This window comes from Apus apus, chromosome 1, assembly GCF_020740795.1.
Source record: "Apus apus isolate bApuApu2 chromosome 1, bApuApu2.pri.cur, whole genome shotgun sequence".
Lineage (NCBI taxonomy): Eukaryota > Metazoa > Chordata > Aves > Apodiformes > Apodidae > Apus > Apus apus.
Window position 1 is genome coordinate 179,898,871 of NC_067282.1, and position 72,089 is coordinate 179,970,959.

At 39.4% G+C, this 72,089-nt stretch overlaps 1 protein-coding gene across 1 annotated transcript; it reads left to right on the forward strand.

The window, feature by feature from the left end:
• The first annotated feature begins 28,865 nt into the window (after nt 1–28,865).
• TES (testin LIM domain protein) lies at nt 28,866–56,636 on the forward strand. The gene is made up of 7 exons (XM_051608231.1): nt 28,866–28,988; nt 39,817–39,902; nt 47,958–48,210; nt 49,416–49,751; nt 52,980–53,195; nt 53,758–53,916; nt 55,066–56,636. Exons 1-7 carry the CDS (start codon nt 28,962–28,964, stop codon nt 55,255–55,257), a joined length of 1,269 nt encoding a protein of 422 aa, XP_051464191.1. The 5' UTR covers nt 28,866–28,961; the 3' UTR covers nt 55,258–56,636.
• Nucleotides 56,637–72,089: the final 15,453 nt, after the last annotated feature.

Here is a 72,089-nt window from a genome sequence, read left to right on the forward strand (position 1 = left end):
ACACCTATGCACTGCCTGTGTGTGCCCACACAGCTCGAGGTACTCAATCTGTACCACAAGTTGGGTTACACTGGACTTGGCACTTACACAACGTGCACGTGCACAGAACAAGCGCAACAGCACAATCTCAGCACAGGCTGCACCTCTGAAGCCATGGCATGCACATTTATGGTGATCTCCTCTGTGAGAAGACCTTAAGGGCAAGATAGGCATTTCCTTTATAGAGGACAAGTCCTCCTTCTAGACTCGGAGGCTCATTTCCACAGAAGGAACTAGTGGAAAAGAATAACTACATTTCAGATCAATTTTAAAAGGGCATGCATGGTCTCTTGTTTAAAAGCCACGTGTTTTGCAATATGTTGAAAGAATTTAGATCCCCCTTTCTTTATATCTAAAAATATGTAGTGACATTTGAAAGAAGGAAGTATGGTCCAAATATAGATGTGGGAGATTTCAGCATTGTCATCCTGTGCTTATAAAAACTATGATAAAAAAACTAAACACCCATTGTTCCATATTCACAGAGCCATTACCAGAAACTGAGCAATTATGGGACACTGTATTTTCCATACATTCAGAGCATTACTTTGATGTCTTTGCTTATGTTTAATAGAGCTTTACTTCTTCAGTAGCTTCATTTATGTCAGTGGCAGCACTCATACCATATGAAGAAACATATTCTAACATTGTATTTTTTTTAATATTCCTTTCTTTTGTTTTTTAAATGTAAGCAAATATAAATGCATCTTCCCATTTTTGTGGCTTTATTTTGGAAGAAATTTTCTTTCAAGGATAAGTGTGCCAAAGCAATCTGATACATTTTTAGCAGAGTAAAATAATAAAATGGCTACTTTAAATTCTAGGTTTATCATCAAAAGATAATGGTCTGCAGGTGAATTGAGAAGCCAAGATTTGTTCCATTAATTATGAATATTAATTGAAAAAAGGTTTTAATTTTTTTAGGAAACATGAGGGAAATTACTGCTATTAGGACTGCTATTAGAAAAAACATCTTTGATTTTTGAGAGTGATTCTAACATTTGTGATAAATTGCTGAACACATCTGTTTTCACATGACATTCACTTCTACACCACTTAGAGGGCAGTAGCACATGAATAGGCTTCTTGCCTCTGTCAAATTTGCAGAATCTGAATGCCAATAAAAATCAGTTGCAGTTTTTTCCTTCTTTTTTTTTTTTTTTAATGGCCTTTGACTATAAATTGACCAAAGAAGGGATAGAAAAATAGGGACCTAGTTACCTCCTCAGTGTCAGAAATCTTAAAGAACACAATGTCTTTTTTTTTTTTTTCTCTCTCTTTCATCTAGCTTCCTTTTTCTTGGCTTGAGAAACCTCTGAAAGTCTGTCAGAGAGATTACTTTCCTACTAACTTGCACCCAGGCCAGCTATTCTAACTAGAAAACAAAGTTCTGGATCTGTCACTGTGCTATTCTAAAACTTAAGACCAAAATCAGCAACAATTGTGCAAATTCATGTCCATTGTCATTTATACCTACGTATTGCAAATGAGAGATGAGAGAAAGTCAGTGTGCAAGAGCCTAATTGAGTGTGAAACTATTAAATTATACCAGATTCTACATTTTTCAAAATCCCACACCAGACTGACTGCTCTGGCTTTCATGAAAAACACAACAAAAAGCCAAGAGAAGAGGAATCAAGGCCAGTAAACTATCCTCTCCCCTCCACACATTGGCTTTTATATGGCTGGAAATCTTTTCTCCAGGAAAGCTCCAGAGGAGAGGAGTGGGCCCAAGGATAGCACCAGAGCTTGAACAGAACCAAGCCATCAGCCCCAACCCAGCTGCAGGAGGCACCAGATGGCAGGACAGGGAAAGCCGTAGCTCCCTCCACGGTCACTCTTCCATTTGCTCTCCACCAGCACAGACAGGGATGCACAGGTGAACACAGACAAGAAGCTGACTCAGGCCAGGTCATCAGCCAGCACCAACAAACTAATGAGCACTGCACCTGCACACACTGCTGTAACAGTGATTTTGAGCAGCATACATCAGATAATACAATTCAGCCAAGAACACCAGAACTGTGTCTAAATAACTTAGCACCGACTTTGTGAAACACTGCAACAGCCACGTAATAACATCAGTGTACTCGGTAAATCACATGTAAAATTTTACACATCATAATGGATTTCGCGGTATCTTCATAAAAGAGATAAACACATTGGTATTAGTTTTACTCTTTCCCTTTCCACATTAGTTTTCTTATTTCATTAGGCTATTCAACTATGATGTAAAATTTTTCATGCTAATGAAATGTCTTTTCCTGCTTGCCCATTATAGTGACCCCCAAGCTTTTCAGAACATCTCTGGGCATCACTGTAATGTAAACACTTAATCAAAAAATATTTTAGTTCTCACAGCTTGCTGCAGTGAAGCTATGACTTGCTTTTTTTTTTTTTTTTTTTTTTTTTTTTTTTTTTTTTTAATTAAGTAATACATTTTGATCAGTAGTACCAGCTTTTTTGCTTCTATTCCTGATGAAATATTCTGAAAAATATTACCTTCAATAACGCTGCAGGCACACGACTTGCTGTATGTGTTTTCTGTATTGGCTTTTCAGACACAGAACATGTTCTCCTTCAGTTCTAAGTGAGTGTCTGTGCCTTCTCTTACACAAGGTCATGCTCTATAAACCAAAGTCGCTTCCTCTTTTTCGCAGAAAACTCATTTCCCATTTATTAAACAGAAATGTTAAGCTGTGACTAATGTAAAAGCATAACTATTTTGACTGCTGTCAGCCTCTCAGAGAAATTTCAGGATATCACTTTAGAATTAGAAACAATAGGTATTTCTAAAATGCTGTTCCTATAACACAATGCTACTTAAGAGGCCATGAAAAATAGCACAGTATCTTTCAGCAAGTGTCCAACACTGCATGTGATAAAAAATCAATTACTTATGTTTAGTCTAATGAATAACAATACTGTTCAATATCAAAAGCTAAACAGAAAGAAGTACAACATCCTTATAAGGTCAACTTCATTTAGAAAAAAATAATATATGTGAAAATTTTAACATTCTCTTAAATCATGGGTATGATTTCTCTCCTTATTCACTTTAACTGTACCAGCAAATGGATAAACAACTTGTACTACATTTTGCAGACTATAATATTTCATAGATTTTTCAGTAAAATTATGAGTATACTTAACAAGACTTGTGCTGGTTAGATTCAGAAAATAGCATGTGGCATTTTGTTGTTAACACTCAAGATACAAAACATATTGCCTGCTCTGAGAATGGCTCTAAATTGATTTTTTCTGCTATTGCATTTGGTGTTTAAAAATATTTTTTTGTCTGTATGAGTTTTAGATGTTTTTCTGACGAATTCAGGACCCTTAAGGAAATAAACTCTTTATGTCAAATCTCATTTTTCATTAGTGTTGCATTTACTGTACTATAAAATGGCATCTCTACATGGAAAAAGTACTGTTCATTACATTGAGGTTTGCAAACCATTTTTCTGAGTTTGAGGCAGCCTTTTCCAAAGTTGTCATGTATTTGGTTTTGCCTTAGGCATGTTCTCTTTTTCCTTAAGTAGATTTTTTCCAGCTACAATTTTCAGGATTTTTTTTGTCCTTTGTTTAGAACTTCAAGATGCCCTTCAACATACTCAAGATGCCCTTCGTGTTCATATTCAACATATTCAAGAACCCTGGATATCTCTGGAGTACATGTTCTTCTTAGAAACATCAGCTGTAGTATGATCAGAGCTGATTTGTACCTGTGAAATATGTCATCGCATTATAAAATTTCTGGATATGTAGATGTAGGAGCCTACAATCTGCAGGCAATTCGGTGCTCTGCAGAACCTCTGGCTTTATAACTTCTGCACTTCTTAGTGTATCCTTGTAAGAAGCAACGTATCTGCCCAGGGAATCCTCTGCTCAAGTGCTCCTACTCTTCCCCTAAATAAGGATCAACATTTAGGTTTCGATGTTCCTAACAGCTAGCAGCAACTTCCAAATCCAAAGACCAAGACTACTTAACTACAAAGATTAGCAGCCTTCTTCTCACAGTTGATTTCTAAATTATTTGCTCTAGCCAGTTTACTTGCTATTTCTGATTTTTGCCATTGAAATGCAGGGGATCAAAAGACACGCGGACAATTAACAAAGTTTTTGCAGTGCTGTCCTGCAGGTTGAGACTGCAACCCTTCCACAGGCCACTGAGGAGCCGGGCTGGGACCCCACCAGTGTACGGGAAGCACCTGGGTTCCTCCCACCCCTGCTGAGAGTGTGGTAAAGTCCACATTCCCATCTTAGCATTAGACATAACAAAATCTGATCAAATGTGAGTATTGACCCTCACGATGTCATTTTAGTTTATTTCCACCCACACTTTCATTATATTGCTTCACCTGAAATTCCCTGACTAGGAACCCTGCTCCCCACCCACACATAAAAATGCTGTGTCTCAACTTGCCTTTTGATTTGCACACTCTCATGAAAGAAATTTAAGGAAAACTATTGCCCCCAAAAAACTCTTCTGTAATTTACCCTCATCTTACATTGTAACAGTGATCATGAGGACCTGAAAAGTAGGAACAGCAAATGCCAGAAACTGTTAATAATACTTTGTAAATATCTTCTTTATAATTAATATATCTGTTCTTTTTGTCCAATCCTTCATTCAGCAGCAGTAGCAAAATCTCCTGAGCCGGTAGAGATGAACCAGACTTTCTGTAATACTATATAGTCTGCTGTGGTAGGTATTCTAGAGCATCCTCTAAAAGCCAAAGCTTCTAAACACTTTGTGTCTTCCTCCCGAATTTTTTATTGTCTCAACAGTCATGCTGAAGTAACAAAAAAAAGGAAATATTACTGGCATTTTAGTTATTATTTATTTTGTTATAGTAAGTTTTTTTTATGCTTCCCTACTCTACTTACTGGTTACTTCCTCTTTGTTCAATATGACTAATTTATAAACCAGTAACAGCCTAGTTCTTGTTAGAAACTCCCAGGAGATGCTGTTGTGGCAGATGCTGGAGTTTAACTGCTGAGTCATTGTGTCATCTGATTGTGCCAAAAACAACTTCTAAATTTACAAGTTTATATCAAAATCACTATATAGTAGTAAAATTCTTTGTTCTGGATTTCAGTTTGTAGATAACTCCTGCAGACCTTTAAATTGGAATGACATGTTTAGTAGTATGGAGTGTCTGAGCTTTCTATCCACCACTCAATGGGACTGCATGAACCTGTCACCCTTCTATGCTAGAAAATAGAGTTTCTTAAAATTAAGAGGAAAACTCTAGATATATAGCCTTGACTAATGATCCTTAATGTAGAGAACCAATACAGGTGATGTAACATTTTTTACACTCATTTCTTTAGCAATCTGTGGAGAGAGAGATTAGTTTATTTTTAAAAGCTAAATCAAATGCATGATAATGACAGCAAATAGGAAGATGGAAATAAATAAAAGAAAAATAGCATTATTACCAAGACAACAAGAAGATCAAGGTATTGACAGCCTCTATCTCTCACAAAGTATCTGTAAAAGCACAGAAACTCAATACAGATATTGCAGACTGAGTATTGCCACAGGCTGTGCCCTTGGGAGAGAGACAGAAGGGAACCCAGGGAGGGAGGCACTCCCCCAGCACTTCCTAGTAATCCCCTAGCTAGGGAATAAAGAGAGGCAGGAATATGACCTACAATAGTTGGGCATTGCCAGCAGTACCTACCAGTTCACATTGATCATTTGATATCCTGTATAGGTTCCATTGACTAATATATGCCCCATATGTACCTCTTCTTAAAGAAGATGGCTATTTATTCTACATTGATTGCCTGCTATTTGAATGCACAAGTCTAAGAGAAGAAGGAACCAAGCTGTAAGGCAAGAATTAGTCATTTTTTACTCAGGCAATTCTATCTTTGGTCATGTATTAACAAGGAAATGTTTCAGGACAAATGCTAAATTACATCACAAATAAAAGGTTATTCTTTGTGGTAAATAACTGCACATCATGCTGGAACAGAACAATAATTATCTCTTTAAAGCCAAAAGGAGAGATTGTTGGATTGAGAGCTATACAGTGACATACATGTTTTCCTATTCTGGCTTGCAGTTTTAATCACGAGGCTTATCATACGAGCTACATACTTCCAAATTCCCTGGGGAAAAAAAAAAAAAAAACACAACAAAACAAACTCAAAACAAACAAACAAACAAACACCAAAACAAACCAAAACCAAAACCAAAACACATCACCCTGATTCCTGCAACTCGTACAACTGAAGTATAGCTGCATACAAACCACCTGCCTCACTCTAACTTCCATTAAATAAATATCTAGGTAAAGACATGGAAGAGCATTAGATAGAATAATGTATTTCTATAACTAGTGTGAGGTCCATGATCATTTCACCTCTCTGGGTGTATTTAATATAGGCCATACTCAGGGAGACCTTGGCAGCTTTGCTTCAGAGACAGCAAACCCCCCCCTTCTCCCTAACAGCACCGTCCTAAACAGGCACAATCTTCTGTGATGAAGGAAACAGTGAAAATACTGAGTGAAAAGGCCTAGGGTTCTGGCTGTAGTGAGGAGCCCAGGAAGGAAGTAAGGCAGTAGGTACTGGAAAATATTTTGGAAGAAATCACTGCAGCAGTTTGCACTGGTGCAAGCACCAGCAGTAACAATCCCTAACCCGCAGTCAGCCACTAGAGGGAACACGTACATGATGAATTATTAACATAGGAAAACCAGATGTTTGCATTTTCACACAAATCACAGAATCACCAAGGCTGGAAAAGACCTTTAAGATCACCAAGTCCAGCCTGTGGCCTAACACCACCACATCGGTTATACCATGGCACTAAGTGCCACATCTCTTTCAGAATTCTTTTCTCAACATTGTCACCTACATAATGTTTCTGAAACGTGTTTTATGGAGACTTTTCAAGTGCAGCATTGCCGTTTAAGTGAAAGTGAAGTTTTTTGAAGTTAAAAATTCTTACTTGCAATTCAGGTTTTTGCAAACCAGTCTGCCCCTTTTTTTTCAGATTTGCAAAACCCCAACAATATCATTGAGCTGTTTGTGAGTAAATTTGAGTGAGAACTTTACAGGGAAGATAGTCTAATAGAAAATGCTGAATCACTAAAGAAACCTTTATTTGCAGACATGAAAACAATATTTGTATTCAGTAAGTTTCCAATTTCAACTTCCATAAAATTTCCAGGCAGAGCAAAAGTGTGAATTCCAATACCAGAGAAGCAGTTTTTCCCTCCTTTCCTGCTTCCTTGCCTCCCAGGTGAGAGGCACATCCAAGAAGCTCTTGGACAACACTGAGCTGGTCTATTTTTCAGAAGCTGTTTCAGTTTGCTTAAACAAATGAGAAAACTTACTGAACCAGGATTTCTTTCCCCTTCCTTGTGAGGTGAACGCACCAAATAGAGGGCTGTTGCTATTCTGGAAATTTTTTCACTGAGAAATTTGTAAAGTTTCTACTTTGAGCTAAGAAAACAAAGGACTTTTTAAGGTCAGAAATTTCTGTATAACACAAAGTCTTCACTCCATTCAGATCCATGCTTTCTCATAGCTGCCCCAAACAATACCATGGTGTTTGTTGGTTTTTTCCTTTGGTGGGAAGCACACTTGCAAAAATACAAGAATTCCATTTGTAGCTAATCTTTCTTCTCTTGTACTTAAAAAGTCTTTAAGTCTGACTTATGTTTTCACCTGGAGCAGCTACTTATATTTTAAAAGCTACAGAAAATCATTATTATTTAATATGAGTATTTGCTTTTAAGATTAAAAAAGTTTTACACAGTCTTGACCACTGGCCAGAGAGAAGGGTGTTCCCTTTGATTGGCACTCCAGAGTACATGGCTATACCAGAATATCTACAATAGATATAGAAGGAAACACCTTCAGCCATCAGTAGGCAAGCCTATACATGTAAAGCAGTAGGGCATGCAGAGACTTAAATATCTGTCATCCTGATTATTACTAGGGTTTTCAAAGCTGTAATTTAAGATCTTAAAAGAAATTCCACATAATAATTAAAAGACAACATAATAGCAAAAATAAACATAAGCTGCAAATAACAAAAATGTGTATTTGGGGTGGAGCTTTAATATCTTCTGTTACTTTGAAGTAACAAATGAGGCTGTTAAGGCAAAAATATGGATTTTTTTAAAATAAAAGTTCAATTAAATGTTAACATTAAAAAAAAAAGACTAGGGAAACGCTAAGTTCTCACAAGATCATAAATAGAACTAAATAATTTTGGGAACTGTTCGTAGTAGTGTTGCGTTACTTTTAGGAGAAAAAATATTTCACAAACCCATAAGGTGGCAGCAAAACCCTTTTTAGTTGAGAGCGGTAACTGTCCTGTTTTTTACAATGATGGTTTTTATGTGCTTTAACACCACCCCCCACATTCTCCGCACACACACCGCCCGCTCTCCCCCCCCCCCCCCATCATGCAATTATCACGAAAAAGCATATCACCAAAAAGCAGCATATGCATTCCTCTAATTTAAAAAGTATTATTTCTCACCAGGAATATCAGATGCTTTCATAAAGTAAACCCAAATGCCATTTAGATCCTCAGGAAAAAAACACCCACTTACAATGAAGGGAAAAACGTGCCCCACTGTGAACTGACTGGTAACTTCTTTTCATGACAAATCAGCTGATCTCAGTGCTCTGACTACTGAGTGAGCAAAAGCAACAACGTGGCTTATGTAATGGTTCCCTGTGATAAAATCCCCTTCTCTAAGCGTTCATGTTACTGAGCCCCATGCTGTTTTAATACTCAGTATCTCCAGAAAGTATATATTTGCAAGCATTACAGAAAATATGTTACTTTTCACAGTCATGTTTGCAGCTAAGAAATCTCTCCATCTGTGCACTAGAGAGGTTTACTGTCAAAAATGAACAAGCTGTATTGTATATGAAATATTCTCATTGCTTCTACAACTCTGTGGCTCCAACATTAGTATCTGTGGGTTCTAACAAGTCTGTTAAGAGTCTCATCTACAAGGCCTGGCCTGTTTTTCAAGTCTGCTTGATGCTGGAAACAATTTACCATATGTTTGGGTTTTGCAGATATATTTAATCTTTTTGCACTAAACATGAGTCCAGGGAGAGTGAGGGGTACTGCACATCTGTCAAAGACTGCAAGGCACAGAGTTATGGCTATACTGCTGACCATGCAGAAATCTCAGACACAGATACTCTGCATATGCATTTCTAATCTCAGTAAACACATAGTTAACCTGGTACTCCTGCAAATTGTTTGATGCACTGAATCTATATTGCACAAATAGCCCCATTATACTTTCTGATTCTGCACGAATGGTAGCCTACACTAACAAACATACATAAAAAATCACAGTTAAGTGTACAGAGCAGTCTTTTTTATTTTGGTCATGGCATACACAAGTCTAAGCACATTACTGGCGTCTATATCTAAAAGTGAGAGCTGGTTTCTTCAATTTTCAAATAAAGATTATTTTAATGCCTGCTACCCAGATAATCTCAGTCTGGACTTTTGCAAATTAAGCTTTGCTAAAAGCTGTTTAGCTTCTAAAACATAGCATGAATGAAGACTTGCATTTCTGAGTTGTTAGAATCTTCCTTGACTTCATCATCAAACTAAGGAATTAGCAATTTGTGGAGATCCATAACAGAAAGACACAGCAGCATCTGGGAAGAGACTTAATCTAGATCATACCACCTCATGGTCTGCAGGGTTTACAGCTACAGCTTTAATACTGTCTGATTTTCCTTGGCTCCTGTGAAGGAGCAAAGAGGGTTGAATTTACTGTTTCCTGACTTTCTTACAGCTGTTTCCTATTTCTAGGCCTCTCTTAACTTAGTTCTTTTACTGTTCAGTAGACACTGTTTTCCCTGTTTCTGCTTCCATAAATAACCACTAAACATTTTATTTTGTCATCTGAGACAAAAGAGATGAGTGCACACTATGCTGATATAGAAATACTCAATGACAGGATATTCCTCTGACCTTCAAAAATTACATCCTTTTTTATCTGTATTCATTCATTACTGTTAGCCATGTGTTTTATGCTTTCCCAACTCCATAAGATCATATATCACTTTGTCATAATGAATGTACCAATATTAATGACTATACATTACTTTAAATCAAAAGGAAAAAGAAAAAGAATTAAACAAGTCCCATCTACTCATTAAATTAATACGATATCAGCTGTGAGCTTAACTTGTTGGGAAACTAAGCAGCTTTAGTTGAGAATGTTTGTCAGGAAATTGAGCAGTTTTAGTTGAGAATATTTGTCTTTGGAACTTTTACATGGAAGAACTGTGACCTTTAGTTAGCACCATACTTTCTTCTTTGGACTTTGTTCAAAAGCTAAACTGACTTTGACTCTTGAAGCAAAGCAAAATAAGTAATAAAATGTGTTTTCTATCTAACAAAGAAGAATTCTTTGGGTGGCTGGAAGACTTTCCTGCTTTAGCACATACATATAAAACCATAAACCATAAACATACAATTGTCTAATTCTGAAATGTTTTATATATCAAATATACAAATATTTATAGATGGAATAAAATCATGGCATGGGAAAAACATCTTCATTCAGCATTTAAAGGTACATGAATCAATGACAGGAATAAATTCTCTGATGTTATACAGTTATGCAGTTCCTTCAGAGCTAGAAGCAGCTCCTAGGATGGCCTTCTTGGGCAATGGAAAACATGGGTCACACATACTGCTACTTCTTATATCAGAGGTTCCCTCATAAGTTTCCTTTTCTCCGCGTGAGCTGTAACAATCTCAAGTTTATTTACATAGCTGAACACTTAGGAAAACTCAGGTTTTTTAAGCAAGATATATCTTGAAGGCTTTATTTGTATGTAATTCCAAAATAAATGGTTGGTATGCTTTTAGAATAGCTAACAGCACTGCCAGAAATTTATTTTGTACCATTTTAAGAAGTTACCGGCATCACCCCTTCGTTCCATTTCGCTTTACGAAATGCCTGATAGGTTACGTCGAGTGAATAGTTTTCAGAGCCACATAATAAATGAGATTGCTGTGATCCACTCATGCCAATGCAGGAACAGAAATGTGCCCATAGGCACAGTTAAGAAGGGAACAGACTGCTTTGGGGGAGTCAGTGGTGATTTAGATGTATCCCAAACTCCTATCTGAAGATGCTTTTCTAACACCTTTCCTCTAAGTCAAAGGTGTCACCATTCCCTCTGATCACTTGCTTCCTCCAATCCCTTGATGCCAACCCTTGTAGACAGAAATAATTCAAACAGCTATATTGTCAGAATATTACCCTTGTCCAAGTTTCCTACTGGCTGAGAAAGATGAGAAAGTTCACTGCAGGATCAGCCCAGCAAAAGAGAGGTAGTAAAACTGAGAAACTAGGAGCCAGAAGGTGCCAACACTAAGCTCATATTAATGTGGAAAGGGAAGTACAAAGGCAGAGTGTTTCACCAGAAACAAGTCTGTGACTTTCAAAAAAGGAAGAAGGTGGCTGGGGGTGAGTGAATTGCAAATTGTTACCTTACAAAACTTAGACTGATGATCTAAGAAACTTTGGCAAGCAACTATTAGTTACTAAAAAAATAATGAGTAAATGACTCACTGATGCCGATGCTGTTATTTTATTGGTTTTTTGTTTCACATAACAGTCATTAAATCTTAGTGTTACTCCATTACTTTACTATAGTCAAATGCAGCTTCAATCACCAGAGCAAGGGACAATAGTATTGCCATCACTCACTGATTCAAGCATGGTGGCAGGAAGGATTTACGCACAATGGATTGGAGGAAGAAGAGGCAAATAAACGAATCATCCGTGTAAGATAAAACCTACTGGCTGACTCCTTTGCATTATGCTTACAGCTAGATAAATCAAAATACTCTTGTCTCAGCACCTAGATTAATTTTGGGTCTTATGAGTAACTTGGTTGAACTATTTGGTTTTGTTTCTACAGCACAATGGATCTTTCAAGGTTACTTTCTTCTGAATTTCTAGAAATAGTCTTGCTTTTGACGTAAAACTCTTAAGAGAAGGTTGCATGCCTAACAACATCTGAGGTAGCCAAACTAAACAACATTACTTGGAACCTTATTTAACACTCCCTGTGAAGATGTTAATTCACGGAGTCCTCCTGTCACTTTGATTTGCTCTAAAAGATGTCCAGCAGCTCTTCCAAGATCCGCTGTTCTGGAAAATAATAAATACTACTACTACTCTGATTCTGTGATTCTGTGAAAATGAGTTAAATTACTCTGGCCTCAAGGCTGCAAATACCACAGCCAGGGGTGATCTGACAAGAATGAGTGTGATTATTTAAACATCAAAGGATGAATCACATCACCCTAAGACTAGTGCCTAAGTAAGAAAGGTGAATCACCCACTAGTAGTACTTACTTCTTTCCATAGACCACAGAAGGAGCTCTGAGTGACTAACTATGACTCATATATTGAACTCCTGCACATATAAAAATGAATTGTGAGAAGCTCTTTCTTAGTAATGACAGAAAACTGCATCTGTCCTCAGAGGCAATACAAGAAGTTGCAAACTACCCTATGACCTGTGTTTATATTTGAGCAATAATGATAATTGGACAGATTTGTGCTGAGCAATGATCTGTGGTAAAAGTAGGCACAGTTATCAGCAGCACTGCTGTTACACCACATACCTCCCACTGGTAGTGCTTTTCTCCCCAGTAGCTGGGGTTTGGTTTTTATTTACTTATGCTGGTTTTGGGTTTGTTCTGCTAATTATTTTCTTCAGATTGCTGCTTCTTGTAGCTTCTAGGAACGTCCGCAGCTAACATAATCTGTGTGACTGAGGCTTTTTTAGGCTGGTTCATGATTAAAAATCAACTGCCTCTTCAGCCATTAGCTTCCTACTTATTAGGAGCAATCTGCTGTTCATCCACGGTGAGGACTCCTATTTAGTTGCTCAACAGGAATGCAGCAAACAGAGTTTGGCCATTAGTAGGGAAATGTCTTTAGAGAAGGCTTAAAAATAAGTGTTCCAGGTGGTATGGGACTGTGCAACAATGGTGGTGATGTTCCCTGTGGTACAGCCTGCTGCCTGCTGGAGAAAGCACCCTAGCACATAAAAGACCTTGACCCTGATGGCAGTCTGGAAGGCAGGTGGCAATGTTGTGGCTAGGTGAAAGGCTGACAGGAGTCTCTGGACTGGGGTTGATGGTGGCCTCACGTGTGGGAGGTGTGCTCTGTTGAAGCTGCCAGCTAAACGAGGTGTGAGGTGAGGTGGCTGACTGCACACCATCAAGTAGGAGATAGAGGTAACTGCCAGGTCTTCCCAGAGACCTTTATGAGGCAAGTGCCTCAGCCACACAAATAAGTGAATAAGTGTGGTAAGAGGCTATGCTCGAACACATGGTAGATGGACACTCCCACATTCAGGGAAACAGGAAGCTTATGACTTCTTGCCTTCAGATCTGAGCTTACAGTGCCCTAGGAGTCAATGAAGGGGCACAAGCTCCACTGGAGAGACTCTGTAGCCTGAGATGTGCAATAGCACCAAGAAAAAGTGGTGGCTGGTAATGGTTGGAAAAACCCTTATACAGAATCACAGAATCACAGAATCCCTAGGGGTTGGAAGGGACCTCAAAAGATCATCTAGTCCAACCCCCCTGCCAGAGCAGGGTCACCTAGAGCACATCACACAGGAACGTGTGCAGGTAAGTTTTGAATGTCTCCAGCAAAGGAGACTCCACAGCCTCTCTGGGCAGCCTGTTCCAGTGCTCTGTCAGTCCCACAGTAAAGAAGTTTTTCTGATGTTTATGTGGAACCTCCTTGTTCCATTTTGCAGCCATTGCCCCTAGTCCTATCACTAGACACCACTGAAGAAAACCTAGTTCCATCCTCCAGACACTCGTCCTTAACATATTTGTAAATGTTGATGAGGTTACCCCTCATCAAGGTCTCCACTTTTCCAAGCTAAAGAGACCCAGCTCCCTCAGCCTTTCCTCATAAGGGAGACCTTCCACTCCCTTCATCATTTTTGTGGCTCTGTGCTGGACTCTTGCAAGCAGTTCCCTGTCCTTCCTGAACTGAGGGGCCCAGAACTGGACACAGTATTCCAGATGCAGCCTCACCAAGGCAGAATAGAGGGGGAGGAGAACCTCTCTTGACCTACTAACCACACCCTTTCTAATGCACCCCAGGATGCCATTGGCCTTCTTGGCCACAAGGGCACATTGCTGGCTCATGGTCATCCTCCTGTTCACCAGGACCCCCAGGTCCCTTTCTCCTACACTGCTCTCCAGCAGGTCAGCCCCCAGCTTCTACTGGTGCATAGGGTTGTTCTTCCCCAGATGCAAGACTCTACACTTGCCCTTGTTGAATTTCATCAAGTTTCTCCCCGTCCAACTCTCCAGCCTGTCTAGGTCTCACTGAATGGCAGCACAGCCTCTGGTGTGTCAGCCACCCCTCCCAGTTTAGTGTCATCAGCAAACTTGCTGAGGGCACGCTCTGTTCCCTCATCCAGGTCATTGATGAAAATATTGAATAGTACCAGTCCCAGTACCGACACCTGAGGGATTCCACTAGTCACAGACCTCCAACTAGATTTTGTTGACCACAACTGTCTGACTTCTTCCTTTCAACCAGTTCTTGATCCACCTCACTACCTGACCACCAAGAGCTCACTTCCTTTGTTTATCTATGAGGATGCTGTGGGAGACAGTGGGGGACTGTTTGCTGTGGACCTGATTTAGGACATTGTGGAGGAACTGCTGGGGAGTGTAATGCCCTCAGACTATTATTTCTCATTGCTCATCACACAGGCACCAATGGAGACCTGGAACAAATCTAGGGGGTATACAGAGCTCGAGGCAAAAATTAAGAACATGAGAATACAAGGGGAATTTTCCTCAATCCCACAGGTGAATGAAAAGGCCTGGTAGGATTGAACATCCTTCAAGCTACCAGATGGCTGGATGTGTGATGTCACAAGCTTTGGTTTTTATGAACATGTTGTAAATTCCCTTTTTTCTTATAGGGAATCATGTCAGAGGGAAATACAGGCCACAGTTAATATTAGAGCATTTATTAATTAAGCTGTTGTTATAAATAGCAGATAACTTTCCACACAGTATATTTCCCTCATACAGTTCACTTAAACACACCTACACAGTTACTAGTTGGAGCAACAGTTAATAGGTTAACCTCAGCTGCTTACTCAGAAGCAGAGGGGTCATACTGATTCATCAGTGGCTCATACGTAGGTGTTGAGAATAGTCCCTTCAACAGTCCTTTTTTTCACCAGCTGTATATTCAGTCCTGTAGTATTCATCTACATACAGCAACCAGCACCATTTGTTGGATACACTGAGCTACACAACACACTCTTGATGCTAGTGTAAGCTAGTGGCAAAGTACAGATTTAGGAAACTCTTAATGTCCCAATTTTATCAGTTCTTGTCTTGTTCACTAGTCTGTGGAGATCCTGGAAGATCTTCTTCACATGCTAGTTTTGAGTATGCACTTTTCCTCTCTTCAGATTGTTGTTTTCTAGTTATTATTTCTCCATCCACATTCATAGATAACTACTGAGCCCATCCATGCAAACTTGATTGTGTGGAGCTATTCCCTGGAATAAACAACAGTCTGGGTGATGACTTGTGAATAAGGGTCAGAGAAAGACCACTGATTGTGGCATTCTAATGGGAGCTACAGACCACCCAATTATAGTCAGGTACTGAATGAACCATTTTCTTTAAGCAACTCAAGTAAGTCTCTAGATGACAGACTCTAGCTCTTATGGGCGACTTTATCTTCCCTGACATCTACTGAAGGCACAACACAGCAGGATACAATCTAGGACATATATGGCAGGTGTCAGGGACAACTTTTTACCACATATTTTAGGTGGGCCAACCATAATCTTGAACACAAAATATTGGTTGTCAATGTGATAATCAATGGCAGCCTTGGCTGTAGTGACCAGAAGAGGGTGGAGTGCAAGAACCCAGGGGGAAGGAGAAAGGCAAATATACAGACCCCCTGATCAGAGGAGCAAGCTTTGTCTTTTTCAAGGAACTGATACATGGGATCCTGTGGGAGGAGCTCTGAAATGAAAAAGGAGTTCAAGAGAGCTGGCAGGTCCTTACAGGAAAACTCTAAGTGCAAAAGCAGTCCATCCTGATACTCAGGAAAATGAGCAGATATTTCAGGAGACCAGTTTGCCTAAACAGGGAACACTGCTAAGCTCCAGTGTAAAAAGGCAGTATACGGGAGGTAGAAGCAAGGGCATGCTACTGAGAACAATATAGAAACATTGCCTGGACATGAAGGGTTGGTGAGATATTCAGTGCTTTCTTTGCCTCAGTCTTCACCTGGACAAATATCCCGGGCCTTTGTGCTTAAAGCCAAGATTCAAGAACACAACTATGAGCTCTGGAAGAGAATAGAGTCAAGTATCTTTAAGAAATACTGATGCATACAAATCCATAGGATCAGATGGTATGCATCTGACTGCTTGCCATCATCACTGGGTGGTTGTTTCACACCGTATCTGAAAGACTGTAGAAAACAAAACAGGTCAAAATGACTGGAGAAAGGCAAAGGTTGCATTTATCTCAAGATCTTGTTGATCTGAGGAACAGCAATCTGGTCAATCACAATTTTGTCTCTGAGATAATCACAGAACATATCCTCTTGGAAGTTATTTCAGGGCCCTTCAAAAGAGAAAGAAAATGGTGATTTTTTTCCCACAGAAAACATTGATACCAAAAGGGTGATGGCAGCCATGGTAGAATTTTATCCTTAGTTATATTAGAATTTCAAAGCAGAAACTAATCTCATGCTATGCTATACTAAAATGGGGTTTACAATTTAAATCATAATTATCTCTGAAAGCTAATTCAAAATCACTGACATTTTGCCATGATCATCCAAAGATGTGAAAGTCTGTAAAGCAACTGGAGCATCCTCAGGCTTCACGAGACTACTTTTAATGTAATTATAGCAATTAAGATTATTCTATTAATAACTTTCTTTTCAGATTAACAAGCCACGTATGTAGTACAATATAAAGAGGCTTTTAATTAATGTTACAACATTGTGATATTTGAAAACTGTTTAATAATGCGTGATAAGTGACTGCCAACTTGCATTAAGATGTTCTATGAATCCTACATAGACCCTGATGGTTGATAATCCTGTTTTGAAGACATTATTTGAATTGCAAATCGAACTGAAAGGAAAATGAGGCATTCTTCTGCCAGAAGGAGTAAAATCTTTACAGTGCTGAGCAGACATTTAAAAGCACAGCAGCACCTGATAAAATGTCTATAATTTGTCATTTTTATGCAGCTGGCCATCTGAGGCAACGCACACTGATGACCGAAAAACTTCTTTTAATATTCTGAGTGGAACAAAATCTGAAGTGTATTATCTGGTTTAACCAAGGCATCCTCTCAACAGGAAAGATAAGCTAGTTGAGAAGAAATAGATATATGTTACTTGACTTAAAAAACATCAGGAAATTGTAAAAGGTTGGAACTGAGTCTCTATTTGATTGCTCCAGAGCAATGTATCTAATTTATGTATTTATGAAGTTACTCCCTTGCTGCATATGAAGTTATCAGACTCTTGAAGTTTACTTTTATTTTTCAAATGTCATATAAGGTTAAGGAAGAGTTGTTACTCATATTTTATACATGACTACTGAGATACAGAAACATCAGATTTTTCAAAGGAGAAATCAGTAAGATTTCAAGAATTTTAGCTCACTTCTATTTCTGAAATTTTCATCTCCAATACATTGTTCAGAATCATGTAACTGTTTCAGGTTACTGAGCCAAGAGTGAATGATTGCTGAGCTGCATGGTATTGATAGGTTTCAAACTGAGCTAACAAATTTTGACAAGTTTTTGTGAAAACTGTTTTTCAGAATTTTATAACATGGAAAAGTTAGAATCAAATTCACCTCCTCTTTACAAACCATGACAAGACAAAACCCAGGCCTACTTTCTGCAAAATTTCAAGTATTTCATAGAAATGTTAGACTTACAGTTGGATGCACTTTTGGAGGGAATAATTCACTTAAGAGAAAGGCAGTTTTCCTTCATCTGATGGCATTTGTGGAGTTGGACTGGACTTGACAAATAGGTTTTAATTTAAAAAAAAAAAAAAAGCCATTTTCAGGGGACATTTACAAAAGCAGAAAAGAAGAGTATGCTTTCTTCTCAAATCTCATGCTTTAGTGCATAATAAAGTTGCCAAGGATTATAGAAATTTCCCACTTTATATATGCTAAGTGTGACAATACTGCAAATATCCCCCATTAAATGGAATGTATAATGATCCAGAAGCATGGTTGCTCCTTCACAGAAGGGTTGCTGCACAAAAAGGGATACACCAGAAAAACAGTTTCTTGTCAAAGCTGTTCTGCTCAATAAAAAATATTTTAAGTACATACTTGGTGAGACAGAATGTTTCCTTACCTTAGAGGTTACAGGATCTGTGTGGGAGATTTACTATAAAAACACGAAGTACTAGACAAAGATCTCCAGTACTTCTGCAGTTGAAGGCCCTAACCACAAGACTATCCAAAAGGAGATCAGTACATCCATTTAGCTTGTTTGCTGGATGTAGCCATTAACTTCTATTTGAAATGCCTCCAAAATGTACCGTTACCTGTCAGTAAAATTTGTGGTGGAATAGGCACAAGAATTTTTAACTATGACAAAAGAAGGCAAAATATTCTCCACAATTCATGTTCTAAGAAACATATTTATTATATTATCTGGTTTTAACAATAAATCAGCTTCTTTCTGTCCTCTCTTGTTCCACCTCGACAAGCAAAAAGAACAAAAAAACCCCAACAAAGCAACAAACAAATTTAAGAAAAAACCAAACAACTATGTTGGGTAGGATGTGGGGCAGCAAAGCAGCAAAGCTTTCATCTCAAATGGTTGATGTTTGACAATTTCTAACAAACTGAAATAGACCCTGTACTAGGAAGTGTTGGTGAACCTTGGCTACTGGTACTATATTTCATCATTCATGGAAAAACTGAGCAAAGAAAGTAAAAAGCATTGAGAGGCAGACATGTATGTGAGCACACTGATTACTGACTTTCTCTTCTTGTGTACCTTTCTGTATTTATTCCCTTAGTAACAGATAAATACAAGATGCTATCAAGCTATATTAAATTACTTTTTTTGAGAAAGGAAGGCAAAACATGGATGCAAAAAGTAAACAAAGACTTCAGCCACTCCGTATAAGGGAGTGAGAAGTTGGTAACGAAATAGCAGCAAAGGGTAAGAGAATGCATACATAGAAAAAAGAAGGAAAATATATTAAAAGCTCTAATCTGATGAGCCACGTTGCTCATACTGTTTCTTTTTATTAGTGTCTTGTGAATCCTTTAGTCTTTACCAGTAAAGAAGTACAGCTGATGCACAGTTGGGGGCTGACCTGCTGGAGAGCAGTGTAGGGTGGGGGTCCTGGTAGACAGGAGGATGACCATGAGCCAGCAATGTGCCCTTGTGGCTAAGAAGGCCAATGGCATCCTGGGGTGCATTAGAAAGGGTGTGGTTAGTCGGTCAAGAGAGGTTCTCCTCCCCCTCTATTCTGCCTTGGTGAGGCTGCATCTGGAATATTGTGTCCAGTTCTGGGCCCCTCAGTTCAAGAAGGACAGGGAACTGCTTGCAAGAGTCCAACACAAGGCCACGAAGATGATGAAGGGAGTGGAACATCTCCCTTATGAGGAAAGGCTGAGGGAGCTGGGTCTCTTTAGTTTGGAGAAAAGGAGACTGAGGGGTGACCTCATCAATGTTTACAAATATGTAAGGGGTGAGTGTCAGGGAGATGGATTTAGGCTTTTCTCAGTGTTGACCAGTGATAGGACAAGGGGTAATGGGATCAAATTGGAGCATAGGAGGTTCAAGGCGAATATTCAGAAATTTTTTTTTACTGTGAGAGTGACAGAGCACTGGAACAGGCTGCCCAGGGAGGTTGTGGAGTCTCCTTCTCTGGAGACATTCAAAACCCACCCGGATGCGTTCCTGTGTGATGTGCTCTAGATGACCCTGCTCTGGCAGGGGGGTTGGACTAGATGATCTTTTGAGGTCCCTTCCAACCCCTAGGATTCTATGATTCTATGATTCTATATAAAACAGCTGTCAGAAATCCTGCTGTAATTTTTCAAGCCTAATACATACAGAAAAGAAGAAATACACTCTATGGACAATAAAGAAGCAAAACCACAAAAATAAACATAATTTTGACAGCTTCTATATTTCTCAGCATTCACGCATCATATTCTATGCAACAGCTTTGAGATGGCAATACACTCATTGTTCATTAGAACTTGATGCTTGATCAATCAAATGATTTATTTTTCAGTCCTTACACACAGTAATTAGTTTACTACTGTCCATTGAACAGGCCAGAATCTAGACAGTACTGTACTTCAAGGCCTGCAAAAATACTGATAATTTTTGAGACAGATTTGTATCTTCTTCTGTGGTATGTTCAACAACCAGTTTCCTAGTGATACATTATAGATGACATGCTAAGGCATGCAGGGGACAAGGAGGTGATCCAAAACAGCCAGCATGGCTTTACCAGGGGCAAATCCTGCCTGACCAACCTAATGGCTTTCTTCAATGAAGTGACTACATCAGTTGATCAGGGAAAAGCAGTGGATGTCATCTATTTGCACTTCTGCAAGGCCTTTGACACGGTTTCCCACAACGTCCTTCTCTCTAAATTGGAGAGATATGGGTTTGATGGATAAGGAATTTCAGCGGATAAAGAATTGGCTGGATGGTTGCATCCAGAGGGTAGTGGTCAATGGCTCTAAGTCCAGATGGAAAACAGTGACAAGTGGTGTCCCTCAGGGGTCAGTACTGGGACCAGTGTTGTTTAATATCTTCACTAATGATACTGACGGTGGCATTGAGAGCACCCTCAGCAAGTTTGCTGATGACACCAAGCTGGGTGGTGTGGTCAATATGCCAGAGGGACAGAATGCCATCCAGAGGGACCTGGACAGGCTAGAGAAGTGGGCCCAGGTGAACCTCATGAGGTTCAACAACTGCAGGGTCCTGCACCTGGGCCAAGGTAACCCAAGATATGAATACAGGCTGGGGGAGGTTGTACTTGAGAGCAGCCCTGTGGAATAGGACCTGGGGGTACTAGTGGATCAAAAGCTGGACATGAGCCACCAATGTGCAGTTGCAGCCCAGAAGGCCAACTCCATCCTGGGTTGCATCAAAAGAAGTGTGGCCAGCAGATCGAGAGAGGTGATTCTGCCCCTCTGCTCTGCCCTGGTGAGACCTCACCTAGAATACTGCATCCAGCTCTGGTGCCCCCAGCACAAGAAAGATGTGGACCTGTTGGAACGTGTCCAGAGAAGGGCCACAAAAATGATCTGAGGGCTGGAGCACCTCTCTTATGAGGACAGGCTGAGTGAGTTGGGGTTGTTCAGCCTGAAGAAGAGGAGGCTCTGGGGGGATCTCATGGTGGCCTTCCAGTACTTGAAGGGGGCCTACAGGAAAGCTGAGGAGGGACTTTTTACAGGGGCTTGCAGTGAAAGGACAAGGGGTAATGTTTTTTAAACTTAAAGAAGAGAGAATTAGATTAGAGATCAGGTGGAAATTCTTCAGTGTAAGAGTGGTGAGAATCTGGAACAGGCCGCCCAGAAATGTTGTGGGGGCTCCATCTCTGGAGGTGGTCAAGGGCAGGTTGGATGGGGCTCTGAGCAGCCTGTTCTAGTGGGAAGTGTCTCTGCTCATGAAGAGGAGTTGGAACTCAATGATCTTTAACGCCCCTTCCAACTCCAAACATTCTGTGATTCTGTGAATTCCACAGTGTCTTCTGAACAGCCAGCCACCCATGCTTGCCTCTGCCTGTCCCATCTTCAAGGCCCAATCCCTCATCCCCTCTGGACATAATTTTGTAGTAAAGCTGTCTCACAGCTGTATTTAATATTCCTGCCACTTCTGCTTCTGCAATGCTCTCTGCCTGTACCCTGCCTCCTCATTGTGGAGTTCCATGAAAACTTCTCTGCTCTTACCTACACCATCCTGCCCCACTCCTGCACTCTGTTTGTCTGAGATCCCCTACAACTAGTTCAGCTCATTATACTGACTGAAAACTTATTCATCAAAAGTTTATTACATTTCTTCTGATCTACTAAATCGAACTGGCTACTCAAGGAATCAGAAAAGCAACAGAGGTGAGGAAAGTCATGAGACTGTGCGAAGGGCAGCATGGAGGGAAGGAGGAAGAAACAGAACTGCTACTTTAATCAGAAATGGTTGTTAGGTATGATTAGTTATACTCTCTAACTGCTCCTCATCTACATAGGTACTTTTAAATCAGTAAAAGTTGTTAATGTATCTGAACAGTGTGCTGCAGTGGCAAAGAAAGCCAACAGGATGCTGGGTTGCATCAACAAGGGCATCACCAGCAGAGATAAAGAAGTCATCATCCCGCTCTACTCAGCACTTGTCAGACCACACCTGGAGTATTGCATTCAGTTTGGGGCCCCACTCTACAAAACGGATAAGGACAGGCTGGATAGGGTCCAGAGAAGGGCCACAAGGATGATCAGAGGACTGGAGGACCTGCAATATGTAAATTGTATGCAGGCCAATAAACCATTTGAAGTCACTGGCATGATGTGGCTGTGTAGAGCTAAACACACAGGCAAACGACATCTAGGACAAGGCATAACCAAGACCAAATTCAGTAAGTGGATGTATGCATCAACCTGTGGCTGAACTCATGCTTTTGTAACACTCTAACAGGAAAATAAATCAACTGTCCTGAAAGCTTTTGAAAATTCTTTTTCATTTGTTGAAAACGCAGTTTGCTCTGATCCTTGACCTGTTCTTGAGACAATGTCACCTTTTTTGTAGTGAATACCACCCCTGCAGATCTGTCCTCTTGAGCCATGCTTTTCATGTGTTTCAGAGCTAGAAAAATTCTACACCAAAGGCCTCCAAGTCAAACATCAGAATACAATAGCCAAAGTAAATTGCATGAGGCAGACACCACAGCCACGACAGATATAAGTAACACCTTTCAATTTAAATGAAGGCACAAATGTAGGGAAATTCTCTCCGTGGATGATTTACGAATCTCAGCTAGCATTCCCATCTGCTTAATTAGGGCCTAAACTTGTATTTACACAGCAGCAGCAAGTGCTAGACTCACAGCAAAGCCATATTATTACATGACACCACTTAAATCTGAAGCAGGATTAGAGTGCAGCAGAAAATCTTCCAGTACTGAAAAAAGAAAAGTAGCAAGCCCAAGCAGGGAGTGTACTTACTGTAGTTTAGATAAGTGTCCTAATATTAATTTTTCTTACAGTATACCATACATAATATGAGAAACCATAAATCACTCCCACTGAGACGAGTCCTTTGTCAAGCTATAAGTTATTGAGTACCTTTCTGGTTGGGCTAAGAGGAGGTTTGATCAGTGACAGCATCTGACCTATCAAAGTGGCAGCTTGCAGATGTATGACCCTAATGAAAACCTCAATTAACTTGAGAGAAAATTTTCTGCTTCCAGAGCCAAGCCAGAAGATTTTTTTCTGGTTATAAAAGGAGTCTGGTATGCAAGAAAGCTGATGATCAGTGCCTGTTTCCTAAGAAATAACAGACTTGATTTTCTCAGATGTGGGTGTCAAGTATCCTAAGAGTCTGTAATTATGAACGGACACATAAAGAATTCAATTACCTGTTAATGTTCCTTGGCATTTGTAGTCATAGAAGCATGATCTCATATACTGTAACTACTTTCTTTCAATAGTGTTAGACATAATCTCTGCAAGCCTAGGATGAGGTTATTAAGTATACATTATAGCAAAAGAGTTGCTATGTTTTTATTCCAGATGGTACTTATGTTGTCCCTTTTTAGACATTATATACAATCTTTATGTAAATTATTACTAATGGAAAATCTGAGAACTGCAGAACATTTGCTGGAGCTCTCTTGCATGGGAAAGAAGCCAATCAAGTGCTCTTAACATTATATTATTAACAGAGCTGTTTTGGAAATTATTTCCCATCCCATACTTTTTGAGAGATCAAAAATTGCCTTGCATTGCATTGGAATGAAATCAAGAATGTTTAAAGTGAGAAACCTGACAGAAACACCTTTTTTCAACTACTCCCTCTATAGCGAAAACATTCACCATGGTTACATTCTTCTAGTCTGAGCCAGGCAGAGCAGGATCAGATACTGGTCTTCTACAACTCATGTAAATACCTTAATCCTAGGTGAGTTGGAAATCTTTTTCCTGTGTTCTCTTGCTGTGATCAGGAATTCAACTCCTAGTGTTTGAATTACTGCAAAAAGTTTTTATTTCAAAGAACTGGCCTGTTCTCGTGATAAAATAAAAACTGTTTGGCATAAATTTTCCAAATAATTCTTGTTTCAAAATTGAGAGACCTCTGAGATAATTTTCAACAAAAACAAGGGTTAAACTCATTGACTTAGATAATAAAGTCAATGCAGTTAACAGATAAACATAAAATTTTTTTAACTCTCTTCAGATGGAAATACAAATGTCTAGATAGCTGTTCCAAATCAAAGTTAAATATTAGACTCCAACAGAAATAATAAAAAGGAAAAACCGCCACAGGAGAATTCCCTAAAAAATAATAATATTTGTCTTTTGTGATTTTTTCACTTACTTATGTGAGACAGCACCTCTCAGTACTGTCAAAAATCAAATCACAGAATCACAGAATGGCTGAGGTTGGCAGGGACTTCCGGAGGTCCCCTGGTATGACTCCCCTGCTCAAGCAGGGTGACCTACAGAACATTGCCAGGACCATGCACCTCTCCAAGGAGAGAGACTCCACAACCTCCCTGGACAACCTGTGGTCAGTCACTGTCATAGTAAAAAAGTGTTTCCTGATGTTCAGACAGAGCCTTCTGTGCTTCAGTTTGTGCCCATTGCCTCTGATTCTGTCATTGGGCACCACTGAAAAGAGCCTGGTTCCATCCTCTTTGCGTTCTCCCTTCAGATATTTACAAACATGGATGATAATACCCCTGAGCCTTCTGCAGGCTAAACTGTCCCAGCTCTCTCAACTTTTCCTCATGTAAGAGATGTTCCAGTTACTTAATCATACATGCTGGCCTTCACTGGACTCTCTCCATAATACCCGTGTCTCTCTTGTACCAGGGAGCCCAGAACTGGACACAACACTCGAGATGTGGCCTTACCAGTGCTGGGTAGAGGGGAAGGATCACCTTTCTCAACCTGCTGGCAACACTCCTCCTAAACAGCTCAGGATACCATTTGCTGCCTTTGCTGCAAGGGCACATGGTTGTCTCACGGTCAACTTGTTGTTCACCAAGAGGCTGGGGAAAGCTTACAATTTTGTTGGTGCAGAGGCTCTTCTCACTATATTTTATATAACTATGTAACTGTTACTGAATTTTGTAAGGATCTTAAATCAGCCTCTATCTCACACCTTGTCTGAAACCTCCTAACGTATTAAACCTCTCTTCTGAGCTAAGTACAATGAAATACAATGCAGTAAGATTTGCAACTTTTGATTCAGGCACCCAAGTTCCCTTCTGGGTTTTTTATTGGACTTACCCCAAGACGTTCCATGTAACCTTCCCTTGTTTTATCCAAATGGATACAAAAAGGTAAATGTTATTCCTTCCTCAAACTGAAATGTTTTTTGAAAACTAAATTAGTATATTAAGCCTCTTTGAGGCAAGACAGACTCCTATATTTATATTACACTTAAGATTATACTTACCAAAAATCTTAAAAGCACACAGTGTGATTAGTTATATGAAGCACTGAGTAAACAGCTCAACTAGAACTTAACTGGAAGGTAGTCTGAAGTATTTGCTTCAAAGTTTAAACAAAAGAACTGTTTATTAAATAATAGCTTTGCTACATACAAATTTTCAGCATTGCTAAGTCATGATGATACTATCCTTTCGTTCAAGGATGGACTTATAAATTATCTATATAATCTGCATATCTAATGTTTGGAGATATATAGTTCTCCGAACACATTCATTGTTACAGTGTGTAAGTGCAAAGAAAATCAAAACCAGGAAGACAATCTGACAGATCATCCAGTCTGTTGTCTGTGTTCCCAGAAATGTGTATGGTAGAAGTATCAGCTTCCCATCTTCTGCCTGTTGTCTCCATGAATGTTGTTGTGGGAAAGTTAATGCTGGGATGCATCTTGCTCTTTCTTCCACAAAATGCTAATATTTAAAGAGATATTTGATATTTCCAAGACAGTTATGAGAAAGCCCAGCTCTGTGCCCTGGACATTTCAATGCTGTGTGTCTGGCTTCAGAATGGCCTTCGGAATCCTTCAGGGGAAGAACTAAACAGGATCACATTCACAGAACAGGAAGTTATTTCTGCCAGACTAACTGAAGTAATAGAAAACACAGAAAAGAGTTTGAATCTTAAAATGCATTCTTTATTGATCCAGGTCTCAGAGGAAGTGTGTTCCAATAGCAACCTGATGATTCTCAAAACAGAAGTCTTACATTACTGTCTGCATTTTTCACTACTCGTTTCCTTTATTCTTTACATGCATATGTAAACCTCATATACAAATTAATAGACAGGAAGGCTGTTAAGAGTTTACCGTATTTTGGCACTAAATTGAACAATTGAAAGATGCACAAAGCACAACCAGAACATCTCCAGCTCCAGTGGCTCAAGAAACACGTAAGCAAGAGAAATTATTATTACCCCAGCAGTTCCAGAGCTTAGTAGGGAGAAAAATGAGAAAAACTGCATTATCAAAACTATTATTATGGTGTTATTCTCAGGCAAATAACAATAAACAAAATATACTTAAATTTTACAAGATTTTGTTTTGCTTTTTTATCTTCCTAAAATGAAAATATGCCCCTACATCCATTCCCATATGAGAAGCGTATAATGAGGACTATGATACTTTAATTTCTCTGCTTAGATCACTCAAAGGTACCTAGCAACTCTGTGTAATTGTTGGCGGTTTTCATTGCACTGTATCATTCGACAGTGCATTCACTGAACAGGAATAATCTCCTGCTTAGTCGTTTGATCTCAGTCTGAGGAAGTTACATGCATGGATGGTATTCAAACTATATCGTCCCAGGCACTCAAAAACTTCAAAATTTCAAAATGAACCAAATTAAATTCATGCAACAGCCTTAATTATTCACCTCTCTTCAGAAGAGATGCTCACTGAGCACAGCAGGATTACCTGATACTCTATCTTCTCTCATTTTTTCGAATGTTGTGGCTTGAGACCATCCTCTCTTAGTTTTGTATTGAACTTGTAGGTCAAGGTCTGCTCCAAAGATCCATTGGAAGGAGCAGCTGGCCCATGCCATAGACCATAATGCCTGTCCCAAAAAAAGTCAGTTTTGCTCTGACTTGTTAACAGACAACAAACAGGCCTAGTCTCATTTATGTTTTGTTGCAAACATCTTTCAACTACTGATGACAGACAAAAAAAAAAAAAAATTAAACACTGAAAGAGAAGTATCTTTGGCTTCTGGAGAAGAAACAAAATTACCTAAGACTCACTTATGTTGAGAAATGTTGGAATCTGTGGAGGGAAAATATTAGATTCCACAGCTGAATGACAAAATACCAAATTATTCACCACCACTGCTGAGGGTAGCTAGAAAGTCTGCATGAATTTTACTTTTTCTAAAGATTTTAAGAAGTATGAAAGACAAAAAATACTTATGGAAGTATTCAATCTTGTGAATGCTTAATTATTCTGTCATGTTTTATGACATATGCATTGTATATACAATATATTTTATATTATCAGTGACGTTCCAGGACTGATCATGTGTGTATGAATTTAAAGACTGGGATCAAAGTCTAAATTTTTCTTTCACAATATTTACCTAGTGCCAGAAGAAGAAAGATGTTTAGTCCAATTAATATAGAATATCACTCCTGTAAAACATTATGAGATCAGTTTCTGGAGTGCCAAAACCTCAACTGGATTCCCGTGGAAGCAAATCCACTTGAGCAAAACCAGTAACTTCCTCCAGGTGTAGCGGGGGTAAGAGGGAACAGAATTAGACCACGTAAGTTGCATCAAAGAGCAGTTCTACAGAGTTCCACGTGACCGGCCCGGGCAGAGAGCGGGCAGTAGTTGCTGGGCTGTGCTGGGCAGATCAGCAGCAGGGTCCTGCCCCAACCCCTAGGTTTGGCCACCACACCTCTGCCTGGGCCACCGCCTGCCTAGCAGCCCCGCTCCCCACCACGCCCTTTGCCGACAGGCACAGCCGACGCTCCTCCTTCGCCTCAACAAGAGCTCAGCCCTAGCAGAGGGGCATTTTTACTGTTTTTATCAAGATGTGCGCAGCCTTCTCCAGCTCAGCCGGAGCCTCAGGCAGCCTCCCTGCCCGCCAGCAGGAAGGTGGAGGCTGGGTCCCGGCACTGCCGAGGAAGTGGCTGAGGGAATAGTCCAGGCAAGGCAAGGACTCGCCCGTTCTCGCCTCCCCCTCCCACTCGTGTCAATAAATCATTAAAGACCGACAGTTTTGGTTTCTTCCTTCCTTCGGAAGGCACCGCGTTTCCAAGCGTCCGTACTCGAAGATAAACCGCTGCGACAGCAGATACCTCCCCCACGCCCTGACCCTCCCGCCAGGGATGACTCAGGAGCCCTGCCCGGCCCCGCTCCGCGGCCGCCGGCAGCGGGACAGGCGGGCAGGGCCGGCCGGGCGGGCGGCAGCGGCGGGCGATTGGCTGGCGGCCGGCGCGGAGCCGGGCGGGGATTGGCTGCCGCCCGGCCTTTGTTCGGCTGCAGCCACTGCCGCAGGGCAGCGGAAGTTTGAGCGCGGCGGGTGCGAGGGGCGGCGGGCGGCACCTCTCCTCGGCGGGCGGCACCTCGCCCCCCGCAGCTGCCTCTCGCCCCGTCCCGCTCCAGAGCCTAGCCCGGCAGCAGCATGGACCTGGAAAAGAAAGTGAAGAAGGTAAGGTGTGGGCTGCCCGCTGGGGTACCTGGCGCACCGGCCGGTGTCCTCCCGCAGCCCCGGGCAGGGACTGACCCGCCTGGCCACGGCGGGGGCTCCTCGGGAGCCGCACCGCGAGCGCTGGGGCCGGGGCCGCGAGGCTGTGTGCCCCTCCTGGAGCCCTGCTCGGGCTCCATCGCCCCATCTCTGGGGTGGGGGGAGGTGAGAGGCTGGGGAGCTGCCTGCCGAATGACCTGATGCTGCCTCTGCTGCCTTAAGCGGAACAAAAAACTTCTCCTCTGCTCCCGACGCTGGTTAAGACGCTGCAGTTTGTTCCCCAGGTGGCCAAGTGGGCACCCTTTTCCTATCATGCAAGTAAAAACACGTATTCCCCCGTGATATCGCCTGAGATCTTATAGCTGTGCTCAGGTCTGTGCTCTGTGTATATAGGTGTGCATGAACCTACACTTCATGCAGCCCAAATCCTCTTCATGGGAATGTGGAAGAGTCATCTCTGACCTTTGATGTGGCTCGCCCATTACAAACGTGCTGTCAGCGTTTGTCCGCATTACCCTCCGGAGGCAGAAACTTGGGGTTGATTGGGGTTTTTTTAAAGGTATATTGACTTATTAGTTTGGAGTCAAACTGGCAAGAAGCAAAGGGTAAGTAACAGAAAGTGACAGGTAATCCATTTGTATTGGATCTCTTTCCAAAACTCAAAAGTTCATATGTAAAGCTGACTTCATGTGCAATACACCTCTAAATGTTTGTTTCTAATGCTTTTTACAAATCAAAGGCAGTGCTTAAACTAGAACTGATTTTATTTCGGTGTCTCATATGACACTATTTGATAAAGGCAGAAGGAGCTTTATGTATGAACGTGTGTTAAATCTGAACATAACCCTCACTGATATATGAAAATTGGTCTTTTGAAATGTGTATTGTATGGATGTGCATGGTTTGTATTCTTAAATTGTTAGATTTAGGATAGTAACTTATTTTAAAGTATTCATAGGCACTTTCGTGTACCTGTATGTTTTTCCAACTTGCAGGCTAGAGGCTGAATCAGATACATAAGCAGTTGTGCAGTGTGGAAGACTACCTGTTAAGGCTTAATCATAGAATCTCAGAATGGTTTGAGTAGGAAGGAATCTGAAAGGTCATCTATTTCCAACCCTCCTGCACTGGCAGAGACACCTCCCACTAGACCAGGTTTCTCAAGGCCACATTCAGTCTGGCCTTGAAGACTTCGAGGGTGGGAGCATCCACACCTTCCTGTGCCAGTGTTTCACCACCCTCACAGTGAAGAATTTCTTCCTGATGTCTAATGTAAATCTACTCCCTTCCAGTTTTAAGCTGTTACCTCTTGTCCTCTCGTTACAAGTCTTTTTTGTAAAAAGTCTCTCCCCAGCTTTCCTGCAGGCCCCCTTCAGGTACTGGAAGGCCACTATGACGTTTCTCAGGAGCCTTCTCTTCTCCAGGCTGAACCAGCTTTCTCCAAGTGATGTCACCACGTGATGATGTCACCTGGATAAGGGTCCTGGTTTGAAGAAACGACATAGGCCATCAGATGGGTGTAGCTAAGTACTATTACTGTCTTAAGCATCCAGTTGTGTGCACAGGGTTGTTTGTGTGACTGCTTGTATGTAATGAAAATAAGCTTCTCCACTTATTTGCTTAAATTTTCTAAGCGCAATTTAAAACTTCAGCTTAATGGTGTCCCGGACTTTGTTCAGTGAAAGTTTTTTGAACTCCAGGAGGGGAGAGAGGGGTATTTGTGGAAGACAGAGCATTCCTATTCAGAATTTTTTCATCTAAGAAGAAAATAAATGTGTTGTGAAATACTGATAAAATTTTGCTGATAGTGGAATCTTGGTTTGAACAAGATTGTTGTTGCTGAGCATCTGCTTTAAATTGTACTGTAATTGGGTAGTTGTGTGTGTTGTAAGTTTATTATACTATTCTTGTCTTTGTTTTCGTTATCTGGGGACAAGAAGAAGAAGATAAGTTTTTGTTCTGTTGCTCTTCTGAAGTCAAAGTCTTGAGTTTAGAAGTTGACTGTTCCATAACCCTGGTGTTCAGCAGAGCAGAGGGAAATTAATGTCCAGTGGAGCAGTGTGTGGTGTGGAGGCTCAAACACTCAGCTGATACTGTAACGACACAATAACTTCAGCTCAGACTTTTCCTTTGACTTCTTCCGTTTGGTTTCGTTGATGTGCTGTAAAACTCACCTTGTTGTGTTCACAACAGGCCAGAGGAAGCAAGTCTGTTGTGTAGTCAGATGTCTCTTTTGATCTGAATCCTGGGTTCTAGACAACCAGAGTATGTGGGAAATTCTCAGCACTGGTAAGGTATGCAGAACATATACATATACGTGGAATAATGTGTAGCTTTTTTTTTTAAGTCAGGTCACCATGCTTCTTAAAGACATAAGACGTTCTCCTTAAAGACATTTGACATGACTGTCAAATGCCCAGGGAGTGAATACTGTGGAAAAATTTTAAGTGCAAGCCAGTCTTTTTTAGCTACTATGTGAATTCTAAGTGATAACTTTCTGTTAAAATTTCCATTTAAAGGGGATGGGGAGTTTAAGGCTGAGTATACAGTTTTCTCCTTTTTCTCAGGAGGAATTGGATTTGTTCTTGCATTTGAGGATCATGAAGATAGCTTTGTGTATAAAAAGAGACTGCACAACAGAGCTGAAGCCTAAAAACAGTAGCTCCAGCTTGAAAAGTACTTGTGCAACAAACAGACCAGTCTTTCTCTCAAATACAATATACACTGTGTTCTCAAACATTGCTTTGAGGGTATAGGGAAAATGAAGATTTAATGCTCTTTGTTCTAAAAGAGTCTTGAACAAAGTGCTGCTAGTGTGGATTCCTGCTCTGTCTGTCACCTCCCTGAACTTGGTAAAATGAATCAGTAGGTTACAGTCCTGCTGGCAGCGTGGTCTCATGCTTCACTAGGGAAAATAAGAATCTGTCAGCAAGTCTGTTCTGTATAAGCTTTCACAGTATAATAGTTGCTTTATACAAGGAACTTTGATTGCACTGTAGAAGGGGCAGAGGAGTTTGGGGACAAGAGGTGCAACTTCTCCGATGTGGAATGACTGTGGGTTTCTTTTTCTATGGCATGAGACTTGGTTTGTTCTGTTACAGTGGAAAACCAAACACAGTGTTTGGACATCACTAAGTCAACAACTATAATACTCTTTGATAAATGAATGGTGAATAAAGTACGTATAGGAGCAAAGTCAACCTTTTCATGTTTTGCGAAGCATGATTTGGTAATATGTGCTGGGCCTCACTTCCTGTTGAGATCATTGTTTAGGTGTTACTGCCATGGAAATGCACAATAGTAGAGCTTTTTTTACTGTTCCTTGTGTGTAGCAAGATCAAGGAAATGCAATTTTATTCATGGGTTAGTTTTACCTGCAAGGAGAAGTATAAAAGAAAGTGTGGAGATGTAAGAGGAACTACTTCAGCTTTGTCAGCAAGGAAGCTGTGTAACTGCTTCCTGCATATTTTAAGGTGGGATTTTTTTTTTTTTCCCCTCAAACTTTAAAGAAGAAAAAAAAAATTGTTTTCTGGAATACCTATCTGCATGCACATCCCTTGTTACTTTTTATCTGACATGCCTGGATATCTGCTAGGCAAAGACAGCAAGGCTAAATTAAACTTTCTTGACTTTTTTTTTTTTTTTTTCCTGCGGCAAAAGAACTTGCCAGGTGTTTGACCACAAAATATCATGAAATGCCTGAATAACAGGCCATGAAACTCTTTGACTGCAGGACTGCATGACTTCTAAGATCAGGTGAAACATTCTTTGGTATGGAGTCATTATAAGCCAAGTATTAAACAGTGAGATGGAAAGAGAAAGATCTGTTTCTGCAAGTGTTCCTGGAAAAAAAATTTCTTCTTCTCTAAGTATAATAGAAACAGTAATGGTGAGTAGCAATTCTGAATGAATTTTTATTGGTAAAAGCTGCTTAAAAACACACATCTTTTACCACAAAAAGTACAGTGAGCATGTCTTGCAAATCAATGGCTTCTTCCTAGCATATACAGAATTTACAGATGTAATGGGGTAGATGTAAAGATAGATATACTATGCTGTATTTAAAAATACATTTTGCAAGCTATTTTAAATATATATGCGTGTTTGGTGTCTATATATATAACTGATATGGATGTGTATGTGTATGTTTTATATGTAGGATGTATATGTAAAAAAACCAACCCACTCTAATACGTACTTTCTGCTAACATGCAGTTTGGTGACATTCTAGGTGGTGGAGACTGTGAAGTAAGGCTGTGAAGATGAAAGCTTGTCACACTTGTTATCTAGAGTCTTAGACTCGGTCAAATATATAAATCAAGTGTTAAGGGAGTAAGAAGGCTTCGGTTTTGACAATTCCAGATTGCACTAGATTTAAATGTACTCTGGTACTGCTGAATGTGTTTCTGATCATTTTGTTTTTTAAAGCCTGCCTAACCCTTCCTTTGTGACTTATTTTCAGTCTGAAGTTGTCTAGCTGTAGCTTCTAAAAGCACTGGCTGGAAAGAAAAAAAAAAAAAAGCATGCACTTTCCTGCATGACTAAAGATCCTCATAAGTGAGTATGTAGATTTCCAGGTTTGCTTCTGGAAACCTAATACTGGAAGATGCAACTGAGCAAGAGCACTAATGTCAAAACAAAATATGCCAAGTACTGTGAATATGCCTCTGCAGCATCGGGTGATGGATAGTGCTGTATTGGAGGTTTATAGACAGTGTTGTAGTACCTGTCAGCTGCATCCAAACTTAGCTAGCGTAGTACTGAACTTTGTGAATAAACACCACTTGTTTTCTACCCAGCTGAGATATATTTAATAGCTGTTAGTCTCTTGACAGTAGCTTGTGTAGCAGTGTCTTAAATATTTATATTCTGAGCTGTTTGGTATTTAGTTGAAGACATCACAATAAAATAAATTCTTAGTACTTGTGTATTATCATAGGCTGCTGCAGCTTCTTTATTTATTCTTCTGCCTGTCCTATCCAGATCATCTTTCAAATATTTTTCTTGGATGCAACCACTTTTTGGCATCCTTCTTTCTGTGCAAATAGACTTCCTTACCCAAGCTTTTACATCTTTATTCCAGTCAACTTTTCCCTACTTTGAAAAGCATATTTAAAAAAAAAACTACAACAGACTTGCCATTGATTTTTATAGACATGTTAAAGAATAACATAGAGTGGCTCATGGGATACTGCTCTTCAGTACAATTGAAACTTGTTCTCCTTTCTCATACTGTGTCTGTAGAAGTCTTACCAGAGTATTGTACAGATGGAAACATGTCGTTTGTGTTTTTTTTTCAGGAATCATAAGAAATAACAGCTCTTCTGGTTTTGAAGTTTAAATGGTATAGCTTATTTTAATTTCCATTTTGTTGTGTTTTCCTGCTAGAGAGGGCTTCTACTGATAGAGATTATAGTGAAACAAGATCGGATCTCTGAAATAAAGCATACACAACACGTGAGATTTCTAATATATTTTGTTCTCACAATCTCATTTTTTCTTTTGCATACTTGGCTTTATCTTCACTTTGGAAGTTCCTGAAGTACATAAGGATATGCTAGAAATCTGTTCTTTTGCACTATACAGGTGAATTCCTCAAGGTTACACTGGAAATGGAAAACAGTATCACTTGATGTGGCCCCTCAAACATCCAAACAGATCAATAGTTAGGTAATCTCCAACCCGGAATATTCCTGGGATTTGCCCTTAGAGGTCACAAGAGCACAGGAAAGATCTGCAAAAAGGACAGTGAAGAGAATTGAGTCTCTTCTGGGGCTCACTGTTAACTATTGCAGTCCACTAATGTCAACTTTCTCACTGTATAGCTACAACCTTTAAAATTCTGAAGACATCTTCATGGAAGGACTTGCAGTGCTCTGCAGAGACTGAGTACTGGTATTGTGTCTTACTTTCTGTGGCAAGGTTAAAGAGTAATACAGCTCACCTGTCTGGTAAGTGGTTCGGAAGTCCCCTTGGCGGGAGCAAGGAACAGCAGCCAAAACCTGAGTTAGCTCAGGTCCTTTAGTGGGACTGGGGAGGTAAAAGAAATCTTGTGGGAGGGAGACCTAGAAATGACAAGTGGAGCTTCTGCGTTTTGTCACAGGTTCTTATTTTACCACCTCCCTACTGTTGCACTGCAGGGACTCATTTGTAAAGGGGCAGGAAGGTCAGAAAAACTGCCTTTATTTGAGGGCTATGTCTGTGCTGGGTGTGATGACTATTAAATGTCCAGTGGAACTCAGGATAGTCTGGGTATGGTTTGTGCCTAGCTGCTTAGTGGGAGGGAATAGAAAAGACAGACTGGTCACTGTACAGTGATAATAGTGAGACACAGTGGGCAGAAGCTACAGCATGAGAAATTCTGATTCCAGTGTTGTAATGGGCTGTTGAATCGGTGTCTGGACAAGGTCCTGGGAAAATATCATTTTGTTGCACCTGCTCTTTGTGGCCAATTGGGTGACCTCCAGAGAGCCCTTTCAACTTCAAATAATCTATGATTATTAAAAGCAAGTACAGGCGAGCTTTAAAAGCTACTGCTCTGTCTTACATTTTAATTAATCTAGGATTTCTAAGGGCTTATCTTTGTTTTTCCTGTAACTGACAACAGTAATCTTGAGTTCTGTGACATTACACTATTTAGCTATTAAACAGCTAATCCTCCAGTCACCACAACAGTATTTTTTAGCAGCTCTGTGGCACAGTTTATTCCATGTAAGAACAAAATTCCTAACTAACTTATCCATTCTTTACCACATATGAGAAACTGTAGCTGACAAAATATAATTGCATTTGTATTGTCCTGCAGACTAAACTGGCTGTCTGCCTCTACGTGCACAATCTACATGTGTCCATGATTTATTTTTTTTCATTGCATCTCGTGTGGAGGTGTTTTGTTGTCTAATGGTCTCTGCTGTATTTGCAGGAATACAAATTCTGAAATTAATCTAGATTTGCAATGAAGCAGGACTTCAACATATGCTGGCTGGTTTAAATTAATAGGGAGAAACAGAATTTGTAGGAATGTAATTCTTCTTCAATAAACATAACAATAAACCCTTCTGATAAGCCAGGTTTAAACTATTTCATAGCAATTGCTGTGTTTCTCACATCTGAACAAACTATTAGACTCTTGAATGGACCATTTGGGTTTTTAAAACGACAGTAAGCTTCTACACATAGCTCCTTAATGTAAAGACAGCCAACTTTTGACACTGGATTCAAGTCTCAACTGAAACTGGGCAGTCTTTCCCTAATTCTCATTTAGCTATAACCTTTTAAAATTCTTTGCCCTTGAAGACTACTTAATCTTGAAAGCAGCATGCAATGAATGATCTCAATCATATTTATATCATCATCTGCACTCGGACCATTTAAATCTGTATTGGGTATGTTAGCAATACCAGATGGTTTTGAATAGCTTTTGCTGTAAAATGAAAATTAATGGCAGTATGCAGGCAGAAACCCTCTCCTGGCATTATTTCCACTGACCTGTCTGTGCCATTTCTCCCATAACTCCATTTATGGGGGAAAATGGGGTTCCTCTTACTCTTGGGCATGCATTCCCACTCCACCATGTCCTCAGGCTGCTTTGTATCTCTGGGTGCTCCAGCACAGACAGGACCATGTCCTCCAGAAGGCATGGGGAACAGATGTAGGCAGAAGCAATTGAAGAAGCATGCTGCAGCTTTAGACTCTGAGTTTCCCAAATTACAGCAGAATTAGCTGCTGAGGAAGAAACAGTCACTTCTGAGGCTGATGCTTCTGTACCACTCAAGGTCCTGTTACAGGACTATGGAGGAGTACTTGATATTTAGATAGAGTTAAACTCAAAAGCACTGTGTTCTCATTATTTTATATCTTTATTTTTGGCAAGCAGCCACATAGTTTCCCTGTCAGAACAAAGAGGCTGTGCATGCATCTGGAATTTTGTCTAATTCAATTTTTTAATGTATCCTTTAATTTCAAGCTAATCTGTTTCCATAAGGTGACCAGACATTGCAGACTTCTTTCTCTTTTGCAGCAAATTGAGAAGTATGTCCTGTTTGCTGATTCAGTTTATCTGTCTCAAGCTGCATAAGCATTTATTTAATGATGTGCTCTTCATTCCTGGAGTTGGGCTGTGGAATCTAGCATTACTGAAGAAATCTGCATTGAGACTACTGCTTGTGAAGATACATGTAGGCTGGCTGGTTGCTGTCAGTTTACTGTGGAGAAGGGAGTGTGTTTTGGGTGAAGCATTTAGACAGCACACATTTCCTCTCCTAATGTGTTTCTGGAGAGATATTTTTAGCTTAAAAAAAACACAACATCTTAAATGTTAGGAAGCTTGGAGATTATATATTAAAATAAAAAACATGTTCATTTTCTTACTTGCATGTCAGATTCTGGTTTGGGAATTCTGAAAGTATTAAGGCTACTTCTCTGTGTACTGTACAGTAGTGCTCCAAAAGTGATCCCAGGTTTCTAAACTTTCTAATTACAAGAGTAATAAAACTATTATTATTCCCTTTCCTTCCTTCCCCTTTTTTTTTTTTTTTTTTTTTTTTTTTTTTTTTAGGGAGAGGAGAGCCCAAGTATAAAGAAGTAATGCCAGTTTGTAGCTGAAGTAGCAGCTGAAGAGAATGGGTTAATGTAGGCTTTGGTTTTATTTTGGTGAGAGGGTGGTGCTGGGTTTCTGTGGTGGTTTTTTGTTTGGTTAAGTTTTGGGGGTTTTTTAGGGCAATATGTATGTCAAGCTTAACAGCTTTTTAGGGAGAATGATTTTAAAAAACAACTAGCCCCAAACACAAATCAACCTGTCCTGAAAAAAAACAACACACAATTGTTTTGTGTTGCTTTAGCTTCCTCTCTTTAGAGGACGTCCTGGCCAACATTTTGTTCTGTTCACGTGTGACTTGTCAGGAGCACTTAGCTGTTTCCAGATGTACAGCGTGAGTGTGTGAGGTACAGTGTGCATATGGTGGGACTCTGGATACCAAATGAGAAGACCTCTGTAAACACCCATATTCAGTGGAGATTAACTTTTATTAATCCATTAGTTTTGTATATCCAACATAGACAGAAATAGTCGATGAAAAATAACTTAATTTTTGTAAAGTTACCTTTATTTTAGATGTGTAGTGGTCTGGCTTCAGATAACTGCCTATAGCATGTAAACTTCTTGAGCCCTTAGGCTGATAAAGATGCCATCATGATCACAGCAGGAGTGTTTCTTCTTCCAGATAAGAAAGGAAGAAATAATTTCATGTCTCTCTGTTTGCTCCTCTAGTTGCAAGCAGTAGCTTAATAGCTGTCAAAGTATCTCCTATCTCTAAATAGATCATAATCCCCAATACAGTTTTGTAATTTCCCCAGGGATGTCTAATGACTGTGGAGCCAGTGATCCTTCAAATTACAAAATAACTGAAAACATGGTCTTTCCAGCATCTTATCATGTGTACTGTGTTGAGCAAGAGGTTTGTGAATAATCTGTTCCTTCATTTTGGACAGAAGCAAGTTGCAAGTTGAACTGTTTGTATGTGTGTACATACAACACTAGTTTGATTTCTCAGAGTAAATTGTAAACTACTTAATAATAAAACTGTGTCACCACATCTAATTAACCCTCATATTGTATTATTGTTGCCAGAACTAAGATTAGTACCAGAACTTGTGAGCTCTAGCTCACTTTCCTTCCATGGTAAAAGCCAAACTAGAGATGAGCTGTTTCGTTTATGATCCCCATCCCTCCCATTGCATCTACACAGCTGGCTGGCAACGCTCCTCACACTGCTGGAGCAGTGGGTGGGAGTGTGGGGATGGGTTCCTCTCCACCCATGGGGCATGGGCCCGCACACCCAACCATGACCACAGGTCCATGGTGCTTCATCTGTCTTATTTAAGAGCAATTTTCCCCAAAAGTTTAAAGAGCTGAAATGAGGCATTTAAAATTTACTGTGTTATATGAATGCAGAAGTTACAGCACTTGGTGTCTATTTTTCACCTCTAACTCCCAGTGTCTGTTACTCAGTTAAATGTGCTTATGTGTTGATATATTGTCTGAATACCCAGCCTTTACTCTGCACTGCTTTTTATACTTTTGTTTTTTCTCTCCATTATGAATTGGTTACCTGCCCTTTTAATGTTTTCACAGTGAAACTTTTTGCATATCATTTATGGTCATTGCTTTTGCTAAGTGGGCTGTTTCTCCTGGGAAACTAAACTGCTATTAGTCAAGTTGAAATGTACTGGTAAAGGGTATGTTCTGCTCTCAATCACTGTCAAGAGTAGTTTCAAATATACACAGGAATATTAGACTAATTACTTGCATGTTTTCTTTATTCCTATCAAATGCCCAGGTTACTGCATACAAATGCAGGATCTGTTTATTTCTTGATCCACTGTATTTTGCCAAGTCATAGGCTGCAAATCACTGTCCTGACAGCTGGATTAAATATCCTTTGACATCAGGTCTTAACAGCCTCTCTCACTGGTTTCACAGCCACAGACCTAAGTCAGGGCTGCAAAGAACCTCATTCTCCTTTATGTGAAGCTTGCAGAGTTATCTGGGCTGTGGAGACAAGCCACCAGAAAAAATTCTTTGTTTTGGCTAAGGCTAACTTTAGGCCTCCTAGCTCAACCCTAGGTACAATAGAAAGGTGAAGGGACCCTAAAGTACTGTCCTGATGTCAGCTTAGTCAAATCCTTAAGTTTCTGCTTTAGTTGTGGATTGTAGATTGCAAAGGCAGCAGTTAGATGATTCATGCAGCATATTTTTTTAAGCTGATTGTAGTTTTCTTCTTACTCCATGCAGATGGGCTTGGGCCATGAGCAAGGACTTGGTGCCCGCTGCTTAAAGTGCAAGGATAAATGTGAAGGATTTGAGCTTCATTTCTGGAGGTAAGTGTCACCAGATGTTTCTTAAGCTGTGACTTAGCACTGCAGATCTTGGCACATGTGCACAAAAGTGTAACTGCTTTTGTTCTCTTTTTCAATTAAGCTATTCAGATGTTTTATAGAAGTTGTGTCTAGGTTCAGGGCCAAGTCTTCTCAGCTGCATTGCAACTGAGTGTTTAAGTATGTAGTCACTTATAAACAGACATATCATCTGCACTGAAGTCAGTAGTAGTACTTCTACTGAAGCATTTGCATTAGCTTAATAAACAGTTGAAGTATGTTTGTAAAAACATCTCTATCCCTACAGTAAGAGAGATGACAGGGAAGAAGTGTGTTTATCTCAGTAATAAAATGCTTTCTCAGCTCCTGATGCAAATTCATAAGTTTTGATCTGAGATTTCAGGTTAAATTATCTTATCTATGTTGAAAAGGTGTTGAAACTTTGTATACATCTAAAAATGATTTAGAGGGACAAGAGATGTCATCATTCAAGTAAGTTAGATAGCACTTAGCCTCGGATGATCCATTCTTCCTACCCCAGTAAGAGCAGCTGATAATTGCGGTAAATAGGCTGTGCTATAGTCTGTACCAATACATCTGCAGAAATGTTGTATTCCCTCGTCTTGTCTTACTGAAAACTTAATGTATATCTTGTTAGCTCTGATTATAGCACACTGATTATCCTGGGTGTGCTTTAAGGTGTAGATCAGTGGCTCTGAGTTATTAGGAAAAAAAAAATCCCTGTTAAAGGGAGCAGCCTGCATGGGACATAAAAAATAGTTGTTAGTAGCAGTAGCACATGCTAGCAATGAAAAGGGTTATATTTCACTGATGCTATTTAGCTACAGTCATAATTGTATCTGCAGTAGGGTTTTATTTCATGGTGGTTTTTTTTAAGGTAGTCTTTACATCCCAGCCAGAGTGGCATCAGGTGCTGATAAGGCCTAAGAGATTTCACATCTTTATCTAAGTACCTGAGTGCAGCTGAGACTCAATTTAGAAAATAATCAGAGATGTCAGCTGATGAGGATACAGCTTCTTGTTTATGTATCTGTAATATATAACTATAGAAACAGCTTACTAATAAGGATATGGAGCAAGAAGTGGTAATACACTGATAAACAAACATGATCATCTAAAGATAGAATAAATCATTAATTTATGGAAAGACTTATTTTAGTATGCACTCCATTGCAGAGGGGACTTGTGTAGAGATAATAGAAAAATAGAACATCTGTAGACAATTTGATGAAACTCAATAAAATTTTGGGGGGGAGTAAATGGTGTTTATCCAAGTGGGGAAATCACAAGTGAAGGAGAAAACTAGGCCAGTAAATTTTTTCTCAACTAGTTGTTTTTGTCCTCTTTTTCTTAATTCCTATTATTAAGAGACCTTATAATTCCTAGCATAGTCTTCAACAAGGAAAAATTTGGAGTAAAAAGATATAAAATGCTTATTTAGTCACATCATAGCTTGTTTACCAAGCTAGAATGTGTCTGCTTTTGTGTGTGTATTTGAAGATCAGTCTGCGTGGGGTTTTTTATACACATTTCACTACTCTATTGTGGTTAAGGCTCATTGTGTAAGGTCTTTAATACATAGCTCATCAGAGCACTTTTTGTCCCAGACAGCCTGTAGACAGCAGTGGATTAAGTAGCAAGAAAGAAAAATACATGAAAACAGTGCGCTTTAGTTAAGATTAAGGTTTCATTTGGCAACGTAATTCATGTAGGCTAGACCAGGTAAATAAGGTGGCTGAAAGTATTCTGAGAAGCATCTTCTAGGTGGCAGACAAATGTGGCATGTACTTCTGAAATAGTTGAAAAGTTACCTCTTGAGGCAATTCAAGAATGGTTTAGAAAATAGCAGTTTCTCCAGTGGATCTGCTGCTGGGGGCAGGAAAGATGTGAATCTGAAGTCTGAAATCAGTCATGTGTAAACAGTTTTCAAAGAAAAAGAATATTAATATGCTTTGCATGATACAGAGATTTTACAAGTTCAACACTTGAACAGAAAGGAGTGGATCCCCAGTATCTGTTCACTTAGTCATGTTAGGCTTAAAATCTGAAACTGTTCTAGGTAGAAGGAAACTGTAGTAGAATTACATAGAATATAGTCTTTATAACATGAATGATCAGGAGCAGTTAAAGTTTAATCACTAATTTCACTATTACTTTTCTGTAGCAGATAGGTGTTGGAGTAGGGATTGTAGTTGGAGAAACTGTTACAAGTGGGGAAGAATACCTGGTGGATTGACCCCAGCCAGCAGCCAAGCACCAGCTGCTCACTCCCTGTCCCATCAGAGAGGGGTGGGAGAGAGAAAAAGGAGAAAAGTTGCGGGTTGAAATGAAGTCAGTTTAACAGGTGAAGGAGAGAGGAGGCAAAAAACCAGTTGATGCAAGGGCAGTCATTCACCACATATCATCACCAGACTGATCCCCACGCAGTCTCCAGGCAGTGGACACTTTGGAAGTTAGAAACCCTGCCTTCCTCATCTTCTACCCCATCTTATTGCTGAGCATTGCATTACATGGTATGGAGTATCCCTGTGGCCAGTTTGAGTCATCTGTGCCCCCCTCACTTCTTGTCTGCCCCAAATGTATTTGCTGAAGTGTGGATAGAGCTCTAAAAAGTGAAAGCCCTGACACTGTGTGAGCACTGTTCAGCAACAGCAGGTGCTATCAACACTGATTTAGCCACAAATCCAAGGCACGGCACCATACGGGCACTGTGAAGAGAGGTACCTGCATGCCAGCTGGACCCACTACAATGAGGGAGGCAGCGGCTGAGTTTGCGGGGTGGGCTGGCTGTGCTCCTTGCTGTAGTCTGGGTGAGGGTGACACTGCCCTCTCCTGGGTGAAGCTGAGGAGCTTCAGCAAACCACATAATCCTTGTTCCTGCACTGATACCTGAAGACTCTGGTGTACCTCAAAGAGCTGGCTGTAATTTCTCTGTGTTTCTGCACAACAGCCTCAGTTCTGCCTTTACGCAGTCAGATAGGAAAGTGCATGAAAAAATTCAAGTATGCCTATATGATAGCAGGGTTTTACGCAGAACTTCTACACCATTCTTCTCTATACTGGGAACATTTGGAAAATACTTCTAGGTTGGCAAATGCTCTTTAAGCACTCTGTGCTGTAATTCTTGGCACAGTTTGTGGGATGGTTATATCGATGCAAAACTAGTAATTTAGGCTATCACAGAAATGGTGGTAAACAAAGGCCTTAGTAAGCTTGTCCCTAAATTTTGAAGTTCTGAAAGCCTCAGTGTGGTGAGCTGAATGCCACATGAGTACAATGACAGCTACAGTTCATAATGGCAATTGAAAAGTGAATAATTGCCTACTTTATCTGAGTGTGTTAATAGTTTTTGCTTTTAAAATTGTCCTCAGAATCATTCTTCCATCCAAATGTAGCACGAGTGGGTGAAATCTTCTCAGTGCAGGTGTTAAACTTCTTTCAGAATGCAGAACTTCCTCTGCAAAATTAGCAGGGCAGGCTGGCTGTTAAGAGACTGCTACTCACTACTCAGCTAAATGTTTGCTTAAAGGGAATGTGTTTCCCACTAGAGGGAAATGTAGGACAGGAGTCAGAAGTTGCTAAAAGGAGGAGGGAAGGTTCTGACTAATCTTGATCATGTACATATCAAAAAGTGGTAACTGTCACCAGTGCAGCTTGCCAAGATATTTAAAAGCTTCTGCAGATAGGGATCTTAAGCTTTAGAACGACTGTTTTCAGCATCTGGCTTCTCCACACAGATACAACAATCCCTAGAAGGCAGAGAAAGCTTTAAGTTGGCTTTAACATTTTCTGATAGTAAGGCTGTCAGGCAAGTAATGAGAGAGAGTTCAAAGAATTTGGAGTTACTATAGCTGCATTGATAGCAAGGAAACACAGCAGAAAGAATCATGAGGAGAGATTGGTCTTTCTGAGTGGAGGACATAAGGTTCATGACTTTCCAGAAATTTGTTGAGGGCTCCCATGTGCTTGCAGCTGCCTCCTCCTGTCACTAGGAGCCAATGTAGAAAATCAGTGCATGAAGAGTCAGGATCCATATTATTATTCCTCTCCATACACCAACACATAGAAAAGTAGGAGAATTGATGATGTTTGGTTTTGCAGAAGGAAATGGAAGTCTTTGATCCTTGCTGTCAGTAGAAATCTAGGGCACAGGAATTTACCAGCCTGGGAAAGAGAATGAAATCGGCTTACCACCTTTCTTCCTCTTTCTACCCACCTGTGACCTGGAAGCAAGACACAATCTACTAAAGCTGTCTGTTACAGTGATATGCAAACTTTTAATTCCACAAATTTTGACACTTCATCCATATCTTCAATGTTTTGAATGGGAAAAGCATCCCAAGCTGATGATACTTGACTAGAGGAACATTTCTCTCCTTCGCTGAAGTCATGAGAGCTGTGAGCACACAAGCAGGAGTCCCTAATACCTCTTTCAGTAGGGATCTTGCTGAATGTCCTCAAGTGAAGGGAAAATCTTTTTGACAATGCAGAGAACAAGAAATTCTTGCTTTCTGTAATCTTGATAGAGCCAAGGGAGATAAAGCTAAGCCTATACGTGTGGTTTTATATATATTTATATGTATGTCTCTGCATGTGTATATAATAGTAAATGGTTTTCCTGGCACATATGAAGTGTTTGCTTTAATACTCAGAATAAAAATTAAGCATCAAGTTAATCAGATGTACTTGTGAAGTGCAAATTTGAGGTAATGGAACAGGGTCACTTCAGTAAAATGTCTGTTTCACAGTAAAAGAAATGACTAACTGATCTATTCTAAGTAGAATTAATTGGCTATATTCCTTCTGCAAAAGGGACACTGAGTAATGAACAGGACTCTAATGTGGCAAATTAGGGAAAGAAGGAATGTCTCAATTGTGAGCAGTACTCTGCATGAAGAGTTGTGTGTAAATGTCAGCTGGGTATCTTTTAGGACTGGAAATTATTCAAGAAAAGGGATTATAAATCAGAACAGGAAACTTTTTTTTGTTTTTTTGGCTGTTGGCAGTGTACAGACACCTTCATGTGGCTGAGATCCAGGGGAGCCTCTGGGAGCAGGGAAAATGATAACAGCCTTGGGGATTTTCCTTCAATTTACTGAGATAGGCTGACATCAGTAGTGACTCAGCGTTCTCCACATTCTTTCTGGGTTGTTTTCTTCTTCATTTGGAGATTTAATTATCCACAGTCTCTAATTCCAAGTTGTGGAATTCCACTTGTGATTTTGTAATGTAGCCCCTGTAACAGCTTTTTGCTAACTCCATGCAGGCGAAGAGTCATTCACTTAATCTTGAAAGAGCAGGGAGATAACAATAGACTGAAATGTATACCGTCAGAGTCCTAAGTATGCTTGGATGGGGGGAGATAAGTGAGTATCTCATTCTTTCCAATGCAAGTTTAAAGCACAATAGTTCTATGCTCATTTCCACAGTGGGACCTCAGGACAAGTTGCATGCTTTCACTCCTTTGCAAATATCTGTTCATCTATTTATCAGGACAACAGAAAATCTCTCAAGGACACTGAAATTAGTAAAACATGTAAAGCCTTCAAGGTGGGAACAGAAACAGCTGTTCTGCATTCTCAGAATGCTACTAGAAAATAAATATGCAACTTCATGACATAGAGTAAGCAAAAATAAGGTGCCCTCAGGGCTTTTCCAGCACGTGTGAAAGTCTCTGGGGAAGAATTCCACCACAGCTTGTTGGGGATGGTTTGGTTTCTGCAGGCTGTCGATGCTGCTTCACTGTAGGGGGCTGCTGTACAGAGTGAAGAGACCTGCACAAACCGTTGGGACCTGCTGCTGTTGGGACCACACAGGCAATACAACAATGTGAATTGTTCTTACTGAGCTCTGCTTTGCAATCAGAGCAGTTCTGGAAAGCAAGGATAGACTTTACTTGCATGAGTCTGTGCAAGTTACCTCAGAATGTCTGTTCATTCACCAAAGTTACTAGGTCACATCCTGTGAAGAGGCAAGACTAAAACTGGGGCTTACAACTGCTAAAGGTTGAGAAAGTAAAGAAAATATCTGATAAGCTGTTGTTCAAATAAATAACTGCTTGAATTCAAATTGCATGTGTGCTGTGAGGCACATAACTGCACGATGGTCATGACGTAATAGTGAACTAAACCTGCAAAAGGTAAGGACTGTTTCTGTCAGCTAGTATTAGATGTCAAAGAATAAATGATTGAGAGTTGGTAATAAGATATAATCATATGCACACCTTAAAATTGCTTTATTAATATATTAAGTAGTCTCTAAGTTTTAGCTAAGTAAAGGATTTATATATACTGATACTGAAGAACTTACAAAATTTTATGTTGCAACATTTAGGCCAAATGACAATGCTAGTTCATGCTTGAATGTTTTGGTAAGCTGGGAGTTTGCAAAGTGCTTAGTGTTTTCTAGGTATCTAAGTATCAGCTCTGAAATTCTGTGCATCTTTCATGTTGTGGAAATGAGTTCGAAGTCATGCAAGCTGTCAGACAGCTTAGACTTAAGTTATTGATCTCTTTTATATGTTGCAAAGTGAAGTATGTTCTGCTTAATGCTCTTATTTTGCTTCTTATTTTTAGAGTAGAGGGGCTCATTTCTGTTGCAGAGTTAGCTATTTTTATTTGGAGTGGGCTTCATAACTTAGGTTAGCATAACTTATGGTTGCTGTTACAATTGCATGACCAGGGCAGCATCCATCACACACTGAAATGATAATCCCACATCCTGTATAATTAACTGGTATGTGTATGTAGTGCATAACTTTTGGGCTGGCTGTGCATCATTTCATATGACCAGTTATACTGAGGTCCTCCTTATTTCATCATTTCCCATTCCCTAATGGGCCTGCTGTAGTCATGGTGTGTTCTTGTCAGGTATCTATATCTGTGTATCTTGCCTTCAAGACTTTAGAAATGAAGATGCAGAACAATGTTTAGAGTTCTATGGATTTTGACAAGCAGAGCTGAAAGGAATTTAAAGGTAGTAAATTTATGCTATTTGCTATGTGCAGTAGAAATAATGGGTTAAAATATTACTCATTGCTCTTCAAACTCTAGCGATCCAGAAAGTTGATCTGTTTTCTTAGGCCATAATAGAAGCCTTTAGTTAACTTCCAGCTTTACTAATTTCCATAGACTTTGGCAGACTGCTTGGAACTGAAGCTCTGGGAAAGCCCTTAATAAATAGTAAAAGGGTCTCTGTTTATTATATGGGAATTGTTTAGTTATGCTAAAGGTAATAAATTGCTATCTAATAGCCCTTAATCAAAGGAGTTCAAATGTGTTGTGTATTAAAGGGTACCATTTATATCTAAGAAAGTAAAGCCTTCTACCTTTTAAGGATGTTATCTGTAAAAATTCTCTGTACAGTGTGTCAGAGTACCTCTGACTTGGTTCAGAGCTGTTTGAAAGGCTTTGTCCATATAAGCCTTTCACTTTCATCTACTAAATGCTGAACTTTGGGCAGAACTTGGTGCAATTACAGTGTATATAGGTCTGTATGCATTTTTTTCCTTTCTAGGAAATATATGTTTCCACTTGATAGCAACCCTGTGATAACCAAATATCATGCATCCAGTGAAACGCATATGAAGAAAACAGCAGTGTCAGTAATTTTGACTGTATAAAGATAACCTGAAAAACTAAAAGCCCAAATAAAAAATTGCTGGGGGAATCATGTTGATGCATTTAAGTTAACTTGTAGGTCATTACTCGTAATAAGTCTGTTAGATGTTTGATAATGGACATCTAGGTGTGTGAAAGGTACTGAGATGTAACTTAAGGGATGATATATCTTCATATTCAAAATGCATTAGTTTTGTTGACTTACCTACGTGATGACAATCCCTGTCAACAACGAATGTAAATAATACAACAGGAGAAATAAAGAGTATTCTCAAGTTGTGTTTGACATATTGCAGAATAGCTTGTATATTTGCTAATGAAAGCACTGAAAACAAGGGTTTGGGTTCCCAGTGCAGATGGTGTCAGGTCTAATTTTCAGCTGAGACTGTAAGTTTGTTGCTGTTTCCATAAATTTCAGAAAAATATGCCGCAACTGCAAGTGTGGCCTGGAAGAGCATGATATCCCCACAAGCAACGAGGAAGATCGGAAAGTGGGGAAACTCTTTGAAGATACAAAATACACAACCCTCATTGCAAAGCTAAAGAATGATGGCATTCCTATGTATAAACGCAACGTAATGATACTGACTAACCCAGTGCCGGCCAAGAAGAACATATCCATCAATACTGTCACATATGAGTGGGCTCCTCCTGTTCAGAATCAGACACTTGTAAGTTCAAATCACTATTTCTTCATGTTCAAGGTGGAACTCAATGAGAGGTAAAGAAGCAGAGCTCACCAGAAGGATAAATTTGCCTCATATAGTCTTCTTCTCTTCTTCCTCAAAATTGAAAATATGGTACCTGTTTAGTAAGTCTTGCTTATGTCATCTTGCAGATATGCATGTTTGTCTATGGAACTTATTTAGAACTGCAGAGATGAGGTGGTTTTAATAGATTAAACATTATATGCAAAGTCCCTGCAGTTCAACTTCTCTAACCTGCCTTTTTTTTTTTTTCGTGAACTTAAAGAAATTTTCATGGAGTACAGCCTTAAAAGCAACGCCCCCCCCCAAAAAAAAAAAAAAATTATCAAAACCACCAAACAACAACAAAGGAAAAAAAAAAAGGCAACAAAAAACAACCAACCCCACAACAATTTATGTAATTGTTTTTAAGTTAAGGGGAGCCCTCAGTCTTGCATATAGCTTTTACTGTATATGGTAAGAATAAGGTCAGTGTTGACATCTGAAAGAAAACTCTCTTCAAGTATGTTTTCAGCTGAAGTAGATGAGATGTTAGATAGCCTTCTGAGGATTTTGCTTCACTTTTCAAACTCTGCTAATTTACTGTACTGCAGCGTTGTGTGATCCATGCCATAATCATGTTGTCTCTGACTTACCTCTCAAAATATCCTTTTTCAGTGAATTAATCAAACCTTGTGCATCTAAATCAAATGTTCCTTAACATTCAGTTACCACTGGTATTCAGGCTTGCCCTTGCTTTATTAAAACTAGAGCTCTTTTTTCTTTATGTAGTCCCATTTGTTTTTGCAATGGGCTGTGTGCCTCAGGCAGACTATTTCAGCTTCTATTTTTTAAAGCTATATTGATGATCAGTAGCTTTAACTTGAGAAGACAACATGCTGTGTAAATGTTAATTATTGCTTATTCTGAGAAGTAATGACTGTTCTGATTGCTGTAAAAGGCTTAAAAGGAAGCCTGTCTCTTACTCTGGGAAGAAGCTGATAAATGCATCTGTTGTATTTTATCTCCATCTACTGCATTTCAGGAGCTTAGTGTTTATGGAAAGAACCTTGGTTTTTACAAATTTGACTGTCGCTAGCAACAATAGAGATTGTTTTAGTTGCATGTTTGCTTAAAGGGATGGGTCTATGGTCGAAGTGGCATCTGATGTCTAATTCCTCCTGGTTCAGGCTAGACAGTATATGCAGATGCTACCAAAGGAGAAGCAGCCTGTTGCTGGCTCGGAAGGCGCACAGTACAGGAAGAAGCAGTTGGCTAAGCAGCTGCCTGCTCATGATCAGGATCCTTCAAAATGCCACGAGCTCTCCCCCAGCGAAGTTAAGCAGATGGAACAATTTGTCAAGAAGTACAAAAATGAAGCGCTTGGTGTAGGAGATGTCAAGTTCCCTGGTGAGCTGGAAACAAGAGCTGCTGACAAGAATAATGTGAGCAATGGTGACAGAGGCACCTCAGCTACTGTAGGAGTGATGGAGAAAAAGTCCCCAGATCAGAAGGCATCTCAGTATGTAAGTATAAGAAACGAAGGATCAAACAAAAAGGTATAATACCATCTGAGTGCTCTGTGTTGTTTAACTCAGTTAAATTTTTTGTTACTTGCAATAGCTAAAATCTGGGGAGGGAAAGAAAGAACAGGAACTGCAAAATATTGTGGAAGCCTGCACAGAACCCTGGTTTTTGACAGTATTTAGTGCATTGCAGGAAATAACTTCCTAGGTGACCTTTTAGTCCTCATTGCTTGGGGATACGGTATAGCAGGGTGGCTTTCACAGAATAACAGTAAAGAAACTTGTATAGTCTTATGGACTAATTGCTGCACTTTAATCCTCTTGAAGAGTTGAGTTTAATTTTAGAAGCCTATTTTCTTCTCTTTCTTGGAAGAGCACCAAAATTGCCCGCTTGAAAAATAGTGTTTATTATTTCTTGGTTTCATTTAATTTTAAAATAATACCTTTCCTTCCCATGTCCAACCAGCCAAGCCCTGTAGGGGCTGTTTTTACCAGCCTTCTTTTTATATTCAGATCTGGTTTTTTTCTTTGATTAGTCTTTTTTTTTCTCTGTTATCTGATTTCTGCCTTGTAATAGCTCAACAAAAAAGAAGGTATGTAGAATTACCCAGTTTTCATTGAGATTTCTAAAAATACAGCTTTAATAAAGTAATTCTGACATAACTTGCCAACTTCTGTTGTGCATGCCTCTGCTACCAATTTATGAATGCAAAATAGAGGTAGGAGTAGTGAATTAATCATATTAGTGAAGGAAGCAAAAGCTCCTGTAACTTCATTTCTAGAGGTGTTGCTATTATATGTATGAATCCCAAAAATTACTTGTCTCCAGGTTACTTGCAGAAAATTAATATACAAGTTCTAGATGGAGATAAGCTTGTTAACATGGTTGTAGAATATGGCTTTCAGTGTTATTGGGGGATGTGGTATGCTTTTTTGTGTGCTTTTGTTGTTTGATTTTTAAACTGACATGATATATTACTTTTGGTGTCATTCATATGGAATATAAAATTAACACTAAAGTTTTAGCTTTGAACATGCCCACTTACCTTAGTCATATGTTGTGCTATTTGGTTACCTGTAACTGCTTTCTAAAATTATTATTCAGGTGTTTTAACCATTATTTTGTAGAGATTCTAAGATACTAAAAAGTTATTTTATCATGGCTTGATTAGGTTGTTGTCATTTTGTCTTAACTCATCCTCTCCTGTGTTACTTCAGTTTCACCACAGCAATTCCTCACATACCTCTTTGAGAAAATCCTACAGAAATACACACCTTGCTTTGTATCCTGCTGGCCAACTGGCCAAGTCAAGGGCAGGAGGCACTCTGTCCTCTTTAGTAATTTTGTCAAAAAAAGCTTTGTTTTTATATTTCACCTATTAATCACTTCCAGAGTTTTCTTACATGAGCACCTGAGTATACATCCTACTGTTTAGGCCAGGTGTATCTCATCACTGTGCACAGTGATTTAGAAAGAGGCTTAGAAGTGTTTGATAGTACAAGTGAACAATTGAGCTGTTTATCTATTGTGTTAGGTACTGAGTTTACCCTGGGCTAAATAACCAGGATTTAGGTATTGATTTTTTTTTTGGTCTGATTTCTGCAGTGTGACTGTCTCATCTCTATGATACAGCATTATCCCAACTTCTTTTTTTTTAAAAAAAAATCACAATAAACTAATACAGAGAACAGCACTTAAATACCTTGCAGAGACCAACTGCTCACCTTGCCTACACTTTTTTCTATCCATTAGTTCTGCACCTTTGCTCTCCAGATTTCCTTGTACATTGTCTTTCAGACTGAGTCTGAAAGCATGTATTCCTGTAGTTGTGCTAAACAGAATCTCTTAAAAAATAATTTGTTATAGGAGTAGATTGCAAGTCTTTTAAACTGATTTCAAAAAATAATATAAAACGAGTTCTCCACTACTAATGTAAATATACCTATAGTAATTACCTCTGTGTTTTTTTTTTAAAAATCACCATTAAAACCTGAAATACAGAAAAATTTCTATTCTGTATATTTTCATCTTAAAAAGGAGCAAATCTCTTTATGCACCTTTTAACCACTTAGGCTGGGGATGTTGCAAATGGTAGGTAAACTAATTGTCTTGCATTGGGTCTATACATGGTCCATACAACTACTAAACCTTGCAACTGACTCCTCTTGGAGTATGAGATCTAAAGCAGAAAGAAGAGTCAAAATCTTCATATGCCTATGTATTTACAGTTCCCCTTTTATTCCGTTCCAAGCTCTTCTTCTTTCCCTTTTTGCTGTCTTTCTATGTATATTTTGAAGTTGATTCTCTGAAGCAAGTATGGGGATTTGATCAATATGACTTACAGCTGAGACACTTGACAAAAAATAAAATTATATATATACATACACAAAATATTAAAAACTGAGACTATTTGTGGCTAGGCTTCCAGTGATGTGAATCATGGAGAAAACCTTCCCAGGATGTTCAACCCAGTCACAGACCAACTGGAGTGCAGGAAATGCCAAACTGGTGATGAGACTGTAGATTAAAATTTTTCTTCCAGTAACATAAACCACCTGTGTTTTTTGACTTGATGACAAAACCCTTTCTGTAAGCAGGTATAGGGCAGTAGACTGACTATGAACTGTTTGGAACTATTTGTAATATAACTGTGTTCATAGAATTTGTAGCCCATTTTCCACAATCATTCTCCCCATCATAAGATCATTAATTACACACTATTGGACAACAGCCATGAGTGACTAGCATCCCTAGAACACAGCTTGAAAAAGAATGATTATGAAAATTTCACAAGTTTTTTTCTTACCAGAAATGCAGATACAGCTTGATCTTCCCACGACCTAGTCATAGTCGAGTCAGTTAACTTTGATGGAGACTCCTTATTCTCTCCGTATTCTTGAGTATATAAGACTCATAGAACATAATATTAATTTTAATTGCCTGTTCTTTTTTTTTTTTTTTTTAATTGTAGTTGCAAGAATGTGAATATGGCAAAATACAATTATCCATTCAAGTAGCAGTAGCACTATGTCAGTAGAATGTACATCATCTTGAATTGCTTAATTTACCTAGGCTGTGGCACCATGTTGCGCCGCTTTGAGCATGGGAGTAAACTAAAGCTTTAATTTCAGTCTGGGAAGGTGGGACTTATTAAATATGGCAATAATATGTAATTGCTATAAATGTACCTCTTCAAAGACTTATTTAACTTGGTAATATCTTTCCAGTCATGCTATCGCTGCAAGCTGAATATGGAAGAAGGTGACCCAGCTGTCTACGCAGAACATGCTGGATATGACAAATTGTGGCACCCAGCTTGTTTTGTCTGTTGCATCTGCAGTGAACTTCTAGTAGACATGATCTATTTCTGGAAGAATGGTAACCTGTACTGTGGTAGACATTATTGTGATAGTGAAAAGCCCCGCTGTGCTGGATGCGATGAGGTAGGAAGTACCCTAGTCCTTTACACACAAGTTTGCTCCCCTGAGAAGTATGTTTTTTTAGTAAAATATTTCAGTGCAGGGACATGATGTGCCTTCACCTATTTTAGCTGATTGTGGTTGCAGTGACCTGAAACGGGTATGGACACTCCACATTCAGAAAGATCAATAGTTTGCTTTGGATCGGTGGGGAATTTTGTGTGACCTATAGGGACATAGGATTTAGTACGAGTGCAAATTCTCCTTTCAAGTCCCAATTACGCAGTTGTTTCCTCACGAAGGGCACTAGGGGGAGCGCCTTACCAAAGCACACCTCGTGTCTGTTCTGTGCACAGAACAGCCCGCCCGGGTGTCTTAGGCATCTTTTGGCTCTTAGCAAGCGAAATGGAGGGGGTTGGAAAACAGTCAAACGAGTAAATTTATTATTTTGTTGTTGTTGAAATCCTTTGAAACAGTGGAACCACCAGGAGTTCCTTGGGAATTACAAAACACCCCGAAGCTAGCTTTATTAATAGAAATACTACTCAGCTGCATATATTAATATTTGTTTGTGTCTTCCTCTTAGCTAATATTCAGCAATGAATATACTCAAGCAGAAGGTCAAAACTGGCATCTGAAACACTTCTGCTGTTTTGACTGTGATTGCATTTTGGCTGGGGAAATATATGTCATGGTGAATGACAATCCAGTCTGCAAACCCTGCTATGTGAAGAACCACGCTGCGGTAAGATCCTAACAGATGTGTAGGTGCTGTGAAGGAAGGGAATGGAGCTTGAAATGCTTCATAGATTGAATGCAAGTTTAGGCTCATGTAAATAATAATTTTACCCTTTTGAAAAAAAACAACAAACCAAAGTTAACTTAAAAGCAGGCAAGTGTTTTGTCAATTCATAGACTTGAAAAAAAGCCACTGGTAGGGTCAAAGACTGTTCTGAAAATACCTTTAACTTGGCCAGTGGTGAAGCAGGATTTTGTAATAACAGTAGTAAAGTAGGTGAATGTGAGTAATGCTGCTAATAGTTTGTGTCAGTCATATTTCATCGTGAGTAGTGGGATTCAGCTTCAGTTGTTTGCGTAAAGCCTGTACTGGCAACTGCAATCTGAATACTTTGTGTATTTCTAACCACATGTTGTAACAGAGAGTGACAGATGACATAAAGCTAAAAGTTAAGGTAAGGATGATAGCTTCCAATTCCTAGTTATTCTAGGAATTCTAGAATCATCTGAGATGATGATCCATTCGTATCTATCAATAGTTGGGAATTCTGTTGAATTTGCATCTGTGTTAACTGTTCTCTTGAGCTGGCAGTTAATAAGGTAAGTGTGAAGAAATATATTTGGGAAAGCTTTTTTTTTTTCCCTTAAAACATTAACTTCATTGAGATCTAAATGATAATTTTTGACAACCAGATTTTTAGATTAATTACATCCAAGATTTTCTAGTAACCTTTAATTCATTGGCATAGCTTTAGAGCTGCCGAGGCATTGGAAGACTTGTAACTAACCTTTTAAAAAATATGGGCTAATATATGAGGATCTATGCTGTTTGGAATGACAAGTTTTAATCGTTTGGAATGACAAGTTTTAATCATTTGGACATTGGGAAATCACAGCCTTCATAACTGTCTAAGTTTAGTCCCAGCAGCAACACTTCATCTGGGTGTTTTATTATTTTGCTTTTGTGTCCTCAACAGCATTTTGTTTAGAAGTTCTGCTTTCAAAATAAAGGAAAATTAAAAGCTGCAGACTTACTTCAAAGTCTTATTTTAACACCTGTCTCACTTCTCCAAAAACATTTAAGAATTCCAGCTTTTATTGTACTTGTAGAAAGGGTGCCTGTGTTTCAGTTAAGTGTCATTTTGTTTCTAAACAGATTTGCCAAGGCTGCCATAATGCTATAGATCCAGAAGTTCAGCGTGTGGCATACAACAACTTCAACTGGCATGCTACACAGGAATGCTTCTTGTGTTCCTGTTGCAGCAAGTGTCTAATTGGCCAGAAGTTCATGCCAGTGGAAGGGATGGTCTTTTGCTCAGTGGAATGTAAGAAAAAGATGATGTCTTAAGAGAAGATGTGCACAGAACCAAGCATTGCTGCGTTCCAAAGGCTCTTGCATTCCTACTGTAAAATATATCTTACCGGGGCATTTAAAGTTGTTGAAAGTATTAAGTAGCATTTTTCCAAAGATTTTTTTTTTATTATTACTAAAACTTGCTTTGTAATCTTCATTTCTTAGCTGTAGTAATACTATCTCTTTTCAAATATTGTTCCTGCATCTTACGTCAAATGACTTTGTATCCCAGAAATGTAAGAAAAAAATGTATTATGAATCATATACACTTTAAGGGCGCTCTTCACAATGAAGGATCTTTTTTGCTGTATCTTGTCTAATGGAAGAAGAAAATGTGAAAATGCTCAATTTTTTTTTATTATTATAAATGTAACTCTCCCACTTTTGTTTTCACTAATTTATCATTTTTATGGTTCCCCTGCTTTCATCAAGCACTTTATACAACACGATCAGCTTTACCTCTGCATACCATTTTGTTCACTAAACCTCAAGTATGCAGGGAGAATCAAGCTCAAAAACATACATTGCCTGTTAATCATTTGCTTGTTGTTGACAGTTGGGTTCTTGAGGATAGTGACTACTCTCACATCTAGTTTGCAAAGTACCTCTGCAATTGTGGCTCATTTTTCTCTTTCTAGTCACTGTTCATGCCTGGAGAAGTTTTCATTTTATGAATGCTGAAGTTACTTTACAGATTTTTTTAATATTTTTTTTTCCTGGGGGTGGAGTGGGGAGGGAGAAAATGTAAGAGGAGGTCTTGCACAGATCTAGTGGGTGTCTTGTCCTTTCAGAACTGGCTTCTTTTTTATCATGAATGTTCTTTTCATAAATTGTGCCTTCTATTGGAGGGATGTGGCACACAATACCATATGCATTTTCAAGAATGCAATTCTGCAGAAGGATTGTACTTAGGCTTTTGAGTTTTAAGTTTTTAGCCAAAGGACAAAGAAGTCTTTTCCCAAAGATTTCCAATATTTGAGTGGAAAAAAATCACAGTTGTGTATTAGATTTGCTTACTAGATAAACCAAATGTGTACTTCTCTTTCTTAAGAATTACAGATCTACAATGACACTTGTTAGCTATATTTGTGCTAAACGTAAGCATCAGAAAAAACTTCTTTACTGTGAGAGTGACAGAGCCCTGGAACAGGCTGCCCAGAGAGTCTGTGGAGTCTCCTTTGCTGGAGACATTCAACACCCACCTGGACACGTTCCTGTGTGATGTGCTCTAGGTGACCCTGCTCTGGCAGGCGGGTTGGACTGGATGATCTTTCAAGGTCCTTTCCAACCCCTAAGATTCTGTGATTCTGTAAACAGTGAATGAAGAGTCTTTGGCCTAAAAAAGCAACAAATAAAATAATTTTTTAAAAATCTATGCGAGTCTTATGTTCAGCTCTTTTTTAAGTTGTATGATGACTGTATTGTAACAAATAAGAATTCGTGTTGTTCACTTGAGTTGTTTATTAATTCTGTTCCTGTTGAATCCCCTTTAGGAAAGACAAAGAGGAGGGGAAATGTTTCCATACTTCTCTTTAGCTTTGACATTATTTCCAAAAAAACCTAGGACCTGTGTTACAGCAAAGTGTTTACTGTTGGTGTACAAACAGGTACAAAACAATAGGTCTTGTTGCAACAAATACACAGCTTCAGAACTTACTTTGAATTTCCTTTTTGTTCATATAAACTATGTCTTGAATTATATTTTAACACATAGCACAGGAAGTTTTTACTTCACACAGGTGAGCTGATGTCCTGAGAAAATAAAATGCACTCTGATTATTTGAGTACTGCAACAATGTGATACTGCTGTGAGATACATACTTTGTGTGTTGTCTAAATTGAGATGTAACTTTAGGTCCATGTTTTGGAAGCCTGTACAGCTTTTCTCAGGATGTACAAAAAATGTATGTCTTTCAGCTTATGCCAATGGAGCTGTATGATGCATGATTTCTTGCATGATTTGCAGTTTTAAAGCAAGAAAAACCAGGATGCCTCAGTAAGAGAAGGTATTTCCATTTTTCTGTTTAAGTGCTCATTAGTCTGTAGTAGGACTTGCTGTAAGAATGCCATTCAGGGAGTGGTTTAAGTTCTTATTTAATTATTATCTATGAGGATGGCTTAATATTGCCTGGGTTTTACTTGGCTTGAGTACATCTGTTCTTACCCACTCGCTAGCATCTATTCAAGAAGACGCAGCTGATCTTTATAAAGAACTCTTTGTGAAAAGCTGTTGTGCAACTTTCCCTGCCCCTCCCTCACCACCCTGGGTAACAGCTCGTTTTTTCCTTAATGTGATTGCTTGTGCTGATGGCAGTCTTACTTTCACTGTGAATCTTGTTCAGATCAGTTTTGTTTATTAAATGTTATTGTATAACCTTCATTTAAAAGGATGAGCAGGCACTACTTCAGGACTTACACATTCCATCAAGACAATTGCTGAGGAAATCCATGTCAAACCAAACAGCTCAACAATCCATGATCTTCTGGGATTGCTTTTTTTCTATGTCTCTTCTGAAGCTTACTGCCTTTAGCTAGCTCTCTTCAGAAGCTTAATCTTCTTTTGTCTGCTTGATCCCTTCTGGCTCTCTTCCGTGGAACCTGATGCATGTAGGTGTTTCTTTGGGGTAGCCAAAGTTTAATCTATGTCTCCAGTAATTGGAAAGGATCATGTCGTAGGGAGGTCAAGTATAATGTGTAGATGATACGAGATGGGAGACAAAGATACTGCTGTATCAGATCAGGAGATTATTAGGAGGGCTAAACAGCTCTTGTAATGAGCTAGGAAGTTGATGTTCCTGAAGATAATGGTTTTAGTTTTAGCTGAAAGATACGTCAACATACTGGGGCTTGAAAACAAGCATTAAGGAGACTTCATTCTGTCAGCTATAATCAAAATGTTGGCAGTTGGGTTTTTTTTCTCTTGTATTTTTGGCTGGTTTATTGTGGAGGTCCCTTTGGATCTATTTATCTTAGTAGGCTAAGAATAGAAGCTGGAAGGTTTTGCTTGCTTTAGTAATAAAAAAACATACTTTGTAGATGAAATTTTGAACTTAAAGTATGAAAGTTGAAGTACGCTTGAGAGAAGAGCTTTGTGGGTAAGAAACCTTATAAGCACTCATTATGGGAAAATCCTCTTCAGAAATAGTTAATTGGCTGCAAGAAACAGCCTGAAGAGGCACTTAGCCAGCTCTATTTATCATGCCGCTGCTGAGTGACATATTTGATATTAACTCTTCACATGTTGAGCACCAAATGAAGACAAGTATTTACAGCAGAAGACATGTTTGGCCTTCTCACTGTTGGCATGTGTGAGAAGGGAAAGCCCAAATTTACCTTCCAATTGTAACTTTCTGCCAGTTTTATCTTTACATTCTGTATTGTTTGCTGTGGTGACTAAGGTGACAATATATAGTGTTATGACTCGAAGTCTGAGATTTTAGAGTAGGGTTGTGGTTTTAGCAACTGGCTGTGAAGTGCAAGTAGTGTTACACAGTTGAACAATTTAACAATGGGGATAAAATGAAAGTGTGGTACAGCTTAAGCCATTATAGTGGAGAGCACCAAGCAGACCACCCTGTCACTGACATATCTGGGACATCTGGGAACTTGATTTTACTTTTCCATATGTCAGTAGCAGTCAGGCTTTTCAAAGAACCCCTAAAATTTCCAGGTCCACTTGTGCTTCTAACACTGTGAAATTTTGAAATTTGCCTAGTCCCTAAAATTTAAAGACAAGGGGAGACTATTGGTAAATCCTGCTCCACTTAACCTATCGATAACCTTGGCTGGTATTACTTGTTGGTTGACTGCAGAGCTCAGGACACCCAAGAGGCCCATGGTACCAGTGTGACAACATAGCCTCCTCCATGCCCTGAGAGGAAAGACAGTCTGTGACACTCTAAGCGTGCCTAACTCTTGCTGCTTTTCAGGACATACAGATATTTATGCACATGACAGGTTTTTAGCACAATTATGGTTTTTTAACTGTATAGTAAAACTTAATTGTATATGTCATTCCAAATAGCGGTGTATTAATTGGAGTCTTTACAGTCTTGATGAAGAAAATGTGGTGATGCTCTTGTAGTTCTGATGGTTCAAAGACCAAAGTTTTTCTTTATTTACTACCACAAAACCACACTTTATGTGAACTCCAGGAAAAACATTTCCTTTGGGAAGAGGTAAAGGCTGAGTCAGTTCTATGTACAATGGTATTTTGGAGGACACCTTAGCATATGGAAACACCTTTGGATTTCTTGATACTGCTACTACCATCATATAGTCAGAATCCATATTGCCTTTGATTTAAGGAAGAGTTATCCAGCAGGTCTGTAAAGTCCAGGCTAGCAAAGTCTTTGCAAAAATTTACAACAATGAAGCTGACTACATGCATCTTTGAATTTACATGTGGTAGGAATAACCTGTGACTTTTATTGAGGTTAGGATTGTGTCTCAAACCTACTCTCATTACACACATGCTAGAAGGAAAACACTTTATGTATGTTTTACCTCTGGAAATCCAACATGTGTGTCTTAACATGCATGCTAATGAGCAATCAGTACAGCAACTTCCCCTTTTCCTGCAGAATTCTAGGTATTAGATGTTACATGAAATATTTGATGCAAATTAAAGCAAAATTATCTGGCTTTCCTGGACTAACAATCATTAGCACAGAACTATCTTACATTCAGGACTAACTTGAGGTTCTTGGAAACTCCAGACCATCTGTTACCAGAAGAACTGTTGAGGTAGGGGTGGCAGGATAATAACATTTGGTTCAACAACATATGCAAAGTTTAGCATGGATATGGGATGCTACAGCTAGCAATGGGTGGCAATGATGAGACCGGCAGTCCAGGACAGAGGCAAGGATTCAACTAGCAGAGGGGTCTCTCTTTTCCTCGTAGTTTTCTGTGTGAAACGTGTGTCAACTCTCTTTTGTATCTCTGGATGAGTGAAGCGTTTGCTTCCAGAAGAGAAAGGTCTGCATTCAAGGTTTTCTTCAAGCATTTCAGCTCTAAATTCTTCGTCACAGCTTCAGGGAGAACATTCCAACCATTAAATTCTAGTGTTGCCTCTGGACAGGCATTCTTCATGCCAGCTGTTGGACATAGGCCATGGCAATTAAGAATGTCATACTCAACATAAACTACATGAGGCAGCCCACACCAAGTTTTAAATGTTAAGCAACACACTTAAAATTGTATCCCTTTGTCACCAGCAGTCCTAGATTCAGGGGTTTTTGTCTTACATATAGCTGCTTGCTAATGGAATAAAGCTGGAGACTTTACACCTAAAAAGGTAGTAACTGATCATCCACTTTCAGGTATTGCAATCTCCTACTCTGCTGCTTCAAACTGCTGAAGCCAAAAAGTCCATAGCCCAGGATCTTCTGAGTTTGTCTTTATTTACTCCTTCAGCAAATAACTAAACCAAGTTTATTAATAAAGTATAAGGCTTAAGAATAGTACTTAATAAAATTCAATGTACAGCCAAAGATGTCACAGAAGGAGGTGTTAAATGGAAAATAAATCATCTAGAGACCATAAACACTCCAGAAAAAAACTGATAGAAAGAATTCATAGTACTGAAAATAGCATGTCCATTTTTTCAATGTCTGTATTTAAAAAGTTATGGATAAAGTAGCCTTAGAGAACAGAAGTCCAAAACCATCTGCACCAGGACTAGGCTCAGACTGTAGGTTGCCATCCTGTGTTCACTGCTTAAATAGCAAAAGAAGACTAAGAGGGGACCTTATTCATACCTATAAATATCTGAAGGGTGGATGTCAAGAATGGGTAAAAAAAGTCTCCTTACAGTGGTGCCTTGTGATAGACAGAGGGGAAATGGCACCAAGTTAAAACAGGAAGTTCCACCTCAACATGAGGATAAACTTCTTTACTGTGAGGGTGACAGAGCACTGGAACAGACTGCCCAGAGAGGCTGTGGAGTTTCCTTCTCTAGAGACTTTCAAGACTTGTCTTGGTGCCTTCCTGTGTGATCTGCCCTAGGTATTCCTGCTGCAGCAGGCGGGGTTGGACTCGATCTTCAGAGGTCATGATTCTATGATACTTTTTACCTTGCACTCTGGCAAGCACTCAGGCAATACCAGCTTCCCTGTGCCACCATCAGAGCAGCAGTGCTGAGGTTTGTGGCTGCTGTGAGCAAACACAACAAAATGTAGCAGATCAGATTCCCCCGTTGCCTCCCCTTTACAAAGAAGTGAAAAATGACCCAAATAAGAGGATGTTTCTGCCACAGATTAAGCCCAGCATTGTTCAGATTTGGCTCCAAGCCTAGCATTGTAAGAAACCTTTGCACCCAGTTTATAAGAAACTAGTCAGACTTCATATAGTTGTTGACTTTTAATTTGTTGAAAAAAAAAAAAAAAGTGTCACAATAGAGAATTAAGAGTATTTATTGGTTGCCCTGAATGAGTTGCTTACATGGATCAAGTTTTACACTCGCAACAATTGGAATGTTTGCAGCAGCCACAGGATGTTCCTGGGTTACCCAGCAGATGCCGTCTGTGCTACGCTGAGCCCACGGCTGCACCCACCCTGGCAGAGGGGCAGCAGTGACAAAAGTTCTGAACTGAAAGAGATGTTCTGAAGGTTTTAAAAAAGGAGTAAAATGAGGAGGGAGCTCTAAATCCAGGAGCCTGTGCAGGGGTGGAAAACAGCATGATAATTGATTTTGCACAGGAGGAGGTATAGAGGGGATATTTTAGGATGAATATGAGTAGAGTGAGAAAAGTGTGGAAAGAAGTGAAATAAGCCAGGGAAGATAATGCTGAATCATGGAGGTACTCTGGAATAATTTTGGCTTACTATGAAAAGATAGAAACTTAAAGTGGCAAAGGGCTATTACTCTGAACAGGGAAAGTTCATGATGTTTAATTGCTATGGGTGGAAAACAGAAATCATGAGCTTAGGGAACAGCCTACAACAATCAAGGTTGTGAAATGAGGAGACTTCAAGAGGACACAGAGTGAGGAAAGTTTATTCTTCAATAGTAATCCACACACCTAATGCTGCATGCATAGGGTGTGTCTAAAATGTAATCAGTTACACTTGTATGTTGATTAATAGACATGTCCCATTCACATTTTTCAAAAAGTGAAGTGGTTTTTGTGTGATAATGGGCTGATACTCTGTGCTGAAATCTGCTGTGTGTGGTTGACTTTCTAACGCTTGGAGGTGGCTCAGATTCTGAGGAATCACACCAGGAGTGACACACAGGGATAGCAATTGAAGGCCTTTGGAAAAGTCTGATTCAATCCCTGTGTTCCCAAATAAGCAGGTCTCTAATGCCTATTTAAATTTTCCAAAAGCTAAAGGCATCCAAGCCAAATACTCAGGCATTGGTAACATTTTACTCCAGCAAAACAATGGCAAAACAATTACATTTCTTTTAACTGTGAATCAAGGATTTGAGGGTTCATAATGTCACAGAAAGATTCAAGTTGAAGAGACCTCTGGAGGTCCAATCCCCTGCTGAAAGTAGGGTAAACTTTGTAGGTATATGAAGTTGCTCAAGGCTGTGTCCAGGCAAGTTATAGTCACACACCTGCCTATTCCAACAACTGGTACAATTTAATTCTTCGTATTTCATGGCCTGCTCTGTTTTTCACTGTTGCACATCACTATAAGGTACCTAACAGGTGCTATTTCTCCCTTTAGCTGAGATTATCACTCTGCTGTGTTTTCCCTAATTCAGCTCAAAGCCCCCAGAAGAGAAATACAACTGGATCCTGGGACTCCTGGGAATGAGCATTCCTGAGAACTTGAACCAAAGCAGCTTAGTTCCCAGTGGTTTTGTGATTAATTGATAATCTAACTGTATAATATTAAGATGCAGCAGGAGTTTTTCCCTTACAGACATCAGAAAATCTTATTGGGAAACCATACGTATAAATGTACTTATGACTTGTATCCTTGCCTGCATTTTATGAAACAGCAGAGAATCCATATGGGTGAGAACTCCAGTCTGAGGTTTTGCTGCTGTTTAATACATAAACTCTGGCTAAAGCATTTCCCATGGTTATAGAATTCATTAGCTCTCATTTGCTCGTGTGAAATTTCTCATCTTTTACAGGCTGAGGCTCAGCAGAGGCTCAGCATTAACAGACAAAACTTGTTTTACAAGTTTCCCAAAACTTGTAAGAACTCAATATGCGTTAGGTCTCCATCCCTTTGCCAAGTCTGGCTGAGGTTACAGGAGAAGAGACTCCTCTCTCTCCTTGTCTCGCTGTCTCTGTCTCTCTCTCTCACACACACCCCCATGGAAATGCATCCACATATGACTCAGTCTGAAGACTCTTTCCAAAAGTACCTTAACTGGCACTTTAGTGTGGACTGCAGCCATTGCTATCTGACACTAGGAAGCTTCAGAGCAGGCTGAAAAATCCGTATTTGGTATTTTCAGCATTTCCTACTGGTGTGTTTTTGGGGGGCTGACGCATGCTAGTTATTTTTGCACTAACCTTTTCCGTATTTCAAATTCTGGACCTAAAAATGAAACATTGTGACATTTAAGTTTCAGGCACCTACAGCTGTATGTGGTCTGCAGATGCAAGTAGAAGAGTTATATTGTGCAGGAATCTGACTCAATGAAAGATATTGGAGATTAGCCTTTCTCAGTTGGCCACAGATCTTCATCAAAGAAAACATAGCTGAAACAAGCTGGGAGGCATTTTTAATGAATAATTTTGAAGGTGTATTCAGGACAGAAATCAGGAATAACAAGTAAGAATAAAATTATTAAACAGTTCATCACTTCTTAGAAAACATTTTAATGACATTACAGAATAGGAAGCCAGAACTCTGTGGGCAGAAGTCAAACAGCATCTCCCTCATTCCAGGAATTCAATGCACATTTTTGTCACTTCAAAAACTCTCTATATGATATTCAATCAGAAGCTTTCCAGGCTGCTTTTGTGGACCTGCATCTATTCCATCACTTTATATATGTATATTGGGGGGGCAACTATTTTTTACAACAAACAAATGGACTCTTATCTCCTTCAAATTTAGTTATAATGCATTGAAAGCATCAACAGAAGGTGTTTGGAATCTTTTTTTATGTAATACTTTCTTCCTGTCTAAAGGCATAAGGAGTCAGCATACTTTCACAGACTGCAGACTATATCTGCAAAGCAGAAACATCTGACATCTAATTCCAGTCCTCTGCTGAATGCAACGGGACATTGCCTGAATTCCTTGGGTATTCTGTTCCTCAGCAAACATCCTATGTAAGATGGTTGTAATAGCAACATCACAGTGATATTTTGAGGTTTGGTTCACTCTACCTGATGAGGTTTATTCAAACTGTAAACTGTATAACTGCAGCCATTACAACGCAAAAGGTCTTAATAGTCTTCTCTGAAATACTTTCTTCTTTTTTTTTTTTCCTTGATTTTGGCATTCCTGTATGAAACTGCCAAACAGAATCTGAGGTTTATATTTATGAAGCCTGTAATCATTCCATGAAGTTCAAGAAATCTGGCAGTGATCTGAACAACTTAGGAGGTAATAAAAGGTTACCAGCAGGAATGCAGAGCTGCCTTGTATGGTAGTGGAGAGTAGAACCAGCACATATTTTGATAATACAGGGTGGCCCTTGTCTTTGGGGTGGGCCTTGATTGTATGGCTCAGCTTGCATCTGAAATGCATGGCAGTGTAAACATTCCTCTAATAACACAGAGGTTCTCTTAAACATTTGTTCAGCAGTTTTGAGAAACGGGGTGGAGTCTGGAGATGGCTAAAGAAAGAAGCATTATTCTCATGCTTGTTGAACTCACTGTCCCAAGCCCAGCTTTGCTCTTAATGTAAACCACTGCCACTTGCCTTCAGGCACAGTTGTACAATGTGTGTCTGACCAGACTTAGAAGGCACACGCTGTTCCAGAGTGGGATGGGGCTGTGCCCCATGCAAGCCTGACCCAAACTTGATACCCTAAACCAAGGGTTTGTTTCTACTTAGCAAGAAAAGGTGCAATATCCACTGTATTGTGAGTGGTTTGGAGGAAATACTATGTTTTTTTTTACTGGAGACTACTTAGAGTAGAAGATGTGGAGGGAAAAACAAAATTGTAGGATCAAATTCAGTAACATTTTTTCCCAGCTTTGTTATGCCAGAAAAGCAATTTTGTATTGCAAAGCATGAAGTCCACAGAGGATAGCAAATTTCTAATTTCAAGCATGCTTATGTTAGTTAATTAGCTCATTAATTAATTAATTAGTTTCATTAGAAATGCAATAATGCACTTCTGGGAAAGATAATAACACCATACTTATTTTCAGTGGCAGCTACAAAATTAGTGGTGTTCATGCAGGACCGGAACTCTTGAGGCATCATTTTGGGACTGGCCTTTCTTCATTTCACTGTTAACCACTTACAGAGAGCCATTACCATTTCTAATTCTGTGGTGTCATTTTTTAAATGAGGATGGAAGGACTACTGTTTCTGGAATCTTCTGGAGTCAATTAATAACTTTAAAACAATTTGAAGCTCTAAGGTGGTAAATGTCCTGCTCCAGGTGAATGCCTGCATTCTCTACATTCCAGTTTCACCAAACTCAGTATGGAGATTTTCTTGGTGAGCATTACCTAGTCATTTCATGTGGGCCTTGAGAGTCTCATTGTATCCTGCTCCTCAGCTCCCATGCTCTGAATCTTGCCTCAAGGTGCAGTGTCTTATATTTCAGGATTACCTGGATGCTGTTACTGCAGGTAACTTTCACTACTTAGTTCAGCCAATTGAACCTGTACACTGAGTTAACTCCAGGTATTTATTTACTTGCCATAAGCTAACATTTTAAATTAATTTTAAAATAAATTACATTAAAATTATTTATTTTTTTAAAACCCACAACATCCTTCAATCCAAAATAATCCAAAATTTTCTCATTAAGATGGCCTGATTCCAAGTATTGTTTACTATGGCAGCATCTATGGGGTTAGAGAGCTCATTAGTGCAGGAAAAGGTTCTATCTGCAAGTTCTTCATCTTTCAGATTGATAAGAACAGTTTCCTACTGACAGAAGTCTGTGGGAATGGAATAGGATGTAGAATTTAAGACTCCCACCTTGAAGGAGCCTGCTAGCATTCATCATACGTGGTGGTACACAGGTCTCAGTCCCATTAGCAGAGGTAACAGGAAGAGGGAGTTCTGCAGGAAGAGTGCCCTGGGGACTTGTGCAACAAGAGAGGAATTAGAAGCCTGTGATGAATGCCAGAGCCCAAACCATTAGCTATCCCATCTCCTTCCCTTTACGTTCATAGGCATAGGGCGTTCATCTATAAACAAAGCAACAGAAGATGTGAGTAATCTAATCTCATAAATTATTTTCATAGGATTCTCCACTTCACAGAAAGTGGACAAGAAGTATGAAGGTATCACTTTTGTTTAAGCACAGCTCTTGTACACCAAGCCAATGCCATTACCTCTGCTATTGCTGATGCTGGGCCCTGCAAGAATGGCTGTCAGAAGGGGAGAGGCAGAGGTGAGACCTGGGCAGCTGCACACCCACACCACTCTGCAGCCAATTTAACTGCCTGCCTAAACTCAGGTTTAGGAGGGACTTCTTTCTTCTGGCCCTCAATCAGAAAGTGCCATGGGGGAAAAATTTGCTTTACTAAGGACAAAAAGCCCAAAAGCCCATTATCCAGAATGTCTGCATGCAGCTGGCAGTTTCTCTTGTGTTAAAACAAAACTGTCTAGGTACTCTTGCTGTCAGGACTGAGCAGCAGTTTTTCTAGAGCATGACAGTAGTGTGAGATCATTTGGAGATAAGTGATGATGCAGAATCTGACAAATAATAGTAGAAAACTGTGTTAGGAAGAAGCCAAAAGTGGTTTCCAAAAATGTTTCTTCTGGGTCCTCAAAATGGACTGTCTCTCTGCCAGCCTTCACTAGGTGTTCATTTAGAAGGGGCTATTAGAAGATGGCCAAAACAGAGGGAGGAAAAAAACCTGTTGAACAGTGTGGATGATGAGGAGACAAGTGCTTTACTTCTGCCTCTTGTCTTATCTATTTAGCAGCCTAGACACTATCTCACACTAGACTGACTTTATAGCCCCTCAGCGATCTCAGCGCAATCACATACCAATGGTGGATTAGTGAAGAGGAAATCCCTGTGAGTTTCTGAGGTCATATTTTGTATCACCTGTTCTGATACATAGGCATGAAAGAAAACATCTATAGATCTGTGTGTCACTGATTCAAAAGCTTAGATTGGTGCGACGCTGGAGCCTGATGGCTCTGGCATCAGAACAGATGTGAAAGTCCAAACAATTGAATTCCAGTTTGTGACTAGACTGTAATCCTCCTACCACAGCAAGATTTTTTTCTCTCTTGTGGATCATCTTGTGCACCTCTGCAGGGCCTGAGATGTATGCAGTGCTTGTTAAGAACAGTATATCACAAACAAGTCCTCTTTTACATATCCTTTATTACAGTTTTGCTATTAATGCCATACCTGAGATGGTGAAAGGGTCCTGCAGACAGGTGCAGCAAGTCTCCTTTGCTGCCACTCTTCATTCAGAACCACAAAGGAGGCTGTTTGTTAGACATCTGCTTGATTTTAGAACTGAACTCTCGATGCCAGAGTGGTCTGTAAAACTGGCCAGTTTGAAGGTTGTCAGAAATACTGACATCCACATTTAACCTTAATAAATATGTCAAGATAAGGTCTCTTCTTTACACTATAAACAATGCTTCACATTGACAAATAGATCAAGGTAGTAATTTCCCTTCTCCTTTGTATAAGAAAGTGATACAAGTGTAGAAATGGGTCCATCACACATGAAATTTCTTTTTTGCTGGTGTACTTCTCCAGCACACTGACTAGTAAACATCTGCCAACATCTGCCAATATTTCACTTCCCACCATGGGTGAGAAAGCAAAGATTTAGGCCACTATCTCAGACAAGACTTTTCTTAGAATGAAGCTATTTGCAGTGGAGCCTCACAAAAAAATGTGAGCCATCTTGGATGAGCAGCACTGCCAAACACCTATTGTGGCAACTGGAGCTGGATAAATGAATGCAATGTCCTGTTTTATACAAGCTGTAAATAAGTCGGTATGTAATAGTCTTCAAAATCTGAAATGTTTTCTTTCCTTTGTTTTGACTAGATTTGTTATAAGTCAAACACTATAACCAAAGTCAGAGCAGAGTTGCTTAAGCCAATCTTCTTAGCCTAAAAAAAACCAGTAATGTAGGCAAGAGAAGTATTTTACTCTTTCAGGTCATTTTGGAAAATTAATTGAGTGGCTAAGTGAGTCAAAATCTATTTTTCTGGAAATTTGTCACACATCCAACATGTTTGTTCTGGCAGGATGATAGCATGCTGCATTCACTACATTCAAAGCCAAGGCATAACATCATAAAGTCGCTTCTATTTTATCTCTGTGACATGCACACAAATAGAGTTTCTCTCACAGTCAAACTGCAACACAGTTAATCCAGGCCACTTATCTAGATTGCTATGAAATAGTACTGTAAAATATGGTAAATACCATGTGAAAAACACTTTTGTGCTGCTTAGACACAAGACTTCAGTGAAAGCAGGGTTTGCTTGCCAGTTTACAGGGGTGTTAAATGGGCTTAAAAAGGTGCTCTGTGTTCTTTCAGTATCTTATTTTTCCATGTGTACTTTATACCTTGCCAGGAAACAACGAGGCACTAGTGTTGCAATTAAATAGCAAAATGGGCAACACTGGAGATTACAGGCAGCTAGTGATGATGTTCCCACTGACACTTCCCATGGACTCTAAAGGAAATTTGGGTTCCTAAACTTGTATGTCCTGAATTGCACCTACAGTTGATACCTAAAGTAAATTTAGTAGATCATTAAGTAAAATTAATAATTGTATGTGAAATCTATTCCCACTTCAGTGTCTGTGCTCTAAATATTCTTACCTTTTAAGAAGATCTCCAGTGAAAATAACTTTCAGATGCTCAATATTCAGCCAGATGTTAGATGTGCAAGGTCTTTTTCTACACCTTCACTTCTCTCTGGTAAAGTCAGCAGCATGGACGAGTGATAAACAAAACCTTTCAAGTCTGGCCTTCACATTTTGAAGCAGTAACTGCACATTAGAGCAATGATATCATTAGGAATTCCAAGTGCTGAACACCATTAAAGATACAGTGTTTGATCCTACAAAGCGATGAGCACTCTGGACCTGCTCCAGCAAAACACTTAGAAAGATTTATGGCACTTGTCATACATTTAAGTATAAGCTTGCTATTAAATGCCTTCCTGTATTGGGTGGAAATAGATAATGGTAAGATCGGGCTCATGTCACCTAATTTTAACAGTTTAAAAGTAAGGTGTCAAACTGAAGTTAATCATCAAAGCTCAGCTGGTTGCTGACATGAGGAGGTCAGCATCTCCAGAGGATGATTTGGTTTTAGACATTTATTGCTGAATACACTGAATTGTACCCACATCTTCCTCACTTCTCACTTGCTCTTGATGATAGCTCTTTAGCTTAGAATAGACAGCTGACTTTCAGAGTCAATGTAATTCAGGTTATTTATCTATTTATTTCTGCAGGTTTTATACTGATTTTACATTTACTCCACATCTTTTACAGATTATGTTTTAAACACTAAACCTTATCAGCTTGAATGTTGATATAATTTAAATACAAAGTTAAGGCCTGAATCTCTCTGTCATCACAGGTAAGCAGAAAGATAAAATAAATGCTATCAGCCTCCTAAACATTTTTTTGTTTAAATATTACACAAGGGTTGAAATCACCTGGCCAACCAGTTGTCAGAGAGGAATTATTTCTTTTCTTCCTATCTCTTACTGAATCTGCAGGTTGCTGTCACACCCACAGTGATAAAAAGAAGGTAAAATCATATCTAGTTCTCTGATGGAAAGAATTCAGGCAAGGAGAGGTAACTGCATGTCAGGAGTGGAGCTCTTATCTAGATGTGGTGTCTCCACTAAAAATGAATTAATAACTTGTTGAGACAAAAGAGCACAACACTTCAGTTCTTACATATTAAAATGTTTTTGCAACCAGTTAGTCACAACTGGAGTTAAAGACTCTCAAAGAGGCAACACCCAGCATCATAGAAAACTCTGTTGTTTGCCAAAGACCTTCTTGTGTGGTCCTGAAATCCTCTGAATGCTAATAAAAACCCTGAGAAAAAGGATAATATCTAGCGTATTTTCTCTGGAAGTACACTTAGTACTGGAAGGAAGACACAGAACACTTAACCCTAAGAAATTAGGGTGAGTAAATGCAAATAGAAGATGTAAAATTTTGCTTGGTTAATGGCTACATTTTTAATGTACATGTAATATCAGTAAAATAGAGAGTTTATCACAACCTTGAGACAATATCTTTTTAATGTGGTGAAGTACTGGATAAGGCTGTTTATTGTGTAATCCCCCAGGTTAACACATCTTAACTGCCTGGCAATCAAACCACAGCCAGCGGCCACACGCACAGTCCCAGCCCATTGCAAACACCCCATCACACACACAACTTAACCAGCCTTCATGGATGACTCTTTGTAAACCCATTTTACCTTGTGTTTACAACAGGCTAGGAGTGTGCCTGGAAGCATCAGTCACTGTCAGTTAATTGAAACTGGTGACATCTTACAGTCAAGAAGGGAAAGAGAATCGGAAATGGGAATGTGAAGAACTATTGACTGTCACTGATGGATTTTTTGGGGGAAAAAAAGGTAGAATGTTGCCATTTACTATATTTCCCTTTTTTAGCTGGCAAATAACTATATTACAGTTTCAGTATGCCCTGTTGTTGGACCCACAGTTTGATCAAAATAAATCCACAAGACAGTCTGCTGAAGGAATAATTCACACATGGATTGTTACCTGGAAGGGTAACTCCTACCTGAGTGAAAGGACTTCAGGAAAGCAATGGATTTGCATCCTCCAGTTTGTTTGATTTTTTTAATATTATACTTCCTGCAGTATGGTTAGCATGTATGGACCCAGAGAGGTCACTGGGGTTCCTTGTGAACGCAGGAGTCAGTGTGGGATGTAGGGCTGGGGCATAAATATCTGTTTGCTTTACCTAGGAAATGGATTTAAAGTATTCCTGGGAGGGCTCTACCCAGATGAGGATGTTCCATCCTGAAGGTGGATAATACTGATAACATACAGATGTTGTTTACTTGTAGAAACCCATTTCTTAGATTTTAGAACTATCAAGGGCATACTGAGGAAAAAAGATTTTCCAGTGTAGTGCATCCTACCCTTGCTAACAAAGCATTTGACTCCTTTCATAAGCTGCAGTCCTAACAGTGTGACCCACAAACAGTCTAAAGTGGCTAGAGCCATGCAGAGCTGCTTTATTAGCAATTACCATTATAAGGCAAAGAGATTCTGGGAACAGGCATATCTGGAAACTACTTGGTAGCCACAAAAACCACCTAACATCTAAGAGAAGTTCCAACAGCTGATGGGGTTAGATCTTCAGCTGCTGTCAGTAAGTGTCCCTCGTAGCTTTATAGCCCTGGGATAGTTGCAGTAGGTCACACTGAAAGCCTATTTAGGCCAACATCCTGTCTCTAGCAGCAACCACAAGTCATTGTCTAAAAAAACATGTGAAAACATGAAAAAAGAAGAAATGTCACTGAAATGCATTTGCATCCTTGTCACTTTCAGACAAAATTAAACTAATGTTCCTGAGATCGGTATGGGTGGGTTGTTTGGCTTTGTTTGTTTCAATTTGTTGATATTTATTGATGTCTAAGCTATGGGTGTGTCCAGTTCCCCCTTAATGCTGTGTAAACTCTCAGCATTCACAGCATCCTATGGTGGAGCACCTCTCAAGC

Coding starts and splice junctions, on each gene's coding strand:
- TES (XM_051608231.1), top strand. CDS start 28,962: ATGGACCTGGAAAAGAAAGTGAAGAAG. Junction 28,989..39,816: donor TGGAAAAGAAAGTGAAGAAG/GTAAGGTGTGGG, acceptor TACTCCATGCAG/ATGGGCTTGGGCCATGAGCA. Junction 53,917..55,065: donor ATGTGAAGAACCACGCTGCG/GTAAGATCCTAA, acceptor GTTTCTAAACAG/ATTTGCCAAGGCTGCCATAA.